This window comes from Coregonus lavaretus, assembly GCF_964263955.1.
Source record: "Coregonus lavaretus genome assembly, chromosome: 38".
In the NCBI taxonomy this organism is placed as follows: domain Eukaryota; kingdom Metazoa; phylum Chordata; class Actinopteri; order Salmoniformes; family Salmonidae; genus Coregonus; species Coregonus lavaretus.
The window spans coordinates 27,981,765-28,053,853 of NC_140025.1; the positions used below are offsets into that span (position 1 = coordinate 27,981,765).

The window sequence follows — 72,089 nt, forward strand, 5'->3', positions numbered from 1 at the left end:
GTTCTTTCAAGTTGAAGCTGTCATTGTGGGAGACGCAACTTGCCGGTGGTGATGCAGCTCACTTCCCCTGTCTGAAAAATGTGTGCGCGACCCAACATGTGGCAGACATGAAGCGGTTCAAAGATAAAATAACGGGACTGTTACGGGAGTTTGAGCAACGCTTTCAGATTTATGTTTATATGTTTTTATGTTGATGTGCTATTGTTTTTAATTGTTTTTATTTTATTTGTATATTTAACCTATTCTTGACTCTGTGGTTCTTGCACTTGTTTGGGGAACAGGATTTCATTATTTTTATCTACATTTCTGCCTGAGAAATGACACCCTGATATAGTTCTGTGATCTGTGATATACTTCTGTGAATCACTGAGGCATTGTGTGTTTGTGTGTTCTTTGTCCTCAGAACTTTCAAATAACTTGAGGTGTTTTATGATTAATAGTGATGTTGTGCTTTTGGACACTGTCCTCAGGCTCCAGCTTTATGTTTATATGTTTTTATGTTGATGTGCTATTGTTTTTAATTGTTTTTATTTTATTTGTATATTTAACCTATTCTTGACTCTGTGGTTCTTGCACTTGTTTGGGGAACAGGATTTCATTATTTTTATCTACATTTCTGCCTGAGAAATGACACCCTGATATAGTTCTGTGATCTGTGATATACTTATGTGAATCACTGAGGCATTGTGTGTTTGTGTGTTCTTTGCCCTCAGAACTTTCAAATAACTTGAGGTGTTTTATGATTAATAGTGATGTTGTGCTTTTGGACACTGTCCTCAGGCTCCAGCTTTATGTTTATATGTTTTTATGTTGATGTGCTATTGTTTTTAATTGTTTTTATTTTATTTGTATATTTAACCTATTCTTGACTCTGTGGTTCTTGCACTTGTTTGGGGAACAGGATTTCATTATTTTTATCTACATTTCTGCCTGAGAAATGACACCCTGATATAGTTCTGTGATCTGTGATATACTTCTGTGAATCACTGAGGCATTGTGTGTTTGTGTGTTCTTTGTCCTCAGAACTTTCAAATAACTTGAGGTGTTTTATGATTAATAGTGATGTTGTGCTTTTGGACACTGTCCTCAGGCTCCAGCTTTATGTTTATATGTTTTTATGTTGATGTGCTATTGTTTTTAATTGTTTTTATTTTATTTGTATATTTAACCTATTCTTGACTCTGTGGTTCTTGCACTTGTTTGGGGAACAGGATTTCATTATTTTTATCTACATTTCTGCCTGAGAAATGACACCCTGATATAGTTCTGTGATCTGTGATATACTTATGTGAATCACTGAGGCATTGTGTGTTTGTGTGTTCTTTGCCCTCAGAACTTTCAAATAACTTGAGGTGTTTTATGATTAATAGTGATGTTGTGCTTTTGGACACTGTCCTCAGGCTCCAGCTTTATGTTTATATGTTTTTATGTTGATGTGCTATTGTTTTTAATTGTTTTTATTTTATTTGTATATTTAACCTATTCTTGACTCTGTGGTTCTTGCACTTGTTTGGGGAACAGGATTTCATTATTTGTATCTACATTTCTGCCTGAGAAATGACACCCTGATATAGTTCTGTGATCTGTGAAACAGTTCTGTTAATCACTGAGGCATTGTGTGTTTGTGTGTTCTTTTTCTTTAGAATTTTCAAATAAACTTGACGTGTTTTATGATTAATAGTGATGTTGTGCTTGTACTATTTTGGACACACTGTCCTCAGGCTCCAGCTTTATGTTGTATGTTGATCGTATTAAAACAAAGAAAACAATCTGAAGTTGTTGTTTTTAAGTTATATATACCATGATTTTTCCGGTCCGGCCCACTTGGGAATAGATTTTCCTCCATGTGGCCCCTGAGCTAAAATGAGTTTGACACCCCTGATCTACATGATGATTGACATGTCCACACATGTAACCACAGGGGAAATGAATCAATGGTGTGTGTCCCATCAAATAATCCCTATACCTGATTTTTTTCCCTTACACTCAAACTCCGAACACCAAAGAGATTATGAAAAAAAATACATACCAGTGCAGAACCCTATGTAGATCATCTACTGTCTGAACCGAAACGTCAATCACACAATAAACCAAATGTTTGTTCTATTATGCCACATCAAGGTCCCTCTTCCACATGTTTGCCAAATACAAATTCAGAAATTGTCCATCGTGACCTAACAAATAAATGTAATCCAACTACATTTAAAGGTGTGTGTGTGTTCGCGTTCGAGTGAGAGTGATCTGTGAGAGAGTGATACTAGGTCTGTCAGTTTAGTTGTAAAAAATTATAGAGTTTTCAGGCTATCACTGTCCAAGGCCACACCAGCTGATTTGCTACATGGTTGACTTGCAAGTGGCCACGCTGCATCAGTAACATTGGACAAAATATAGAAGAGAACAAAGAACAGTGACAAAGTTGTATTTTTGGTAGGAACATTACAGATTTGATGGCTTTCCAGGTCGTCTTTTTCACGGTCACGCTATCAGATCTCACAACGCCTGGAGAAGTGTTTAAAATCTCCGGAAACACATCAATATGATATAGCAGTCTTCTGAGATGCGTAGTGACGCCCTGGAACGTCACCTTTTGTCAATCAATAACCAATGTAGGCTCTGCAAGAGAAGGGAAAGTGAAACTACAATTCAATATTAAGGGAGGGAGTAGACAAGGATCATCGGAGGATCCCTACATTGAGGATACATTTGATGGAAATCGAACGAGAGGCACCATGAACTCAGGTACAAATGCATTTGATATGACTTATGACTACCATCATGCCAGTGAAACATGAGTTAAAATTGAAATGAAAGGTTTTCAGTTATCAGTTACCTCGTAATTGAAAAAGGTTATGCTTCTTCTACCCCCTTCTACTTTTCTAAAATGGCTGCTAGTGTGGCTAGTTAATGAATAAACTGTTGCAGTAGTACAAATATAAAACCAATGTCTGAAAGTCCAAAGTTCAGAATCACAGGCTCTGTCTGTTCATTCATCTTCCTCTGGTTGCTAATTAACCCAATAGCTACACATATGAGACAAAAGGCGGGATCTGATTTGACCATGCAATATACACTGAGTGTACAAAACATTAGGAACACCTGCTCTTTCCATGACATAGACTGACCAGGTGAATCCAGGTGAAAAGCTATGATCCTTGAAATAGACTGACCAGGTGAATCCAGGTGAAAGCTATGATCCTTTATTGATGGCACTTGTTAAATCCACTTGAATCAGTGTAGATGAAGCGGAGGAGATGGTTTAAATAATGATTCTTACACCTTGAGACAATTGAGACATGGATTGTTTATGTGTGCCATTCAGTGGGTGAATGGGCAAGACAAAATATTTAAGTGCCTTTGAACGGGGTATGGTAGTATGTGCCAAGTGCACCGGTTTGAGTGTGTCAAGAACTGCAATGCTGCTGGGTTTTTCATGCTCAACAGTTTCCTGTGTGTATCAAGAATGGTCCACCACCCAAAGGACATACAGTCTGTTGGAAGCATTGGAGTCAACATGGGCATAATCATTATGACAATTGTTTTAATTTTATTGGTAAAATATTTTGATACTTTGATACTGTATGTACAGTTGAAGTCAGAAGTTTACGTACACTTAGGTTGGAGTCATTAAAACTCGTGATGACATTTCCCTGCATTAAAGTCCCCGGCCACTAGGAGCGCTGCCTCTGAATGAGCATTTTCTTGTTTGCTTATGGCCTTATACAGCTCGTTGAGTGCGGTCTTAGTGCCAGCATCGGTTTGTGGTGGTAAATAGATGGCTACGAAAAATATAGATAAACTCTCTTGGTAAATAGTGTGGTCTACAGCTTATCATGAGATACTCTACCTCAGGCGAGCAAAACCTTGAGACTCCCTTAATATTAGATTTCGCGCACCAGCTGTTATGGACAAATAGACACAGACCGCCAACCCTTGTCTTACCAGAGGCAGCTGTTCTGTCTTGCCGATGTACGGAAAACCCAGCCTGCTGTATGTTATCCATGTCATCGTTCAGCCACGACTCGGTGAAACATCAGATATTACAGTTTTTAATGTCCCGTTGGTAGGATAGTCTTGAACGGAGCTCATCCAGTTTATTCTCCAATGATTGCACGTTGGCCAATAGGACGGCTGGTTAGAGGCGGGTTACCCACTCGCCGACCAATTCTCACAAGGCACCCGGATCTGCGTCCCCTGTATCGGCGTCTTCTCTTCATGCGAATGACAGGGATTTGGGCCTGGTCCGGTGTCTGCAGTAAATCCTTCGCGTCCGACTTGTTAAATAAAACATCTTCGTCCAGTTCGATGTGAGTAATCAATGTTCTGATATCCAGACGCTCTATTCAGTCATAAGAGACGGTGGCAGAAACATTATGTACAAAATAAGTTACAAACAATGCAGAAAAAACACACACAATAGCACAGTTGGTTAGGAGCCAGTAAAACGCCAGCCATCTCCTCCAGCGCCATTGAATAATAAGTTGTGATAATGTCACTGTGATGTCCTTTATCTTTTATGCAGGGTTGTGTCTGAGGGTGCTGATACTGGTTGCTCTCACAGTACCCATCAGAGCAGCTCAACCTGGTGAGAATGTTTACACTGTTAATTACATTAGTAACTGAAAGGAAACGGTTCCCTGGACACTGTATTAAAAAGTAATTTCAATGGAGATCCAGGTCAGGACTACGCTTAATCTGTGTCCAGGAAACTGGCCCTGGGAGTCGAGCACAAATAAGTCACCCTCTCTTTCTCTCGCCCTCTTTCTCCCCTGTCTCTCCTTCTCCAGCCCCGGAGACGTTCACCTTAACTGTCCCTGATGGTCCAACCTCGACCCTGTCTGGCTCCTCGGTCTCTCTACTCTGTGAAGTCTCACCTCTCTTCAATGCAGAGCCATTGGAGGTGGGCTGGTACCGTTCCAGTAACCTCCAAAGTCCTGCCTTGTTGTACAAAGATCACAAGATCCAGGAGGCCCATGTGGACCCCCAGTATAGGGGCAGGGTGTCTCTAACTGGGGGGCTGGAGAGAGGGAATGTGTCCCTGAGACTGGAGAGGGTCACACAGGAAGACAGGGGGGAGTATATATGCCAAGTCACCAGTGACCAGTGGTATGAAAAGGCCAGTGTCTTCCTCACAGTGAATGGTAAGGGTTATCTCTCAAATTGATGGTGAAACTGTGTATTGTGATGTCACCCCCAAAGCACCTGATCCTAGATCAGCACTCCTACTCTGAGACACGTTATGGAGTCTTTGGTACCACAGAGTAAAAAAAAAAAGGCAGTTACATTTGCCACCTCTCAGTTTACAATTGCATTAGGGGTACAGCCAACTACAAACTTCAGCTGACTTTAGACTTATATAGCCCCGCCCCCAAAAAATTAAAAATCTCTGGAAGCGATAGAGGCATCCGTTTAATGTAAACAAAATGGGCAAACCACCTTTAAGTAACTTCAAACGAAATAATTGAAAGTTGATTTGAGTTGTTTGGCCATGACATTTAGAAAATGTCATGGATGCCCCTATCACTCCTATTGAATGTTAGCTAGCGGTGGCTATAGTTAGCTGAAGTTTGTCGTGGTCGTTTAAAAGAAAACCAAACCATGGAATACAGTTCTATATCGTGGAGCTCCGCCCCATAGGGGAGCTCTGCTCCTATTGGTTTACCCTGCTGCCTAGGCAACGAACAGCCTGAGACAAAATGATGCACACACCTGCAGCCAATAGGAGTACAGGTGTCCCTATAAGAGGGGATGCTTCCCCTCAATCAGCCTCCCTTTATCTTCAGCGACTGGACTAGACTGAAGAAGCCGATAAGAAGACAAGACTCAGGACGAGAAAGCCGTCGCCGATTTCCAAGTCTCGACGTCGTCCTCTAAATGAGCACACCAGGAGTTTTTCCACGCCCAAAAACTCTTTTCAGAGCTCAATGTCGCTGCTCCTCCATGACAACTTATGTTTTGTGTGCTTAGGATCACAGCATGCTTGGAGTGGCCTCATAGATCCCCCACTATGCGCCAGCTGCGCCCTCCTTTCTTTAAAGGAGAGGAAGCAGCGATGGTCATTTTTTCGGGAGGATATCCCTCTAGAGGACGTGTTATCGGTGCTAGCCTCAGCTTCTGAGGCATCATCTGAGGGCGCTGACTCAGGAGATGACAGGAATATTGGGGAGGAAATGGGTATTCTATTGGAACTATCCATTACTCTGACCCAGACGTTTAACACCCCTTTTTCCCTCAGGAAAGTGTGAGGTCATTTACATCCCTGGGTGATGACGACACGGGCTCTGAATTTTCAGCAGGCCCGTCCTACGCCACAGCCTCTCTGCGCTCTGATTTTCCAGGGCTCATTGAGATGGCTGCTAAGCGGCTGGAGATTAAGCTGCCCCCCATTCCCTCCAACCCGGAAGTGGACATGATGGAGGGCGGCCCTTACTCTCGCTACTGCTCCGCGTCGTACCCGGCGTCAGACGGCGGCCTCCAGCAGCAAGGGAGCGGGCCCCGCCCCTCCTGCAGCGCAAGAGGTGCCGACCATTCCGCCGGCGAGAGAGGTCATTAAAGCGTCATCCTGGCATCACCCGAAGGGCGGCCAGAAGAGACGCCGTTTATGACATGGCGAGGGGGAGAGAACGGAAGACGGCGCAGCGCCTTGTGTGACTGTGCCCACTGTTCCCCCCCCCCACCCTACTGGAGGAAACTGCGTGTTGTGTGTCTAATAAAGAGTTGGCTCCAATTGACTTTGTCACAAGACAGACCCTTTTCCATGATACACCCGAAACCGTTCAGGTGCCTTTACTCTCTCTCTCTCTCTCCTCCTCACCACTCTTGAGTGTAGCACAGCCCACTACGGGTGCGTAGTTGAGCATACACATGAGGCACGTGTGAATAAGGGAACAAGGCAGACATCTTTGATGAGCCGCCTTGTTATACCTCATAAAAACCTTACACACATAGACTCCTAGGAGTGTTGTGGTACAGGATTCACATAGTAGCCTGCGTACACAGCCAGTTACTGGAACGATGACGCAATCGCTATTGGGAGACGGCGCTCTGACTCAGGCGAGCGCCTCAGTCAGTGCAGTTCAGACCCGTGCTGCGTTCACGGAGGGCTGGGACAACGAGGTTACGAGTATAACCAACGTGTCAGCGCCCCCGTTTCTCTCAGAACCCGCTCATGTTTCCTCTCCCTTTCATGAGAGGCCCGCCTTGGGCTGTTCCACCACTTCACTGTCGGGGAACAGCGGCGGCGACGGCTGTAGAGGAATACAGGTCCTTCCTACTGAATGCACCACAGCTTCGCGCTCTTCCGCTTTCTCAGCATTATTGGGAGTGGCTGCGAAGCTGTACCCTCTCCCACTGGCAAGACCGGACGCTGGAGAAGGGTTATGCCATCCAATTTCACCCGATCCCTCCCCATTCAGGGGGGTGGTGGAGATGGTGATGAAAACGCCGGGAAAGGTCGCCGCTCTCGTTACAGAGATTACGGAACTTTTGGCGAAGGAGGCAGTCACAGTAGTTCCTCGGGAGCAAAGGAACAGGGGGTTATATTCGCCCTATTTCCTGGTGCCCAAAAAGACGGGGGGAATGAGGCCAATATTGGATCTACGCGTTCTCAACGAGAGTGTAGCCAAACGGCCCTTTCGAATGCTGACGACAAAACGTCTGCTGGAATGTGTCCAGAGGAGAGACTTTTGTACGAGCATAGACCTGAAGGACGCATATTTTCATGTGCCGGTACCTCCGCGTCACAGGAAGTTTCTGCGTTTTTGCTTTTCAAGGGGCGGCGTACTAATACATGAGGATGCCATTCGGGTACGCCCTGGCACCTCACACGTTTTCCAAATGTGTGGAGGCGGCAATAGCACGGTTACGTCGTCAGGGGATAAGGGTTTTAGCCTACCTAGACGACTTACTGGTTCTCGCCCCTTCAGCAGAGCTGGCGATCACACACACGACACAGACAGTGATTCATCTCACGTGTCTGGGGTTCGCTGTGAATTGGGAAAAAGAGCGCGCCCTGGCCCAGTCATCAGATTGTCTATCTGGGGATACAGCTAGACACTGTAACGATGAGGGCTCGAATTTCGGATCCTCGACGGGCATGCCCTGTTGCTAGCCCTACCAAGGTTTTATCTGAATCACACGGTAAAGGCGCTTTCGGTCATGTCACTCTTGGGTCTCATGTCGTCGGCCCATTCCGTGGTTCCGCTGAGACTTATGCCAGTAAATGGAATGTTTTTTCACAGTGTTGTGTCACAGAAAATGTGGACTACGTGTGCTGTCAGGTCGAGAGAATACGCTCATTCCTACAGTTCCTATGTGATAAGCAGCGCTCACCCGCCACCATGTAGGTGCTTGCGGCGGCGATTTAGGCTTGTCATGAGGGTTTGGCAGAGACACTGTTTTCAGCCACCCTCTTGTGAAACGTTTTCTATTGGGAACGCGGTGGCTTAGGCCAATGCCTAGAGCCACGCTTCCTCAGTGGGATTTGATTTTGGTGCTCGAAGCGCTCTGCGAGCCACCGTTCGAGCCATTGAATCAAATCCCCCTTAAGATGTTATCTTTGAAGATGACACTGTTGCTCGCTTTGACCACTGCTTAACGTGTCAGTGATTTGTACACTCTTTCGACGAGACCCGACTGCCTTGCCATTTATGACGATTGAGCAGGACGGTGTTAAGTCTTAACCCGGCATTTATGCCTGAGGTTATTAAGAGCTCATATAGATTACAGATCGTAGAGCTGTGGGCCTTCTCTCCCTTTCACCATGTTGAGAGGAGAGAGGAACGGCTCCATCGCCTGTGCCCAGTGCGCGCCTTGGCGCGCTACGTGGAGCGCAACGCGGCGATTAGGTCATCGCCTCAGCTGTTTTGTGTGTCACGGTGCGGCTGCACTCGGTAGACCACTTTCTAAACAGCGTCTGTCTCATTGGCTTTGTAAGGCATTGAGACGGCTTATGAGGCTGCAGGGCGGCCATTGCCTCTGGGTAGAAGAGCCCAATCCACTCGTGGAGTAGCGGCTTCTATTACCTTTTTCAGAGGAACAGGTGTAGAGGATAATTGCGCAGCGGTGTCTTGATCGTCACCGTCTCCTTTGATCTATTTCTACCTGTTAGATATGTCTTCTAACTCTCTGGTTCAGTCTGTACTCAGTGTAGCTGATGGAAGGACTTGAACTAAGAGAAAAAAGATGCAGGACCAGGGGGCAGGGTTCCCATTAGGTCGGCTTTTTTTCTATGAGAGAGCCATGACTCCTGACTGAGGTTATCAGTACAGTAGAGGTAATGTATTGTGACCTGCTCACCAGTGCATAACTGGGTTGGGGCGGAATGATGAGGGAAATAGTGTTTGTAACTTTGTTTACATTACTATTAGACCGGTCATATATATTGACGGAATTGTGACGTCATCTATCTGCTTGTTCAGATTAGTATGACTCATGTTCTGGAGTATACCCACTAATCTTTGGGTTTCCATAGATTGAGTGTGGCGGATTACCGAATACACAGTGTAGAGTGACACTTTGTGTCATTCCAATAGTGATCGGTGTTGTTTTGACAGGATATTGAGACGCCATCTATCTGCTAGTTCAGATTAGTATGGCTCATGTTCTGGATTCTACCCACCAATCTTTGGGGATCCATAGATTGAGTGTGGCGGATTACAGAATACACCGTGTAGAGTGACACTTTGTGTCATTCCATTAGTGGTCGGTTTTGTTTTAACAGGATATTGAGGTACCATCTATCTGCTGGTTCAGATTAGTATGGCTCATATTCTGGTTATCTGCCCACTAGACATTGGCAATGCCATTGGACTAGGTGGGGCGGATTTGTACAGAGGACACAGTATTTTGTGACACAGTGTGTCACAGTACTGTGGGACTTGGTCGCAGCCATTGCTAGGCCCGACCTTTTCAAGTGGGAAGTGTTGGGCTCGGCAGGGAGTACATTTTGGAGCGTTGCGCTCCGCCTTAAACCAATAGGAGCAGAGCTCCCCTATGGGGCGGAGCTCCACGATATAGAACGATAGTTACCGGAGTTGTAATTCCACTTCTATGAGTCGAGCGGAGCCCCATAGGACTTAAGGCCCTTCCGACCCTCCAGTCTGAAGATAATTTCTCTGGAGGCTGATTGAGGGGAAGCGTCCCCTCTTATAGGGACACCTGTACTCCTATTGGCTGCAGGTGTGTGCATAATTTTGTCTCAGGCTGTTCGCTGCCTAGGCAGCGGCGTAAACCAATAGGAGCAGAGCTCCCCTATGGGGCTCCGCTCCACTCATAGAACTGGAGTTACAAATCCGGTAACTATAGTTTCTTCTGGCCCATAGACTACTTTCAGAGTGAGGAACCATCTAACACTAAATTGTAAAATACATATCTTGTATTCTTCCAATTTTTTCTGTCATTCTATCTGTGTCTTAATAGTTGTTGCTTGTCCCCCCTTATCTGTCCATCAGTGACAGGTAGTGAACCAGTTCTCTCTGTAGCTGAAGGACGAGGAGGAGGAGGTCAGGTGAACGTTACCTGTTCATCAGTGGGCTGGTCACCACAACCTAAACTCACCTGGAGAAACAAAGATGGGACAGAGATCAGAAATGGACAAGAAGTACTCAACACTTCTGGTAATTACATTTTGGTACTTCCTCACACTGTCTCTGTTCTGCTGACACAAATGTTCTAGTACCTGTGTTTTGGGTAAAAAATGTGACCTGGGTTGTGGTGTACTTTCAGTTGACTACTTTGTGTAAGTTAATGTGAATATTTTGATTTCCCCTCCCCCATCTTTCTGTATCAGATCCTCAGGGCTTGGTGAGTGTGAGTAGTTGGCTGCTGTATGCTCCCTCAGACTCCGATTGGCTCTCCTGTACAGTCTCTTCGTCTGAGGAGGCGAAGAGAGAGGGCAGAATTCTGCCACATATATACACAGCTCCTACAGCTGTACCTGGTGAGTTAGTCTCCTACACAAACAGCCTACCCACAATCAGATCCCTCTCTCCCCATCCCACACATACATTACTTTAGAGGAGGAGGATGAACAGGTTGAAGAGGTGTCTACAGATTGCTTTTGCAATTAATTTCACTGTGATGGTGTTCTGATGATGTCATGTCTTGAGAGCTTTAGAGGCATTTTATCCATGTTGGGTCTCTGTGCAGGAGTCTCCAAAGAAGCCTTCACTGTGACTCTGGTCCTGTTGGTCCTGTTTCTGGTCATCGGTGCTCTGTGCTCTGTCATTCTGTACAAACGAAGAGGTATCTGTTATTCAGTCATATTAGTGTTTGTGATGTAATTATAAGAGCAAGATATAACAGTAATAATGACCCTATAGAGAAATGTGTCATAAAATATTTTGTCCATAAAATATATAAACAATAATATTTTTGTATCTTTTAGGGTCCATGTGGTCTTCATCCCAAAAGTCCAGAAACAGATCAGGTAGTGTATTTCATCTGATAAATAAACTAAGAGTGAAATTTGAGTTAAGACAACATAAACAATGATTGATTTTATTTTGACAATTGTGTCTCTATATTTCAGATCAAACTGAGTGAAAGGCTATCATAAGATGCATGCAACTAACTTATTTTCTAGAAAACATTCAATTGACACGAAGCATGATATGCACATATCTCAATAGGATTTGACTCTCCTTGTTCCACAATTTACCTTTTTACAATAACTTTTACCTACTCCGTTCAACAGAGCCCAAAAAAACAATTGAAGGTTGTTAACTATCATGATGAAATAATATTATAACTTTGATCATCATTTAGATGTTTAGTATAAATTTTAATATGTAAGGTAATGAATTGCGGGTAATGACCTAAATGTGCTCTGCTAGGGGCAGAAATCACAGAACAGATACCAACTACTGAAGAGATAGCAGCTGGTATAGAAATTAATCTGGAAGGTAGTAAGTAATAGGGGGAATACATTTCTTTACCCTCTAAAATGTGTCATGCCAAAAGTGCAGAAAAAGTATCTCATCTGATCTGTGTGATAAATAAACTAAGTGTGAGATGAGTTATGACAACATAAACCATGATTGATTTTATGTTGACATGATTGTGTCTATATTTCGAATCAAACTGAGCTAGCACAGGGGCCGGCAGGTAACTGTTTCATTCTGATCTCTGGGTGAAATGTTAATACATGCTAATACATTAACTTATTTTTGAGGAAACATTCCATTGACACCAAGCACATATCTCAATCGGATTTGACTGTACCAGTTCCACATTCATCTTTTTACAATAACTTTAACCTTTTCCATTCAACAGAGACAAAAAACCTAATTGAAGGTAATGTTCACTCATGATATACTGTATATGATATAATATAACTTTGATAATGTAGTAACCTGATTAATTTCAATATGACCTAAATGTTCTCCGTTAGGGGCAGAAAACACAGTGCCGAAACCTACCGAACAGATGGCCGCTGGAAAAGAAGTTAATCTGGCAGGTAAAGTAATAGGATAAAAAATATATTACCCTTTTAATTGTATAATGGATGATAATTTGACATAATCTCAATAGGGTTTGACATTCCCAGTTCCACATTCATCTTTTTACAATAACTTTAACCTTTTCCATTCAACAGAGACAAAAAACCTAATTGAAGGTAATGTTCACTCATGATATACTGTATATGATATAATATAACTTTGATAATGTAGTAACCTGATTAATTTCAATATGACCTAAATGTTCTCCGTTAGGGGCAGAAAACACAGTGCCGAAACCTACCGAACAGATGGCCGCTGGAAAAGAAGTTAATCTGGCAGGTAAAGTAATAGGATAAAAAATATATTACCCTTTTAATTGTATAATGGATGATAATTTGACATAATCTCAATAGGGTTTGACATTCCCAGTTCCACATTCATCTTTAAAAAATAACTTTCACCTTTTCCATTCAACAGAGACAAAAAACCTAGTTGAAGTTAATGTTCACTCATGATATGCTGTATATGATATAATATAACTTTGATAATGTAGTAACCTGATGAATTTCAATATGACCTAAATGTTCTCCGTTAGGGGCAGAAAACACAGTGCCGAAACCTACCGAACAGATGGTCACTGGAAAAGAAGTTAATCTGCCAGGTAAAGTAATAGGAATAAAAATATATTACCCTTTTAATTGTATAATTGGATGATAATTTGACATAATCTCAATCGGATTTGACTTTCCCAGTTCCACATTCACCTTTTAACAATATCTTTAACATTTTCCATTCAGCAGAGACAAAAAACCTAGTTGAAGTTAATGTTCACTCATGATATGGTGTATATGATATAATATAACTTTGATAATGTAGTAACCTGATGAATTTCAATATGACCTAAATGTTCTCCGTTAGGGGCAGAAAACACAGTGCCGAAATCTACCGAACAGATGGTCACTGGAAAAGAAGTTAATCTGGCAGGTAAAGTAATAGGATTAAAAATATATTACCCTTTTAATTGTATAATTGGATGATAATTTGACATAATCTCAATCGGATTTGACTTTCCCAGTTCCACATTCACCTTTTAACAATATCTTTAACATTTTCCATTCAGCAGAGACAACAAACCTAGTTGAAGTTAATGTTCACTCATGATATGCTGTATATGATATAATATAACTTTGATAATGTAGTAACCTGATGAATTTCAATATGACCTAAATGTTCTCCGTTAGGGGCAGAAAACACAGTGCCGAAACCTACCGAACAAATGGTCACTGGAAAAGAAGTTAATCTGCCAGGTAAAGTAATAGGATTAAAAATATATTACCCTTTTAATTGTATAATTGGATGATCATTTGACATAATCTCAATCGGATTTGACTTTCCCAGTTCCACATTCACCTTTTAACAATATCTTTAACATTTTCCATTCAGCAGAGACAAAAAACCTAGTTGAAGTTAATGTTCACTCATGATATGGTGTATATGATATAATATAACTTTGATAATGTAGTAACCTGATGAATTTCAATATGACCTAAATGTTCTCCGTTAGGGGCAGAAAACACAGTGCCGAAATCTACCGAACAGATGGTCACTGGAAAAGAAGTTAATCTGGCAGGTAAAGTAATAGGATTAAAAATATATTACCCTTTTAATTGTATAATTGGATGATCATTTGACATAATCTCAATCGGATTTGACTTTCCCAGTTCCACATTCACCTTTTAACAATATCTTTAACATTTTCCATTCAGCAGAGACATCAAACCTAGTTGAAGTTAATGTTCACTCATGATATGGTGTATATGATATAATATAACTTTGATAATGTAGTAACCTGATGAATTTCAATATGACCTAAATGTTCTCCGTTAGGGGCAGAAAACACAGTGCCGAAATCTACCGAACAGATGGTCACTGGAAAAGAAGTTAATCTGGCAGGTAAAGTAATAGGATTAAAAATATATTACCCTTTTAATTGTATAATTGGATGATCATTTGACATAATCTCAATCGGATTTGACTTTCCCAGTTCCACATTCACCTTTTAACAATATCTTTAACATTTTCCATTCAGCAGAGACATCAAACCTAGTTGAAGTTAATGTTCACTCATGATATGGTGTATATGATATAATATAACTTTGATAATGTAGTAACCTGATGAATTTCAATATGACCTAAATGTTCTCCGTTAGGGGCAGAAAACACAGTGCCGAAACCTACCGAACAAATGGTCACTGGAAAAGAAGTTAATCTGCCAGGTAAAGTAATAGGATTAAAAATATATTACCCTTTTAATTGTATAATTGGATGATAATTTGACATAATCTCAATCGGATTTGACTTTCCCAGTTCCACATTCACCTTTTAACAATATCTTTAACATTTTCCATTCAGCAGAGACAAAAAACCTAGTTGAAGTTAATGTTCACTCATGATATGGTGTATATGATATAATATAACTTTGATAATGTAGTAACCTGATGAATTTCAATATGACCTAAATGTTCTCCGTTAGGGGCAGAAAACACAGTGCCGAAATCTACCGAACAGATGGTCACTGGAAAAGAAGTTAATCTGGCAGGTAAAGTAATAGGATTAAAAATATATTACCCTTTTAATTGTATAATTGGATGATAATTTGACATAATCTCAATCGGATTTGACTTTCCCAGTTCCACATTCACCTTTTAACAATATCTTTAACATTTTCCATTCAGCAGAGACAACAAACCTAGTTGAAGTTAATGTTCACTCATGATATGCTGTATATGATATAATATAACTTTGATAATGTAGTAACCTGATGAATTTCAATATGACCTAAATGTTCTCCGTTAGGGGCAGAAAACACAGTGCCGAAACCTACCGAACAAATGGTCACTGGAAAAGAAGTTAATCTGCCAGGTAAAGTAATAGGATTAAAAATATATTACCCTTTTAATTGTATAATTGGATGATCATTTGACATAATCTCAATCGGATTTGACTTTCCCAGTTCCACATTCACCTTTTAACAATATCTTTAACATTTTCCATTCAGCAGAGACAAAAAACCTAGTTGAAGTTAATGTTCACTCATGATATGGTGTATATGATATAATATAACTTTGATAATGTAGTAACCTGATGAATTTCAATATGACCTAAATGTTCTCCGTTAGGGGCAGAAAACACAGTGCCGAAATCTACCGAACAGATGGTCACTGGAAAAGAAGTTAATCTGGCAGGTAAAGTAATAGGATTAAAAATATATTACCCTTTTAATTGTATAATTGGATGATCATTTGACATAATCTCAATCGGATTTGACTTTCCCAGTTCCACATTCACCTTTTAACAATATCTTTAACATTTTCCATTCAGCAGAGACATCAAACCTAGTTGAAGTTAATGTTCACTCATGATATGGTGTATATGATATAATATAACTTTGATAATGTAGTAACCTGATGAATTTCAATATGACCTAAATGTTCTCCGTTAGGGGCAGAAAACACAGTGCCGAAATCTACCGAACAGATGGTCACTGGAAAAGAAGTTAATCTGGCAGGTAAAGTAATAGGATTAAAAATATATTACCCTTTTAATTGTATAATTGGATGATCATTTGACATAATCTCAATCGGATTTGACTTTCCCAGTTCCACATTCACCTTTTAACAATATCTTTAACATTTTCCATTCAGCAGAGACATCAAACCTAGTTGAAGTTAATGTTCACTCATGATATGGTGTATATGATATAATATAACTTTGATAATGTAGTAACCTGATGAATTTCAATATGACCTAAATGTTCTCCGTTAGGGGCAGAAAACACAGTGCCGAAACCTACCGAACAAATGGTCACTGGAAAAGAAGTTAATCTGCCAGGTAAAGTAATAGGATTAAAAATATATTACCCTTTTAATTGTATAATTGGATGATAATTTGACATAATCTCAATCGGATTTGACTTTCCCAGTTCCACATTCACCTTTTAACAATATCTTTAACATTTTCCATTCAGCAGAGACAACAAACCTAGTTGAAGTTAATGTTCACTCATGATATGCTGTATATGATATAATATAACTTTGATAATGTAGTAACCTGATGAATTTCAATATGACCTAAATGTTCTCCGTTAGGGGCAGAAAACACAGTGCCGAAACCTACCGAACAAATGGTCACTGGAAAAGAAGTTAATCTGCCAGGTAAAGTAATAGGATTAAAAATATATTACCCTTTTAATTGTATAATTGGATGATAATTTGACATAATCTCAATCGGATTTGACTTTCCCAGTTCCACATTCACCTTTTAACAATATCTTTAACATTTTCCATTCAGCAGAGACAACAAACCTAGTTGAAGTTAATGTCACTCATGATATGCTGTATATGATATAATATAACTTTGATAATGTAGTAACCTGATGAATTTCAATATGACCTAAATGTTCTCCGTTAGGGGCAGAAAACACAGTGCCGAAATCTACCGAACAGATGGTCACTGGAAAAGAAGTTAATCTGGCAGGTAAAGTAATAGGATTAAAAATATATTACCCTTTTAATTGTATAATTGGATGATCATTTGACATAATCTCAATCGGATTTGACTTTCCCAGTTCCACATTCACCTTTTAACAATATCTTTAACATTTTCCATTCAGCAGAGACATCAAACCTAGTTGAAGTTAATGTTCACTCATGATATGGTGTATATGATATAATATAACTTTGATAATGTAGTAACCTGATGAATTTCAATATGACCTAAATGTTCTCCGTTAGGGGCAGAAAACACAGTGCCGAAACCTACCGAACAGATGGTCACTGGAAAAGAAGTTAATCTGCCAGGTAAAGTAATAGGATTAAAAATATATTACCCTTTTAATTGTATAATTGGATGATAATTTGACATAATCTCAATAGGATTTGACTTTCCCAGTTCCACATTCACCTTTTAACAATATCTTTAACATTTTCCATTCAGCAGAGACAAAAAACCTAGTTGAAGTTAATGTTCACTCATGATATGGTGTATATGATATAATATAACTTTGATAATGTAGTAACCTGATGAATTTCAATATGACCTAAATGTTCTCCGTTAGGGGCAGAAAACACAGTGCCGAAATCTACCGAACAGATGGTCACTGGAAAAGAAGTTAATCTGGCAGGTAAAGTAATAGGATTAAAAATATATTACCCTTTTAATTGTATAATTGGATGATCATTTGACATAATCTCAATCGGATTTGACTTTCCCAGTTCCACATTCACCTTTTAACAATATCTTTAACATTTTCCATTCAGCAGAGACATCAAACCTAGTTGAAGTTAATGTTCACTCATGATATGGTGTATATGATATAATATAACTTTGATAATGTAGTAACCTGATGAATTTCAATATGACCTAAATGTTCTCCGTTAGGGGCAGAAAACACAGTGCCGAAACCTACCGAACAAATGGTCACTGGAAAAGAAGTTAATCTGCCAGGTAAAGTAATAGGATTAAAAATATATTACCCTTTTAATTGTATAATTGGATGATAATTTGACATAATCTCAATCGGATTTGACTTTCCCAGTTCCACATTCACCTTTTAACAATATCTTTAACATTTTCCATTCAGCAGAGACCACAAACCTAGTTGAAGTTAATGTCACTCATGATATGCTGTATATGATATAATATAACTTTGATAATGTAGTAACCTGATGAATTTCAATATGACCTAAATGTTCTCCGTTAGGGGCAGAAAACACAGTGCCGAAATCTACCGAACAGATGGTCACTGGAAAAGAAGTTAATCTGGCAGGTAAAGTAATAGGATTAAAAATATATTACCCTTTTAATTGTATAATTGGATGATCATTTGACATAATCTCAATCGGATTTGACTTTCCCAGTTCCACATTCACCTTTTAACAATATCTTTAACATTTTCCATTCAGCAGAGACATCAAACCTAGTTGAAGTTAATGTTCACTCATGATATGGTGTATATGATATAATATAACTTTGATAATGTAGTAACCTGATGAATTTCAATATGACCTAAATGTTCTCCGTTAGGGGCAGAAAACACAGTGCCGAAACCTACCGAACAAATGGTCACTGGAAAAGAAGTTAATCTGCCAGGTAAAGTAATAGGATTAAAAATATATTACCCTTTTAATTGTATAATTGGATGATCATTTGACATAATCTCAATCGGATTTGACTTTCCCAGTTCCACATTCACCTTTTAACAATATCTTTAACATTTTCCATTCAGCAGAGACAAAAAACCTAGTTGAAGTTAATGTTCACTCATGATATGGTGTATATGATATAATATAACTTTGATAATGTAGTAACCTGATGAATTTCAATATGACCTAAATGTTCTCCGTTAGGGGCAGAAAACACAGTGCCGAAATCTACCGAACAGATGGTCACTGGAAAAGAAGTTAATCTGGCAGGTAAAGTAATAGGATTAAAAATATATTACCCTTTTAATTGTATAATTGGATGATCATTTGATATAATCTCAATCGGATTTGACTTTCCCAGTTCCACATTCACCTTTTAACAATATCTTTAACATTTTCCATTCAGCAGAGACATCAAACCTAGTTGAAGTTAATGTTCACTCATGATATGGTGTATATGATATAATATAACTTTGATAATGTAGTAACCTGATGAATTTCAATATGACCTAAATGTTCTCCGTTAGGGGCAGAAAACACAGTGCCGAAATCTACCGAACAGATGGTCACTGGAAAAGAAGTTAATCTGGCAGGTAAAGTAATAGGATTAAAAATATATTACCCTTTTAATTGTATAATTGGATGATCATTTGACATAATCTCAATCGGATTTGACTTTCCCAGTTCCACATTCACCTTTTAACAATATCTTTAACATTTTCCATTCAGCAGAGACATCAAACCTAGTTGAAGTTAATGTTCACTCATGATATGGTGTATATGATATAATATAACTTTGATAATGTAGTAACCTGATGAATTTCAATATGACCTAAATGTTCTCCGTTAGGGGCAGAAAACACAGTGCCGAAACCTACCGAACAAATGGTCACTGGAAAAGAAGTTAATCTGCCAGGTAAAGTAATAGGATTAAAATATATTACCCTTTTAATTGTATAATTGGATGATAATTTGACATAATCTCAATCGGATTTGACTTTCCCAGTTCCACATTCACCTTTTAACAATATCTTTAACATTTTCCATTCAGCAGAGACAACAAACCTAGTTGAAGTTAATGTTCACTCATGATATGCTGTATATGATATAATATAACTTTGATAATGTAGTAACCTGATGAATTTCAATATGACCTAAATGTTCTCCGTTAGGGGCAGAAAACACAGTGCCGAAACCTACCGAACAAATGGTCACTGGAAAAGAAGTTAATCTGCCAGGTAAAGTAATAGGATTAAAAATATATTACCCTTTTAATTGTATAATTGGATGATAATTTGACATAATCTCAATCGGATTTGACTTTCCCAGTTCCACATTCACCTTTTAACAATATCTTTAACATTTTCCATTCAGCAGAGACAACAAACCTAGTTGAAGTTAATGTCACTCATGATATGCTGTATATGATATAATATAACTTTGATAATGTAGTAACCTGATGAATTTCAATATGACCTAAATGTTCTCCGTTAGGGGCAGAAAACACAGTGCCGAAATCTACCGAACAGATGGTCACTGGAAAAGAAGTTAATCTGGCAGGTAAAGTAATAGGATTAAAAATATATTACCCTTTTAATTGTATAATTGGATGATCATTTGACATAATCTCAATCGGATTTGACTTTCCCAGTTCCACATTCACCTTTTAACAATATCTTTAACATTTTCCATTCAGCAGAGACATCAAACCTAGTTGAAGTTAATGTTCACTCATGATATGGTGTATATGATATAATATAACTTTGATAATGTAGTAACCTGATGAATTTCAATATGACCTAAATGTTCTCCGTTAGGGGCAGAAAACACAGTGCCGAAACCTACCGAACAGATGGTCACTGGAAAAGAAGTTAATCTGCCAGGTAAAGTAATAGGATTAAAAATATATTACCCTTTTAATTGTATAATTGGATGATAATTTGACATAATCTCAATAGGATTTGACTTTCCCAGTTCCACATTCACCTTTTAACAATATCTTTAACATTTTCCATTCAGCAGAGACAAAAAACCTAGTTGAAGTTAATGTTCACTCATGATATGGTGTATATGATATAATATAACTTTGATAATGTAGTAACCTGATGAATTTCAATATGACCTAAATGTTCTCCGTTAGGGGCAGAAAACACAGTGCCGAAATCTACCGAACAGATGGTCACTGGAAAAGAAGTTAATCTGGCAGGTAAAGTAATAGGATTAAAAATATATTACCCTTTTAATTGTATAATTGGATGATCATTTGACATAATCTCAATCGGATTTGACTTTCCCAGTTCCACATTCACCTTTTAACAATATCTTTAACATTTTCCATTCAGCAGAGACATCAAACCTAGTTGAAGTTAATGTTCACTCATGATATGGTGTATATGATATAATATAACTTTGATAATGTAGTAACCTGATGAATTTCAATATGACCTAAATGTTCTCCGTTAGGGGCAGAAAACACAGTGCCGAAACCTACCGAACAAATGGTCACTGGAAAAGAAGTTAATCTGCCAGGTAAAGTAATAGGATTAAAAATATATTACCCTTTTAATTGTATAATTGGATGATAATTTGACATAATCTCAATCGGATTTGACTTTCCCAGTTCCACATTCACCTTTTAACAATATCTTTAACATTTTCCATTCAGCAGAGACCACAAACCTAGTTGAAGTTAATGTCACTCATGATATGCTGTATATGATATAATATAACTTTGATAATGTAGTAACCTGATGAATTTCAATATGACCTAAATGTTCTCCGTTAGGGGCAGAAAACACAGTGCCGAAATCTACCGAACAGATGGTCACTGGAAAAGAAGTTAATCTGGCAGGTAAAGTAATAGGATTAAAAATATATTACCCTTTTAATTGTATAATTGGATGATCATTTGACATAATCTCAATCGGATTTGACTTTCCCAGTTCCACATTCACCTTTTAACAATATCTTTAACATTTTCCATTCAGCAGAGACATCAAACCTAGTTGAAGTTAATGTTCACTCATGATATGGTGTATATGATATAATATAACTTTGATAATGTAGTAACCTGATGAATTTCAATATGACCTAAATGTTCTCCGTTAGGGGCAGAAAACACAGTGCCGAAACCTACCGAACAGATGGTCACTGGAAAAGAAGTTAATCTGCCAGGTAAAGTAATAGGATTAAAAATATATTACCCTTTTAATTGTATAATTGGATGATAATTTGACATAATCTCAATAGGATTTGACTTTCCCAGTTCCACATTCACCTTTTAACAATATCTTTAACATTTTCCATTCAGCAGAGACAAAAAACCTAGTTGAAGTTAATGTTCACTCATGATATGGTGTATATGATATAATATAACTTTGATAATGTAGTAACCTGATGAATTTCAATATGACCTAAATGTTCTCCGTTAGGGGCAGAAAACACAGTGCCGAAATCTACCGAACAGATGGTCACTGGAAAAGAAGTTAATCTGGCAGGTAAAGTAATAGGATTAAAAATATATTACCCTTTTAATTGTATAATTGGATGATCATTTGACATAATCTCAATCGGATTTGACTTTCCCAGTTCCACATTCACCTTTTAACAATATCTTTAACATTTTCCATTCAGCAGAGACATCAAACCTAGTTGAAGTTAATGTTCACTCATGATATGGTGTATATGATATAATATAACTTTGATAATGTAGTAACCTGATGAATTTCAATATGACCTAAATGTTCTCCGTTAGGGGCAGAAAACACAGTGCCGAAACCTACCGAACAAATGGTCACTGGAAAAGAAGTTAATCTGCCAGGTAAAGTAATAGGATTAAAAATATATTACCCTTTTAATTGTATAATTGGATGATAATTTGACATAATCTCAATCGGATTTGACTTTCCCAGTTCCACATTCACCTTTTAACATTATCTTTAACATTTTCCATTCAGCAGAGACCACAAACCTAGTTGAAGTTAATGTCACTCATGATATGCTGTATATGATATAATATAACTTTGATAATGTAGTAACCTGATGAATTTCAATATGACCTAAATGTTCTCCTTTAGTGGCAGAAAACTCAGTGCCGAAACCTACCGAACATATGGCCGCTGGAAAAGAAGTTAATCTGGCAGGTAAAGTAATAGGATAAAAAATATATTACCCTTTTAATTGTATAATGGATGATAATTTGACATAATCTCAATAGGATTTGACTTTCCCAGTTCCACATTCACCTGTTAACAATATCTTTAACATTTTCCATTCAGCAGAGACAAAAAACCTAGTTGAAGTTAATGTTCACTCATGATATGGTGTATATGATATAATATAACTTTGATAATGTAGTAACCTGATGAATTTCAATATGACCTAAATGTTCTCCTTTAGGGGCAGAAAACTCAGTGCCGAATCCTACCGAACAGATGGCCGCTGGAAAAGAAGTTAATCTGGCAGGTAAAGTAATAGGATAAAAAATATATTACCCTTTTAATTGTATAATGGATGATAATTTTACATAATCTCAATAGGGTTTGACATTCCCAGTACCACATTCATCTTTAAAAAATAACTTTCACCTTTTCCATTCAACAAAGACAAAAAACCTAATTGAAAGTAATGTTCACTCATGATATACTGTATATGATATAATATAACTTTGATAATGTAGTAACCTGATTAATTTCAATATTACCTAAATGTTCTCCGTTAGGGGCAGAAAACACAGTGCCGAAACCTACCGAACAGATGGTCACTGGAAAAGAAGTTAATCTGCCAGGTAAAGTAATAGGATAAAAAATATATTACCCTTTTAATTGTATAATTGGATGATAATTTGACATAATCTCAATCGGATTTGACTTTCCCAGTTCCACATTCACCTTTTAACAATATCTTTAACATTTTCCATTCAGCAGAGACAACAAACCTAGTTGAAGTTAATGTTCACTCATGATATGGTGTATATGATATAATATAACTTTGATAATGTAGTAACCTGATGAATTTCAATATGACCTAAATGTTCTCCGTTAGGGGCAGAAAACACAGTGTCGAAACCTACCGAACAGATGGTCACTGGAAAAGAAGTTAATCTGCCAGGTAAAGTAATAGGATTAAAAATATATTACCCTTTTAATTGTATAATTGGATGATAATTTGACATAATCTCAATAGGATTTGACTTTCCCAGTTCCACATTCACCTTTTAACAATATCTTTAACATTTTCCATTCAGCAGAGACAAAAAACCTAGTTGAAGTTAATGTTCCCTCATGATATGCTGTATATGATATAATATAACTTTGATAATGTAGTAACCTGATGAATTTCAATATGACCTAAATGTTCTCCTTTAGGGGCAGAAAACTCAGTGCCGAAACCTACCGAACATATGGCCGCTGGAAAAGAAGTTAATCTGGCAGGTAAAGTAATAGGATAAAAATATATTACCCTTTTAATTGTATAATTGGATGATAATTTGACATAATCTCAATAGGTTTTGACATTCCCAGTACCACATTCATCTTTAAAAAATAACTTTCACCTTTTCCATTCAACAGAGACAAAAAACCTAGTTGAAGTTAATGTTCACTCATGATATGCTGTATATGATATAATATAACTTTGATAATGTAGTAACCTGATGAATTTCAATATGACCTAAATGTTCTCCTTTAGGGGCAGAAAACTCAGTGCCGAAACCTACCGAACAGATGGCCGCTGGAAAAGAAGTTAATCTGGCAGGTAAAGTAATAGGATAAAAAATATATTACCCTTTTAATTGTATAATGGATGATAATTTTACATAATCTCAATAGGGTTTGACATTCCCAGTACCACATTCATCTTTAAAAAATAACTTTCACCTTTTCCATTCAACGGAGACAAAAAACCTAGTTGAAGTTAATGTTCACTCATGATATGCTGTATATGATATAATATAACTTTGATAATGTAGTAACCTGATGAATTTCAATATGACCTAAATGTTTTCCGTTAGGGGCAGAAAACACAGTGCCGAAACCTACCGAACAGATGGTCACTGGAAAAGAAGTTAATCTGGCAGGTAAAGTAATAGGATAAAAAATATATTACCCTTTTAATTGTATAATCGGATGATAATTTGACATAATCTCAATAGGATTTGACTGTCCCAGTTCCACATTCACCTTTTAACAATAACTTTAACATTTTCCATTCAGCAGAGACAAAAAACCTAGTTGAAGGTAATATTCACTCATGGTATACTGTATATGATATAATATAACTTTGATAATGTAGTAACCTGATGAATTTCAATATTACCTACAGTGGGGGGAAAAAGTATTTAGTCAGCCACCAATTGTGCAAGTTCTCCCACTTAGAAAGATGAGAGAGGCCTGTAATATTCATCATAGGTACACGTCAACTATGACAGGCAGATTTTCTCCAGAAAATCACATTGTAGGATTTTTAATGAATTTATTTGCAAATTATGGTGGAAAATAAGTATTTGGTCACCTACAAACAAGCCAGATTTCTGGCTCTCACAGATCTGTAACTTCTTCTTTAAGAGGCTCCTCTGTCCTCCACTCGTTACCTGTATTAATGGCACCTGTTTGAACTTGTTATCAGTATAAAAGACACCTGTCCACAACCTCAAACAGTCACACTCCAAACTCCACTATGGCCAAGACCAAAGAGCTGTCAAAGGACACCAGAAACAAAATTGTAGACCTGCACCAGGCTGGGAAGACTGAATCTGCAATAGGTAAGCAGCTTGGTTTGAAGAAATCAACTGTGGGAGCAATTATTAGGAAATGGAAGACATACAAGACCACTGATAATCTCCCTCGATCTGGGGCTCCACGCAAGATCTCACCCCGTGGGGTCAAAATGATCACAAGAACAGTGAGCAAAAATCCCAGAACCACACGGTGAATGACACGGTGAATGACCTGAAGAGAGCTGGGACCAAAGTAACAAAGCCTACCATCAGTAACACACTACGCCGCCAGAAACTCAAATCTTGCAGTGCCAGACGTGTTCCCCTGCTTAAGCCAGTACATGTCCAGGCCCGTCTGAAGTTTGCTAGAGTGCATTTGGATGATCCAGAAGATGATTGGGAGAACGTCATATGGTCAGATGAAACCAAAATAGAACTTTTTGGTAAAAACTCAACTCGTCGTGTTTGGAGGACAAAGAATGCTGAGTTGCATCCAAAGAACACCATACTTACTGTGAAGCATGGGGGTGGAAACATCATGCTTTGGGGCAGTTTTTCTGCAAAGGGACCAGGACGACTGATCCGTGTAAAGGAAAGAATGAATGGGGCCATGTATCGTGAGATTTTGAGTGAATACCTCCTTCCATCAGCAAGGGCATTGAAGATGAAACGTGGCTGGGTCTTTCAGCATGACAATGATCCCAAACACACCGCCCGGGCAACGAAGGAGTGGCTTCGTAAGAAGCATTTCAAGGTCCTGGAGTGGCCTAGCCAGTCTCCAGATCTCAACCCCATAGAACATCTTTGGAGGGAGTTGAAAGTCTGTGTTGCCCAGCGACAGCCCAAAAACATCACTGCTCTAGAGGAGATCTGCATGGAGGAATGGGCCAAAATACCAGCAACAGTGTGTGAAAACCTTGTGAAGACTTACAGAAAACTTTTGACCTGTGTCATTGCCAACAAATGGTATATAACAAAGTATTGAGAAACTTTTGTTATTGACCAAATAGTTATTTTCCACCATAATTTGCAAATAAATTCATAAAAAATCCTACAATGTGATTTTCTGGATTTTCTCATTTTGTCTGTCATAGTTGACGTGTACCTATGATGAAAATTACAGTCCTCTCTCATCTTTTTAAGTGGGAGAACTTGCACAATTGGTGGCTGACTAAATACTTTTTTTCCCCACTGTAAATGGTCTCCGTTAGGGGCAGAAAACACAGTGCCGAAACCTACCGAAAAGATGGCCGCTGGAAAAGAAGTTAATCTGGCAGGTAAAGTAATAGGATAAAAAATATATTACCCTTTTAATTGTATAATGGATGATAATTTGACATCATCTCAATAGGATTTGACTGTACCAGTTCCACATTCACCTTTTTACAATAACTTTCACCTTTTCCATTCAACAGAGACAAAAAACCTAATTGAAGGTAATGTTCACTCATGATATACTGTATATGATATAATATAACTTTGATAATGTAGTAACCTGATGAATTTCAATATGACCTAAATGTTCTCCGTTAGGGGCAGAAAACTCAGTGCTGAAACCTACCGAACAGATGGTCACTGGAAAAGAAGTTAATCTGGCAGGTAAAGTAATAGGATAAAAAATATATTACCCTTTTAATTGTATAATTGGATGGTAATTTGAAATAATCTCAATCGGATTTGACTGTCCCAGTTCCACAACTCCGTTGAAGGTAATGTTCACTATCATGATATACAGTATATTGTGTAATATTATAACTTTGATAATTATGTATTAGCCTAGTTTTGTATCAATAAAATATTTATGATAATGAATTGCAATATAATTACCAAAATTTGCTCTGTTAGGGGCAGAAAACACAGTGAACACTCCTACCAAACACATAGCATCTGGTAAAGAAGTTAATCTGAAAGGTCAAATTATATAGGTGGAAAAATGCGTTACCCTCTGAATTATATAATTTACAGTGAATGCATTGTTTATAAAACTAATTCTGCTGACGTGTTGGAGTGCATTTAACCATTTATAATTTATACATTTATACAACTTTTGGAGCAATTGAAATACAAGACACTCACAATTTACTTTTTTCAATGCAGATTGGCACCAGGTGAAAGGATTCAAAGGTAAAACAAAATCACAATAGGACAGGAAAATTGTATGTTCATTAAATTAATACGATATACAGTTAACAGCCAAAATTAAGGAAACCAACAAAGTGTCTTAATAGGGCATTTGGCCACCAAGAGCTGCCAGGACAGCATTGGCATAGATTCTACAAGTGTCTGGAGCTCTTTTGTTGATGGTGGTGGAAAATGCTGTCTAAGGTGCCGCTCCAGAATCACCCATACATGTTAAATTGAGTTGAGATCTGGTGACTGCGATGTCCATGGCATATAATTTACATTGTTTTCATGATCATCAAACCATTGTGACCACTCGTACCCTATGGGGGCATTATCATTCTGTAAGAGACCACTCCCATCAGAATAGAAATGATTGATCATAGGTTGAAGGTGATCAATCAGAACGGCTGTGTATTTATTGGCGTTTACCTTGCCATCTAAGGGGTTGAGTGGACCTAAACCATGCTAGGAAAAGCACACCATAACCGAGCTGCCAGAAACTTAATTTACTCGAGTGTTTCCTTTATTTTGGCAGTTACCTGTAGGTCCACATGATCTGAAATCCTTACCAATCCATCCCAACTTATTGTGTAAATGAAATAAATCTTGTCTTTCCAGTTCCATCAGAGAACATCATTCTGGATATAAAGACTGTGCACCCTGCTATTAGAGTCAATAAAGGAAAGCGGGTGTCGTATATGATGAGTGGTGGCAATTATTGCTGTCAACAAAAAGTCCGTTATGCTGCATCGTGTTCGAGGCTTTTATTAAAATCACGAATTTACAGCATAGATACAGACTCGCGATGTCCGGAGAACGGCTCCCCAGATTGTTATGGCCGTTCTGCCGTCTCATCGTTTACCCCCTATTTATAAACAATGCAAAAAGAGGAGTGACTCCCCTCTTCTGGCCAATCACCAGTCTCCCCTGGGGCATCACCCTCCCAACGCTACATTTGAACTAAGATCATAAAACAACATTCTTTGTTCCTCCAAAACATTTAACAAAGGCATAATCTTCAGATACGATATTCCCCCCTTTCGAGACGAAATAAACGTCTCGAAAACAAACAGAATAAGATTATGACTATTAACCATTTATCTTATTGAGTATCTTTAACATTAAACCAAACACATTCTCCTCTAGAGTGTAAATACCTTTCTATGAAATACCTGTTTATGGAGTGTAAATACATTACTATGAAATATGAACAACTGTTTATGAAGTATGAATACATTACTATGACATATGAACAACTGTTTATGAAGTATGAATACATTACTATGACATATGAAGAAATCTCTATGGAGTGTAAGAGCGAAAAACTGTCTGGCAACCTTTGTTCCAAATCCATCCATCCATCAATCAAGACAGTAAAATTCTCTCACGGTCCCTCTGCCCCAGGCAACCACCGCGGTACTCCAGATAAACTCATAAACCATGTAAATACATTTGAAACTATGATGCCATTAAATACACATGTTTCCCCTGCAAACAAAATCCTATCCAGAAACATCCACTCTCAGGCTGGTCAACCCATAGGACCTGAAAGGGAATCTCTCCCTGCCTAAACGTCCTTTCCCTAAACCCCATCGAAATAAACAAAAGCATCTAAGATCCTCATCTGCATTCAATAACATCAAACATCATTCTACTAAAATCAATACCTAAGAATATGACACAATTATGTATTACACATCAAATATGTCTATATTTCATTGCAGACACTGGAATGTAGTCCACTACACTTCATCTCCTCCGTAGTCTCGACTTCCAATGGACTTGTTAATGATGGAATCAGCCACACCCTCCTTGTTTCATCTCCTCCAGTCATATTGTCCCTTCATATTGTCTTTGTTTGAGTATTCCAATCTCCACATGTTCTCCCAAATGCTTCTGGAATGACAAGAAAATAAACGACCAAACAGTATCTTTTGCAAAACAACATTTTCAAATTAAACCTCAACATCAATTTAAGAATATAAAAATGACCTATAAATGATGTATGAATCACATTAACCTATCCCCCCCTTGATTCATAAATCATACCAACATCACCCTACTATTGAATAAATTTTTTTGAAAAATAATCAACTCATAAAAAAATGATATTTATCCATCAGTAGTCCATCCATCTTTATCCAGATCAGGAACAGTCAACACCGGCATCTGAGTGTTGTCTCCAGGAATCACTCTCCAACCTATCTCAATATCATAACTTTCTCAAAGGTAAGTAACAAATTACAATCACCCAGTGTTATCAAAGCTGAAACTAAAATCTGACCCATCACTGCCCCTACTGGCCTAATTGATCTTGCAACCAAATCTTCTCAGATCTCCCAAACACATCCCTTATAATGCATCTATAACCCCAGTGATCTTATCTGAACTATCTGGACTCAAAGTATAACTAATATTTATCAATATGATCTTCCCAAATGTTACACCATACCATGAATAAAGTCCCCCCCTTCTCCCTTAGACTTATTCTTCAATAATAGGCTTGAAGACTATGACATGTCCCTTTTCATCCTATTTTGAACTCTAATTTCAGATCGATCTGTGTTCGATGCTACTCCTCTTTTAATAGTAAAAGCCTCATATGGAAGCTTCAACGTTGACATGTAACCAAATCCTGTCCATTCCTAATATAAGTATATATATTTTATCATCACAAACCCACCAAATATCTCCAATTCCCCATAGTCATAGGCAAAAGCTAATCTTTTAACCATCAAAGTCCTGCTGTTCTACTACCTGGTCCACAACAATTACATTATATTTGTCATCTCTACCCTTATGGTCATGCTTATCCAAAGTTATCATATAACATCCCACTCTGATCTTCCCATAAACATACCCCTTACCTCATATGTTTTATTAAACAACTTTTATCCCTCAATGTTTCACCTGAATACTTCATGGTTCCGTTGTTACCTAATTTTCCTTTCCATCTAACAATTCCCATAGGGTAAACCATTTACCCAAGAACAATTAAACCTAGGCTTAAACCACTGTTCTGACAACTACATTATTTTATCTGTCAATGACCGTTGCTAATTCCACAGCCATGACAAAGCATAAGACTGACCCATACCTGACAGAGGCTGCGCAACCGTCTAACATGTCTGGGATGGAATTCTCAACGGACATGGACCTTCAAGATTCCTCACTGATCTTACAGAATGAGTTAACCTATCTCTAATTTCCACAACAGACGAACAAGCGGCACTGCAGATACCTCCTCCCGTCTGTCATCAAAATCAAAGACCTCATCCTGCAGCTCCATGATGAATCTATATTCTCCATTTCAGATTAATCTATATTGTTTCTATCTGCTCTCCTATTTTAATCCTATTCGTACTATCATTGACAGCCCTCTCCATCCGTAACATAAACTCCTGAGTCATTAATTTCTTTCCAAAGTTACCATTACCGTCGTTGATTTAGTTGATGAATTAAAACCCTTAATTCCTTCTAGTGGAAAAGCTACCCATATCCCATGTGTATTATTCACTGTTGGAGTGACTACTGTAATAAACTTATCCTTAACTCCCTCTGTGACTGTGGAAACTTCTACAGACTTCAAATCTTCCATTATAAGCGTCACCTTACAAATTACATAGCCCTTTAACCAATAATTCCTAACCGGAACAACTTCTAATGCTTGCACTAGATAAGTACACATATATTCTCCCTGACCTTTCTCTGTAACCTTACGCCAAATAAGTGAACAGTCACTCCTAACCCTCTTCTAAACTATACCTCCTTTTACTCCTGGTCCTGATAACAATACTTATTCTCCATATGGGAGAAACGTCCCCATCTTAAACCCTAATAAGTATTTTCCCCCTAAAATTGGTGCTGTATTGGTTCCCTTATAATCAAATGCAATATATTTATGACTTTAATAACTATCCATGTTGAAAGAGTTAAATTGCTTCTCCCTGTTGTTCTAATAGACTGAAGTGTTAATGTCCTTATTTACTCCTAGTTTTCCCCAAATCTCAGTCCTCTCTCTAAATCCCTGACTTTCAAACTTTTGATTACACAAAATACCCCTATAATTACCTTGATCTTCCTACTCTACAGTGTCCTTCACCATTGTTCTCTCTCTTTCTTACTACTAACTTTGAAACTTAGCTTACTGTCTTAGAGTCCCTTCAACCTAGCCTACCCCTAACTTATTTTAATCTAATCTTTTCTCTCATAACATTTAACTTTTTCCCCTAATTTTCACAAAATCCCTTACCACCAAATTTGTAGAATATGTGATTGGGAAAGTTCCCCACCTGCTTCTGACTCATTACACACAGACTTGGCAAAACCGACTAAACACCTTTAGCCTAACCTCAAATCTCTTTGTGTCAGGATGTAACCCAGAATAACAGTCACTCTATTAAGTTTATTTTCCCAGACAGATTGTCTAACAGGTAATCTAATACATTATCATCCTTCCTATGATATTATCTTTTAAGCAAATGATTCCCAAAAAACCCTACTTCTTAAAATATTCTACCAGACAGTCAGTCGTCTAGTGTGCCTCTGATTGAACACTTCAATTTACACCATGCATCTCTTCCCACAATGTCATTGGTATATTGTCTCTTTTAATTCCTATTTGACTTCTATAGCAGAGCTCAATTGATTCCTTAAGAGTAATTAAACTGTTTTACTACTTCCAATCCCTATCCTAACCTAATTAGTTTATTTTACAGAGTGATATGTTTAACCTCTTTAGACTGAACCCAGATACGTTTTTCCCCTATTCACTATCACTTCTAATGGTCGGTTGTTTTTACTTCAATTGTTGGCTATTTTCTCTTCCTCTCCAATTCTGTGTCTGTCCAGACCTTGGCTGTGGATATAACACCTGGTACCCCCCTTGACTGATACAATTGCATTTGATATTGTTCAGTTGAAGCTGTAACAGTGATTGTTGATTTGATTCACTCTGATTCTTCATAACCAACACTTCTTTTCTTCTTCTCCACCACCAGTTATAAGTTGTCTTTGATTGAGTTTTCTTCGTCCGGTTCTTCTCGTTGTGGACCTATCAGTATTCTTCAAAAGGTTATCTTCTAAGTTCTGTTCTTGAAATATCATCTTCTTACCAGTGGCCTTTCCTTTGGCCTCACTGTATTATTCTTCTCCTTCAATTCTTGAGGTCTTCATCCAGTCGTGTTACTTCTTCCACTTCTCCATTTCTTCTTTGCTCTTGTACATTCAACTTTCATCAGAGATCAAATCTCTAGTATCCATTTCTTCTTTCCTCTCTTGCCACTTCCCTCTGATCACAGAGTCACCTCCACCCATGACCTCTCATCAATCACTCTCATCTTCATCATCCTCTTCTCCTTAAGTTCCCAGACATCCCGGTTTTCCTTCCTTCTGGAGTTTTGAATTCATCTTCATCGTCGTTTCTGCTCGTATTCGTCTTCATCTCTGATGCCATAATCACCATGCTAGATGATCACTGAAAGCTTCCTTCTCGTAAGGTGGGTGTCTTTCTGCTGAATCCGTATGTGAGAAAGGTGTACTAACATCTGCCATTAGTCTTTCTAACCCTACTTTGATTAAAAAAATGACTATTTTAATCAATTTTCCCCTATATCAAGCCTTTTATATTCCTTTATTGTGAACTATGTTATGTTAGACTGTATAGCCTATGGCTATGGCTTCCCCCCTTAAATTATTAATATAACCCTAAGAACCCCCCAAAAAATCAAATTAAATAAAATATGAATATTAAAAAATTCAATTAAATACCTTATTCCAAAACCATTTAATTAAAAAATTAAAAACCAATTAAAAACTCAATTAAAAATTAGGAATAATTTTAAAACCAATTCTTTATTCCTATATCACCAATTTATCAATTAGTGTTGGCTATCTTACCACAACCCATCAAATGCAAGTAAATGAAGTTAGTAAACTTCAGACTAAAATACCCATAAACAAAGCCTTTAACCCCTTGCTCTAACCCCTAATTATCATAAATTTACAGAAGAATCCTCAATCCATCCTTGATTCTCAACACATCTGTAATCAAACCCCAGTGATACAGAGCTTCCAAAATGCAATTTTTAATGAAATAGTATTTGCCAAGCCTATGTAAAATTGTCATAACATCACATATCTTTAAATTGGAAAATGTTGCAACCTAGCCTGATATCTGATCCTCTGCTGCGTCATGTGATGTCACGTCATGTGACGTCACGCCACGCACCCGTCAGCCCCTCCTCTCTCTCTCGTCTCACCTCGCCGTTCCATGTTCCTCTCATATTTCAAAAAAACATAGAAACACACAAGATTTCAGCAGTTTATGCAATTAACCAAGTTATCCACATTCAATATTCGTCCGTTTTACATTCGCTCTAAGACTTTAACTCAGGACGAATTATAGATCGCTCAAAAACATTTAAAATTTTATTTTCATCCGTCATTTAATTTAATTCAATTCAATCTATTATAATCCGTTACCCTATATCTAATTTATAAATTCAATAGGTTACAAAACAAGTTTCATCTTTAACCAATCGCAGTTTAAACTAGAATCATCGTGCTAAAATTTCTCCTCTGTCTATCTATTTTCCTTGCAGGGTAACGCCAAATGGGACCTATGACCTGTACCCCACCATTTTGTTTTGTAGGCTTAGCCCACCCTCATTTCGTAGTTTTTAGCCCCGTAAAATCAACACGTGTCCTAATCTCGTGTCATAAACTCCCCCTTTCTGTCGGGTAGTATCGCAAAATTAAACGCATGCGCACAACCATTCAAAAATCCCTTTTCACCGTGAAAGGAAGATTTTCTATTCTCTCTCCCCAAACAGAAAGAATAACAGCCAGCTGTAATTTCCCATTTCCCCCTTATAGTCAAACAACATTTAACAGCGCTCACAAAACATACAACCTGACTTACAGACAGTAACAAGTTTAAGAGACTTTAATCCATCGCAATGGAATCTCTAAGGATATCCGTTAGCATGTAGCACGCAACACAATTAGCATTAGCAGTTAGCATTAGCCTGAGGTACACTGTGACACAAAACACAGTTAGCATTTAGCCTTAAGCATTAACATTTAGCTTGGCCTAAGGTACACCGTGGCACAAAACACAATTAGCATGTAGCATTAGCATTTAGCCACGATGTACCACGTGACCCGAACCATACAATCCAGCCTTAGCCACGAGGCACCACGTGGCCTGAAACAATCCAGCATTAACACCAACCTCCAGCTAACTGCAGCCTACTAGCTATACAAATGAACACCCCGCACCGTGGCCCAATCATTGTCTATCAGTAATATCTCCTTCTAACTTTGTGTTGCCGTAAGTTCTGGATAATCATAGAGAGGTTACCCCAAGCATTATAGTTCGTCAACCATACGATGAGTATATAACATGCATATAATTCGTCCAGCTTAATAATTCCCAGAATTAACCTTACACCACATAACGCGTTGCAAGGATTTTATGGCCCATTCCTAAAGAATCGCCTCGATTCGAGGGCTTTTCCAGATTCCCGGTGCCCTAACTATGCAGACGTCTTCCAACATTTATTCTCTACCAATCCATTGTCACCCGTTACCAATGAATTATACACTTTCAATACTTAAATCCCTACCGTTCAACGCTCTACATTCCAATTAACTGCCGTTTTTGATGGAATAAATTTTAGCAGACTCCAGTCGACCAGCAACAACGCCACCGAGGCCAGGTCGAAATGGAACATCTCCTCAGTGTACACAAGTCATATCCAATCTAACAAACTCCGAAGCGATAAGGACACTCACCCTTTTTCGGCCATGCTTCAGAGAGAGTTAGGCCGGCGGTTGACTGAAACAAGGAAGAGACGCAAACCCAGCCCCACGTTGGGCGCCATTATGTCGTATATGATGAGTGGTGGCAATTATTGCTGTCAACAAAAAGTCCGTTATGCTGCATCGTGTTCGAGGCTTTTATTAAAATCACGAATTTACAGCATAGATACAGACTCGCGATGTCCGGAGAACGGCTCCCCAGATTGTTATGGCCGTTCTGCCGTCTCATCGTTTACCCCCTATTTATAAACAATGCAAAAAGAGGAGTGACTCCCCTCTTCTGGCCAATCACCAGTCTCCCCTGGGGCATCACCCTCCCAACGCTACATTTGAACTAAGATCATAAAACAACATTCTTTGTTCCTCCAAAACATTTAACAAAGGCATAATCTTCAGATACGATATGGGCTACTTACGTAAAAGAAAAAGATACAGAAAACCCCTCTATGAGAATGCATCTCCATGTATTTTGTGAAGAGAGTTTCAGTTCAGGACAACACTATTGGGAAGTGAAGGTAAAGGAACAAAAAGTCAAAAAACTGTCATGGTATGTTGGTGTGGCCAGAGAAAATGTTAGATCTATTGTTCCTTTAACTCCACAGAATGGATTTTGGATTATTTCTTATGATAAAGAAAAGGGTTTCCATGTCAATACTGACCCTCAAACCCCGATAACTGTGGCAGAGATCACTATAGAGGGAGTGGGAGTGTTTCTAGACTGTGACAGACACACTCTGTCTTTTTATAATGTTGATACAGAGTCACTTCTCTACACATTTACTGATGTGAAGACATCAAACTACTTTCCTGTGTTCAGCCCAGGACAATGTGACAAAACCCCATTGAAAATATTGTAATGACTACCAAAACCCTTAAGCTGAACTGCGTTGGCCGGGTTAAGCATCCACTGTAGTTGCTGGAACCGTGCTTGAAAGGACAATATCAGAGCCAGCACAGTATCGGTTGGGTTAGCACTATAGTGTGAAATGGGTCCGAGATGCAGGTGAAATTCATGTCAAATGAGACATGCGTTATACACATTTTGTGTTATTCAGTGATGCCCAGTTGTAAATGTGTGTGTCTTTTTCCCGAAAAGTTTTCAGACGCCACAAGAAAAAGAGAACAATATTAATGCCGTCTTTTTGTTGGCAGTAACCCGCCATGGTTCATTGAACAAACCCTATGGGAAAATGAAAGGAGTTTTTGTAGGGTTTTTGGATAAATATAGAAAATAAGGTCTGTGGTAAACACAGGCTTAGGAGATCATCTTTATCAGCTAACGTCACTTTTTATGTAATCAGAAAAAGCACATAAAGGCTTAATTCATAACGTTCATATTAACTGACTGATATTATCTCAGATCAAAATCTCCTAAGGCTGTGTTAACCTCAGATGCTATTTTCTGCGTTTATCCCAAAACCTAATTATTTCCCAAAAAAAATGGCTGAACGAACCAGAACTAACTTTAGGACTACAAGCTGGCGAGTTCTATAAAATCAACCACAAATCTTTAACTTTTTTTTCTACCTGTAGCTAGATTGTGAATGTATACTGTGAAGCTACTGTAGTACAAATTAGCAATATCCTTTGCATTCTTGAATTCTGTTAAAATGTTGTCCCAATTCATAAATTACTGTAATCTGTTGATAAGGTTTCACTGGTGTTGTTGAATGTTTCAATATACTGAACAAAAATCTAAACGCAACATGCAACAATTTCAAAGATTTTACTGAGTTACAGTTCATATGAGGAAATCAGTCAATTGAAATACATTCATTAGGCCCTAATCTAGGTATTTTACATGACAGGGAATACAGATATGCATATGTTGGTCACAGATACCTTAAAGAAAAGGTAGGGGCGTGGATCAGAAAACCAGTCAGTATCTGGTGTGACCACCATTTGCCTTATGCAGCGCGACACATCTCCTTCGCATAGAGTTGATCAGGCTGTTGTTTGTGGCCTGTGGAATGTTGTCCCACTCCTCTTCAATGGCACAATGGCAGTGCGAAGTTGCTGGATATTGGCGGGAACTGGAACGCTGTTGTACAAATCAATCCAGAGCATCCCAAACATTCTCAATGGGTGACATGTCTGAGTATGTAGGCCATGGAAGAACTGGAAGAAGATCCTGAGGCGCATTGTCGTGCCATTCATCCGCCGCCATCACCTCATGTTTCAGCATGATAATGCACGGCCCCACGTCGCTAGGATCTGTACACAATTCCTGGAAGCTGAAAATGTCCCAGTTCTTCCATGTCGCTTTGGATAAAAGTGTCTACTAAATGACATATACAGTGCATTTGAAAAGTATTCCGTCCTCTTGACTTTTTCCACATTTTGTTACGTTACAGCCTTATTCTAAAATGGCTTAAATAGTTTTTCCCCCTCATCAATCTACACACAATACCCCATGAGGACAAAGCAAAAACAGGTTTTTTGAATTTTTTGCAAATGTATAATAAAAGAACCAGGAAATATCACATTTACATAAGTATTCAGTCCCTTTACTCAGTACTTTGTTGAAGCACCATCGGCAGCGATTACAGCCTTGAGTCTTCTTGGGTATTACGCTACAAGCTTGGCGCACCTGTATTTGGGGAGTTTCTCCCGTTCTTCTCTGCAGATCCTCTCAAGCGCTGTCAGGTTGGATGGGGAGCGTCGCTGCACAACTATTTTCAGGTCTCTCCAGAGATGTTAGATCGGGTTCAGGTCCGGGCTGTGGCTGGGCCACTCAAGGACATTCAGAGACTTGTCCCGAAGCCACTCCCTCGCCCCAGTCTGAGCGCTCTGGAGCAGGATTTCATCAAGGATCTCTCTGTACTTTGCTCCGTTCATCTTTCCCTCAATCCTGACCAGTCTCCCAGTCCCTGCCGCTGAAAAACATCCCCACAGCATGATGCTGCCACAACCTTGCTTCACCGTAGGGATGGTGCCAGGTTGCCTCCAGACGTGACGCTTGGCATTCAGGCCAAATAGTTCAATCTTGGTTTCATCAGACCAGAGAATCTTGTTTCTCATGGCCTGAGAGTCCTTCAAGTGCCTTTTGGCAAACTCCAAGCTGGCTGTCATGTGCCTTTTACTGAGGCTTCCATCTGGCCACTCTACCATAAAGGCCTGATTGGTGGAGTGCTGTAGAGATGGTTGTCCTTCTGGAAGGTTCTCCCATCTCCACAGAGGAACTCTGGAGCTCTGTCAGAGTGACCATTGGGTTCTTGGTCACCTCCCTGACCAAGGCCCTTCTCCCCCGATTGCTCAGTTTGGCCGGTCGGCCAGCTCTAGGAAGAGTCTTGGTAGTTCCAAACTTCTTCCATTTAAGAATGTTGGAGGCCACTGTGTTCTTGGGGACCTTCAATGCTACAGAAATGTTTTGGTACCCTTCCCCAGATCTCTGCCTCGACACAATCCTGTCTCGGAGCGCTATGGATAATTCCTTCTACCTCAAGGCTTGGTTTTTGCTCTGACATGCACTGTCAACTGTGGGACCTTATATAGACAGGTGTGTGCCTTTCCAAATCATGTCCAATCAATTGAATTTACCACAGGTGGACTCCAATCAAGTTGTAGAAACATCTCAAGGATGATCAATGGAAACAGGAACACCTGAGCTCATTTTCGAGTCTCATAGCAACGTGTCTGAATACTGAATACTGTAAATAAGTTATTTCTGTTTTCCATTTTTAATACATTTGCAAACATTTCTAAAAACCTGTTTTTGCTTTGTCATTATGGGGTATTGTGTGTAAATTGCTGAGGATTTGTATTTATTTAATTCATTTTAGAATAAGTCTGTAACGTAACAAAATGTGGAAAAAGTCAAGGGGTTTGAATACTTTCCGAAGGCACTGTAGCTAACTATACAAATACGAAATGTAGCTAGCTATCAGGCTCAACTAAATAAAAAAAACCTTGATACAGCCCGGTCTCAGTCATGTCATCAGATTTGTAAATGAAAGAGGAATATAATAACACGAATCGAAAGGAGTTTCCCATCTCTCCATTTAGAGTATTTCTGGTGCAGAACAGGAATGCCCTTACCCAGATGGTGTGACAAAGGCATTTCCTAACTGACCTGCTAACTTTCTTTGTTACTTTTAAGGTTGAAACTAACTTGCAGTACCTCCAGTAGGTAGAGACGCAACCATTTGTTGACCAGCTCAGGGACAAAATACACTATTCGCAGCCCTCATCAATAATGAAACTGCTGAACATACAATATAAAATGATAGGTGTTGGGCGTAGTGTTATAGTGCACCATGGAGAATGTGAAAGTAAAGAGAACACCTTAAAGGCAGGGAGTGGACAGACAGGAGAGGGATAACTTGTTTTATCTCTTCTATTACCATTTTGGGCTCCAAAGCAGAACTTTAATACACTGTGATGTGTCAGATGGTCATAAGTTTTACCAGAGCATTCCAATTACCCACAGAAGGTTTTGATGTTACGACAGCTGGAAAAGCAAAGGAGAGGGACCATGCACTCAGGTACAAATAAACTTCACTCTATGATTAACAACTGCCCTCTTCAAAGAATGGGATTCTCACTTTTTACTTCTTCTCTCTCCTCCTCCTGTGTCTTATCGTTTTTTAAACTTTTTAGTAATTTTAGCAGATGCTCTTATCCAGAGCAACTTACAGTTAGTGAGTGCATACATTATTTTTTTATTTTTCATACTGGCCCCCCATGGGATTCTCACTTTTTACTTCTGCTCTCTCCTCCTCCTGTGTCTATCTTTTTTTTCACTTTGTTTTTTACATTTACATTTTAGCAGATGCTCTTATCCAGAGCGACTTACAGTTAGTGAGTGCATACATTTTTTTTCATACTGGCCCCCCCGTGGGAATCAAACCCACAACCCTGGCGTTGCAAACACCATGCTCTACAAACTGAGCTACGTCCCTGCCGGCCATTCCCTCCCCTACCCTGGACGACGCTTGGCCGATTGTGCGCCGCCCCTTGGGTCTCCCGGTCGCAGCCGGCTACGACAGAGCCTGGATTCGAACCAGGATCTCTAGTGGCACAGCTAGCGCTGCGATGCAGTGCTTTAGACCACTGCGCCACTCGGGAGACGTAGGCGTAGTGTTATAGTGCACCATAGAGAATGTGAAATGCATATTTTTCTGGATTGTCTCCTTATTACAGATGGGGTGTTGATCAAGTTATAGAGCTGGTAATTTATGTTTTATTTATTCACAAAATAAGCATTATACTGTTTGTTATATATGGAGGGTATCAAACAAGCAGGATCAGTCAAGACAAAGTCTAGTTCTCTACAATGGGTCCCCCTTCATGATCAGCAGAAACTGTGGGCAGCTAACTTGTGAATCAGTAACCCTTGGTGGTGAAAGTGAACGCACAGATAATGTCATACAAGAGGACAGGCTGTAGAGGCAAAACCTTAGTATTATGCTTACTGGTCTATTCTCTCATTTACAAAGTGGAACTCAAAGTATAATTCAAAATACAATGTGATATTGAGATGGCCATGAATCTACCGGATTACAAGAAAATCACAGGCGTTTTGGTTTCACAATAGCAGGAAATCAAGGGAGAGGAACCATGCACTCGGGTACAAATTAATTCCGTTACACTGTATGAGGAGCAGCCTTCCTATATAAAATATATAGTAATATGATGGTTCTCTAGAATTGAGTTCACTTATCATTGAAGAATGGTGTCCTACTCTCCCTCTTCCGTTCTTGTTTTAATCTTGATATTAGCTATAATTTCTTTGCTTATCTCCCAGTTTCAGGTTAGTTTTTGATCAAAGATCATGTGCATAGAGATGGTGTTTAAATTATTAAATTAGATTATTAACCAATTTAACAAAATAAGGATTAAGTTCATACAGCACTTTATGTTTTTGTTCAAGACTTTTAGTCCGTTTCTATCTCTACTGTCGTCCATGCAGGATTAGTGAAAGTCACATGATCATTGAAACTTTGCCTGGTAGTCATTTTATTGCATTTTTTATGGGTAGGCGTTGGCATGTGAATGGCAATAAATACATAACACTGTGTCTGTGTCTGAAATTCCAACGTGCATAATTTAAATGCCCTGTTTTGTAGAGATATATATTTTTAACACACATGCAACTGTGTTCACATGATTGTTTGATTGATTTATACATTTAGCTGGGTAATGTAACAGTGTTGTTGTCCTCTTTTTTCAACACAGGGGTATTTGTGAGGGTGCTGATACTGTCAGCTCTCACTGATCCTATCCCAGCTCAAAAACCTGGTAAGAATGTTCACAAAATAAAAGCATTTTGAGTAAGGAACTACTCTTCCTTGTCCAATGTAACAATACTGAGTGCATAAACAGGGCAAAGTGAATGATAATTCTTCATAGCACGTTCTTCTTTCTTTTACCCTTTACCCAGCCCCAGAGGTCTTCACTTTGGTGGTCCCTCATGGTCCGATCTTGACCCAGATAAATGCCTCCATCTCCCTACCTTGTGAACTCTCACCTATCTTCAGTGCAGAGCCGTTGGAGGTGTGTTGGTACCGTCCTGGTAACTTCAACCGACCTGCCTTGTTATACAAGGACCACAGCATCCAGGCATCTATGGATCCCCGGTACTGGGGCAGGGTGTATCTAACTGGGGGGCTGGAGAGGGGGAACGTGTCCCTGAGACTAGAGAGGGTCACTCTGGAAGACGGGAGAGTATGTGTGCCATGTCAGCAGTGAACATTGGTATGAAAAGGCCAAAGTGTCCCTCACACTGATTGGTAAGGAGCAGAGGACTACGTTTCTTCAATTGATGAACCTGTAAACAAACATAACGTGATGTAAACTTGTTTAGGGAGAGATACTGTGCTTTTGGGTTGAATCTAGTTCAGAATCTAACTAGTATTACTCATTTTGTTGAATTTATGAACAATTCTTGAAAATAGAACAAACTTTCTAACAGTGCTATCTATTTTTTGGGTTGAACTCCCTATATTTCCAATAGTACTAGGTGGTATCCCAGTTGTCTCTTGCTGAAGCAAGAGGAAGTGGAGGTCAGGTGAACGTTACCTGTTCATCAGTGGGCTGGTCACCACAACCTACAGTCACCTGGAGAAACAAAGAGGGGAAAGAGATCAGAAATGGACAAGAAGTTCTCTACACATCTGGTAAAAACATTACTTGCAATGATAACATACAAATGTATGTAAAATGTTCATTGTGATGATGGGTTCTGACTTCTAAACTTGAAATATGAAATATCCTTATTCATGTTACTGAGGGAGAGAGGGGAAGGCAGAACGTTTACATTCTGTCAGAACATGTTATTGCTAGACATCAGTTATCCTATGGAGAAGAGAAGGGCCACAGTCTGGTTTCAGTTGTTGGGTTGTAATTTGAAATACTTGCTACACCAGAAGTTAATGGTTATATGTAGGAGGAATGTGTATGGTGGGGTCAATGGAGGTTGGATATGAGCCAGGGGCTTGGAATGTTACTAAGTAAGGGAAAAGGCAATCACATAGTTGCGGTCACTGATAAGGGTGGATAGCTGTGGATTAGTGAGGAATGGGGGCCGAGGTCAGGTCACATGAAAGGAGAAGGAACAGTTTATTACCCATATCACTTAACTTCCTGTGTAGCAACAGAGATGTATTGGCTGTCCATATGTGTAAGGAGGATACTCAGCATAGGAGGAAGGTTTAAATACCAGTGATTGTATAAATATGTCTTTGTCTGATGCAGCTGTGTGACCCTGTGGGTGAATAAACTTGGTTTGAGCTTTACTAGTCATCAGTGAGTTTCACTCTGTTTATTTAGAACCTAACAGTGAAAATCAAAACCATCCTCTCTCTCTCTTTCTATCTATCTCTGTCTCTCTCTCTCTCTTTCTCTGTCTATCTCTCTCTCTCTTTCTGTCTCTCTTTGCTGAATCAGATTCTCAGGGCTTGGTGAGTGTAAGTAGTTGGCTGCTGTATTCTCTCTCAGACTCAGATTGGCTCTCCTGTACAGTCTCTCTGTCTGAGGAGAAGAAGCGCGAGAGCAGAATCCTGCCACAGATATGCCAGCCTGGTGAGTGAGTGTCCTACAAACAGCATTCACCCATTCAGATCCCACTTACTTCCCATCCCACATACTCTGCTGTAAGAGGAATGTGAACATGCTGAAGATGTGTCTCTATCTTTCTATCTTATGAGTGCTTGCGTGAATTTGTGAATTTGATTTTCTGTGTGTAGGACCCTGGAGAGAAGCATTTATTGCATATTTGGTCCTGTCTCTGCTCCTCCTCTCGGCTCTTGCATCTGTGGTCATCATGCTGGGCAAACAAATAAGTATATACTGTAACTTGTTACTATCACTATTTATTACTAACCTTTTATCTAAGAAAGCATTTCAACAATCATTATTTTTTATTTTAGATTCCCTGGCACGGTTGTCATCACAAAAAAGCAAAGGCAGTCCAGGTAATGTACATTGTTATATGATCTGTGTGACATTCAATAAATAGAAATATGATGTGTATCTAATGAGATATAAGATATGTTGTATCATAAAATATGATGCGTGGTCTTTCTCTGCATTTCAGCAGGAACTGAGCTTGAGCAGAGGCCAGGTAACGTTTTCATTCTCAATCCATCTTATTTGGGTGATATAACAGATACTGTACATTTGACTAAGTCAAATGTTTGTGCAAATACACACATATCGCAAGTAAATATCACATTTTTACACTGCCTTCCACCTTCCCCATTCAACAGAGACAAGACACCTTATTGAAGGTAATCAATGAATAGTCATGATTATGATAACCATGCTTCATATCCAAAAGTCTGTCTTGAGTCACTAATATTTGTATACATTTCAATAAAATTATTTTATGGTGTTTGTGCTCGTAGAGGCAGGACACATTCATGAGAAACAAGCTGTTGAAGAAGGAATTAATCTAAAAGGTAAAGTTAATAACCTAAAGTTTAGTAAATTTAACTTGAGTCTAATATTCATAGTAATGTGAATCTAAATTATAGAATCTCAGTGTTTTCCATTGACTTCATATTTGCTTTTCTGCAGATTGGCTCCAGGTGAAAGGATTCAAAAGTAGGATATTCTTTGTGGACAAAATTACTAGATGTTTATTAGATGATAACTATTATTGTATGGGCCTAAATTGTAAGACTTATCCATGTCAACATTGTGTCTGAATTAATGAAATCATATTCTCTTCCCTCAGAGAACGTCACTATGGATGCCCAGACTGCTCACCTTGCTTTTAATGTGAGTGATGAAGGAAAAAAGGCTCAGTACAGCACAGGAGAAGCTAACAATTCCTCAAACAAGCATCCCCATGTGTTGGGTAAAGAGCGTTTAATCTCTGGACAGCACTACTGGGAAGTGAAGATGGGGGATAATTGTACAGAAAAGCTGTCATGGTATATCGGTGTGGCCAGAGAAAAGGCTCAGAGAAAATCTACCATTCCTTTAACTCCTCAGTATGGTTTCTGGATTTTATTTTATGAAAAAGGAAAAGGTTTCCATGTAAAAACAACTAACCCGCCAAAACAAATAACTGTGGCAGAATATCTTTCTATAGTAGGAGTGTTTCTAGACAGTGACAGACAAACTTTGTCTTTTTATAATGTTGAGACAAAGTCACATCTCTACACGTTTAGTGATGTGGTATCAAACTGCTTTCTCCCTGTGTTCAGCCCTGGAAAAAGTGATAAACATGTTATGATAATATGTTGAATAAATACTAAGACATGAAGGTTAAAACACGACAAAGGAGGCATACTGTAGACAATGTATTTTAAAGTAGGCCAACACTACAACTACGGTATGTCTAATATGAGGCAGCTGTAGGAACACATGTCTAGGGTATCATTTTGACTGAAATGTTATTCAGGGATGCTCAGTTCAACACACACACACACACACACACACATACATACATACAGTGACTTCGGAAAGTATTCAGACCCCTTGACTTTTTCCACATTTTGTTACTTTACAGCCTTATTCTAAAATGGATTTTTTTTAAATAATCCTCAGCAATCTACACACAATACCCCATAATGACAAAGCGAAAACAGGTTTTTAGAAATGTTTGCAAATGTTTTAAAAACTTAAAACAGAAATACCTTATTTACATAAGTAATCAGACCACTTGCTATGAGATTCGAAATTGACCTCAGCTGTATCCTGTTTCCATTGATCATCCTTGAGATGTTTCTACAACTTGATTGGAGTCCACCTGTGGTAAATTCAATTGATTGGACATGATTTAGAAAAGGCACACACCTGTCTATATAAGGTCCCACAGTTGACAGTGCATGTCAGAGCATAAACAAAGCAATAAGGTCGAAGGAATTGTATGTAGAGCGCCGAGTCAGGATTGTGTTGAGGCACAGATTAGGGGAAGGGTACTAAAACATTTCTGCAGCATTGAAGGTCCCCAAGAACACAGTGGCTTCCATCATTCTTAAATGGAAGAAGTTTGGAACCACCTAGACACTTCCTAGAGCTGGTCCCCCCGTTAAAACCGAGCAATCGGGGGAGAAGGGCCTTGGTCAGGGAGGTGACCAAGAACCCAATGGTCACTCTGACAGAGCTCTAGAGTTCCTCTGTGGAGATTGGAGAACCTTCCAGAAGGACAACCATCTCTGCAGCATTTCACCAATCAGTCCTTTATGGCAGAGTGGCCAGATGGAAGCCACTCCTCATTAAATGGCACATGACAGCCCGCTTGGAGTTTGCCAAAAGGCACCTAAAGACTCTCAGACCATGAGAAACAAGATTCTCTGGTCTGATGAAACCAAGATTTAGCTCTTAGGCCTAAATGGGGTATCATTTTGACTTAAATGTTATTCAGGGATGCTCAGTTCAACACACACACATACACTACCAGTCAAACGTTTGGACACACCTACTCATTCAAGGGTTTTTCTTTATTTTCACTAATTTTTACATTGTACAATAATAGTGAAGGCATCAACACTATGAAATAACACATATGGAATCATGTAGTATCCAAAAAAGTGTTAAACAAATCAAAATATATTTTATATTTGAGATTCTTCAAATAGGCACCCTTTGCCTTGATGACAGCTTTGCACACTCTTGGCATTCTCTCAACCAACTTCATGAGATTGTCACCTGGAATGCATATAAATTAAAAGGTTTGCCTTGTTAAAAGTTAATTTGTGGAAATTCTTTCCTTCTTTATGCGTTTGAGCCAATCAGTTGTGTTGTGACAAGGTAGTGGGGGTATACAGAAGATAGCCCTATTTGGTAAAATACCAAGTCAATATTATGGCAAGAACAGCTCAAATAAGCAAAGAGAAACAACAGTCGATCATTACTTGAAGACATGAAGGTCAGTCAATACGGAACATTTCAAGAACTTTGAAAGTTTCTTCAAATGCAGTCGCAAAAACCATCAAGCGCTATGATGGAACTGGCTCTCATGAGGACCGCCACAGGAATGGAAGACCCAGAGTTACCTCTGCTGCAGAGGATAAGTTCATTAGAGTTACCAGCCTCAGAAATTGCAGCCCAAATAAATGTTTCACAGAGTTCAAGTAACAGACACATCTCAACATCAACTGTTCAGAGGAGACTGTGTGAATCAGGCCTTCACGGTCAAATTGCTGCAAAGAAACCACTGTGTTATTTCATAGTTTTGATGTCTTCACTATAGTTCTACAATGTAAAAAATAATAAAAATAAAGAAAAACCCTTGAATGAGTAGGTGTGTCCAAACTTTTGACTGGTACTGTACATACAGTGCCTTCGGAAAGTAGTCAGACCCCTTGTCTTTTTCCACATTTTGTTACGATAATATCCTTATTCTAAAATTGATTAAATAGTTTTTTTTCCTTCATCGATTTACGCACAATAAACATGCCTAGTGACAAAGCAAAAACTGGTTTTTATAAATTTGAGGAAATGTACAGTGGGGGAAAAAAGTATTTAGTCAGCCACCAATTGTGCAAGTTCTCCCACTTAAAAAGATGAGAGAGGCCTGTAATTTTCATCATAGGTACACGTCACATATGACAGACATATTGAGAATTTTTTTTCCAGAAAATCACATTGTAGGATTTTTAATGAATTTATTTGCAAATTGTGGTGGAAAATAAGTATTTGGTCACCTACAAACAAGCAAGATTTCTGGCTCTCACAGACCTGTAACTTCTTCTTTAAGAGGCTCCTCTGTCCTCCACTCGTTACCTGTATTAATGGCACCTTTTTGAACTTGTTATCAGTATAAAAGACACCTGTCCACAACCTCAAACAGTCACACTCCAAACTCCACTATGGCCAAGACCAAAGAGCTGTCAAAGGACACCAGAAACAAAATTGTAGACCTGCACCAGGCTGGGAAGACTGAATCTGCAATAGGTAAGCAGCTTGGTTTGAAGAAATCAACTGTGGGAGCAATTATTAGGAAATGGAAGACATACAAGACCACTGATAATCTCCCTCGATCTGGGGCTCCACGCAAGATCTCACCCCGTGGGGTCAAAATAATCACAAGAACGGTGAGCAAAAATCCCAGAACCACACGGGGGGACCTAGTGAATGACCTGCAGAGAGCTGGGACCAAAGTAACAAAGCCTACCATCAGTAACACACTACGCCGCCAGGGACTCAAATCCTGCAGTGCCAGACGTGTCCAGGCCCGTCTGAAGTTTACTAGAGTGCATTTGGATGATCCAGAAGAGGATTGGGAGAATGTCATATGTTCAGATGAAACCAAAATATAACTATGACAGACAAAATGAGATTTTCTTTTCTAGAAAATCACATTGTAGGATTTTTAATGAATTAATTTGCAAATTATGGTGGAAAATAAGTATTTGGTCAATAACAAAAGTTTCTCAATACTTTGTTATATACCCTTTGTTGGCAATGACACAGGTCAAACGTTTTCTGTAAGTCTTCACAAGGTTTTCACACACTGTTGCTGGTATTTTGGCCCATTCCTCCATGCAGATCTCCTCTAGAGCAGTGATGTTTTGGGGCTGTCGCTGGGCAACACAGACTTTCAACTCCCTCCAAAGATTTTCTATGGGGTTGAGATCTGGAGACTGGCTAGGCCACTCCAGGACCTTGAAATGCTTCTTACGAAGCCACTCCTTCGTTGCCCGGGCGGTGTGTTTGGGATCATTGTCATGCTGAAAGACCCAGCCACGTTTCATCTTCAATGCCCTTGCTGATGGAAGGAGGTTTTCACTCAAAATCTCACGATACATGGCCCCATTCATTCTTTCCTTTACATGGATCAGTCGTCCTGGTCCCTTTGCAGAAAAACAGCCCCAAAGCATGATGTTTCCACCCCCATGCTTCACAGTAGGTATGGTGTTCTTTGGATGCAACTCAGCATTCTTTGTCCTCCAAACACGACGAGTTGAGTTTTTACCAAAAAGTTCTATTTTGGTTTCATCTGACCATATGACATTCTCCCAATCTTCTTCTGGATCATCCAAATGCACTCTAGCAAAATTCAGACGGGCCTGGACATGTACTACTTAAGCAGGGGGACACGTCTTGCACTGCAGGATTTGAGTCCCTGGCGGCGTAGTGTGTTACTGATGATAGGCTTTGTTACTTTGGTCCCAGCTCTCTGCAGGTCATTCACTAGGTCCCCCCGTGTGGTTCTGGGATTTTTGCTCACCGTTCTTGTGATCATTTTGACCCCACGGGGTGAGATCTTGCGTGGAGCCCCAGATCGAGGGAGATTATCAGTGGTCTTGTATGTCTTCCATTTCCTAATAATTGCTCCCACAGTTAATTTCTTCAAACCAAGTTGCTTACCTATTGCAGATTCAGTCTTCCCAGCCTGGTGCAGGTCTACAATTTTGTTTCTGGTGTCCTTTGACAGCTCTTTGGTCTTGGCCATAGTGGAGTTTCGAGTGTGACTGTTTGAGGTTGTGGATAGGTGTCTTTAATACTGATAACAAGTTCAAACAGGTGCCATTAATACAGGTAACGAGTGGAGGACAGAGGAGCCTCTTAAAGAAGAAGTTACAGGTCTGTGAGAGCCAGAAATCTTGCTTGTTTGTAGGTGACCAAATACTTATTTTCCACCATAATTTGCAAATAAATTCATAAAAAATCCTACAATGTGATTTTCTGGATTTTTTTTCCTCAATTTGTCTGTCATAGTTGACGTGTACCTATGATGAAAATTACAGGCCTCTCTCATCTTTTTAAGTCGGAGAACTTGCACAATTGGTGGCTGACTAAATACTTTTTTCCCCCACTGTATAATAAAAAATTACTGAAATATAACATTTACATAAGTATTCAGACCCTTTACTCAGTACTTTGTTGAAGCACCTTTGGAAGCGATTACAGCATCGAGCCTTCTTGGGTATGACGCTACAAGCTTGGCACAGCTGTATTTTGGGAATTTCTCCCATTCTTCTCTACAGATCCTCTCAAGCTCTGTCAGGTTGGATGGGGAGCGTCGCTCCCGATCCTGACTATTCTCCCAGTCAGTCCCTGCCACTGAAAAACATCCCCACAGCATGATGCTGCCACCACCATGCTTCACCGTAGGGATGGTGCCAGGTTTCCTCCAGACGTGACGCTTTGCATTCACGCCAAATAGTTCAATCTTGGTTTCATCAGAATAGAGAGTCATGTTTCTCATGGTCAGAGTCCTTTATCGCGCTGTCATGTGCCTTTTAATGAGGAGTGGCTTCCGTCTGGCCACTCTACCATAAAGGCCTGATTGTTGGAGTGCTGCAGAGACTGTTGTCCTTCTGGAAGATTTTCCCATCTCCACAGAGGAATTTTGGAGTTCTGTCAGAGTGACCATCGGGTTCTTGGTCACCTCCCCGACCAAGGCCCTTCTCCCCCGATTGCTCAGTTTGTCTGGGTGGCCAGCTCTAGGAAGAGTCTTGGTGGTTCCAAACTTCTTCCATTTAAGAATGATGGATGCCACTGTGTTCTTGGGGACCTTAAATGCTGCAGAAATGTTTTAGTACCCTTCCCCTGATCTGTGCCTCGACACAATCCTGTCTCGGAGCTCTACGGACAATTCCTTCGACCTCATGGCTTTGTTTATGCTCTGACATGCACTGTCAACTGTGGGACCTTATATAGACAGGTGTGTGCCTTTTCTAAATCATGTCCAATCAATTGAATTTACCACAGGTGGACTCCAGTCAAGTTGAAGAAACATCTAAAAGATGATCAATGGAAACAGGATGCACCTGAGCTCATTTTCAAGTCTCATAGCAAAGGGTCTGAATACTTAAGTAAATAAGGTATTTCTGTTTTCCATTTGCAAAAATGTCTAAAAACCTGTTTTCGCTTCGTCTTTATGGGGTATTGTGTGTAGATTGATGAGGAAAAAATATTATTGAATCCATTTTAGAATAAGGCTGTAACATAACAAAATGTGGAAAAAGGGAAGCGGCCTAAATGCTTCCCGAATGCACTGTATGTTGCACTTGAATGGGAAATGATCACTACCTATTATGGATTCTATCTTCACATCCCACTCACATAATGTATACCAGCAATGGAGGAAGACACCAATGTAAGATCTGAACATGACAATGTACCTCTAGTCACATTTACTTATTTATTTATACAAACTAGTCCCCTCCACTCCATAAAATCTTCAACAACTAAACCATTGACATCTGTGGTATTGCTGCCCCACAAGCTGTTATGCACATTGAAATCTCCACACCATATCTTCTTATCACCTTTACTGGATTTCACAACTATATCTAATTCAGATACAGAGATGGGTTTACAAGGATTATAGTAATTAAACAATGTGATATTACCCCCTTCTCTACAAATCTCCACTGCCACACATTCATGTTCTTTGAAACCATTAATTGCTCTATGTGCTACACCTTCTTTGATAAATGTAGCACACACACCACCCGAACCCTCTATTCTATCACGTCTCACAGAGATAAAACCAGGAATAATATAATCCAATTGAGGTTCAAGCCATGTTTCTTGTATACACACCACGTCTGGTAAAACATCTAAATCATGTATAAACTTCTTAAATTCTTGCCCATTGGCTATCAAACTCCTAGCATTCCATTGAACAATAAGGAACACCATAATACTATTTATTATCCTGATCATCATTAGAATTTTGGTTCAGCATTCAATGTATAATTTCTTCCGTAACTTCAGAAATCCCTAGAATGTCTTTGGCTGCCTTCACTACTTATTTTATTTGTGCAGTCCTGCTCTTATGTGGAGCAATCATATTGATTGCCCTACACATGAATCCCAAGAAGTCTACACGACCTACTACCATGGTTTTCTCTGTAATCGAGCATTTATGCTCGCATATCACATTAACAATGGCCTGAGGTTCCGCTGGCATCCTCGAAGCGGCCACTATCTGCCAATATGTTGTATCATGAGTATTTTGAACACTAGGTTTGTTATTCACTTTCTGAACAGCCTCAGCATAGGATACATTGTTTGTAGTTTTGTACCTCTCTGCTTCCATGGCTTTCTGTTGTACTTCACATCCTCCATATGCTGCACTATGTTCTCCGTCACAGTTACAACATTTAACTTTAGCATCAGGCCCACATTTCCCATACTCGTGATCCCCACCACACTTTGCACATCTCATTTTACATAGCAACATGCCCCATCCGCTGGCAATTAAAGCACCGAAGTGGAGGCGGCACATACTCTCTAACCGGATAACTGAGTGATCCTAGCTGCACCCTATTGGGCAGATTCCCCTCAAATCGTAACAATACAGTTGTAGTGTAACAATACAGTTGTAGTGTCCACTCCACTGTTACTCTTCTTGCTTTTCATCCTTTTCGAGTCAATAACTTTTCCTCCTTTAAGGGAAGCCTTCACTTCTTCCATTGTAATTTCCAATGGCATCCCAGCAATTACTCCTCTCAGTTTAGACATAGCACCGGGAATGTGACATTTCACCCGACCCCCATTTAGTGAGTTCAATTTCAATACTTTTTCCTGCTGAATTGCACTATTTGCAAAGATCAGGACCTTCCCATAACCCATCGGTTTGGCATCTTTAATCACCCCAATCTCTTCCCTAATTGCTTTTGTCAAACGCAAAGGATGGAAGTACTTACTTGCTGGTTCTGGAAACACTAACATAACTTTAGAACTTTCTACTCCAACCTCTTTGTCTAGAGGTCCTGCACTTTACAGGTCTACTCTCAACACTACACATTGTTTCTCCAGCAGTATTCATCCCTCCATCACCCTCATTGCGATTTCTCTTACTCCTGTTCCTCCTATTTGCAACAGGTGTAAATAGCTGATCATCACTGTTTTTATCATCATTATCAATATCAATATCAATTACCCTAATGCTACCATCTGAACTATCCGCCATGCCGACCCTAGTCACAGTGCAGTTGTGCCAAATCCGCCAAAAAACAAAGATACAGCTTGTTCGCACTTTCCATTGATCAAAGTCGCTTAACCCTAGGCGCTCATCGGTCGATGTTGTCGCAACCCTCTTTTGCTCAGCTGATGCTGGCTATGTAATAGGGAATTAAATGGGAAGCGCAACGTCGGCAGGAGAAGCACTGAGACGGTTCATACAAATTCAGGGCCGTCACAATTTGCCCAATTCCAAATCAACCCCTAGGCTAGTCCCTATCCCTATGTACTCTTGGAGATTTGAGCGGTTTCTAGGTCCCCCTTGCTCTCTGGTAGGTGAGCGCTCCGCAAGTTGATAGACTGTACAGGTGCTTGGGTTACATTTGTGATTGGGTATCAATGAGTGAGCTCTTCCATGTGGAATTCCTCAGGTACACTCTTAGAAAAAAGGGTTCCAAAAGGATTCTTCAGCTGTCCCCATAGGAGAATCCTTTCTGGTTCCAGGTAGACCCCTTTTACGTTCCAGGTAGAACTATTTTGGGTTCCATGTAAAACCATCTGTGTAAAGGGTTCTACCTGGAACCAAAAGGGTTCTACTTGGGAGCAAAACAGGTTATTCAAAGTGTTCTCCTATGGGCACAGCGGAAGAACCCTTGTAGGTTCTAGATGGCACCTTTTTTTCTAAGAGTGTAGTTCACTATTCCTCATATAAGTACACTTGAAGAACAACCTAAGAAGTAGGTGTTACTTTTTGTTTTTAAAAACAACATAGTGTTTCTATGATCAATTCAAAGTCATAGCCCTGTCACATGACTTTATGTTAAGACAATACAATAAAGAGAGGGAGTGGACAGATGGGAGTGGATAAACTGTTCTATCTTCATTATCTCCTACAAAGTAGAATTAAAATACAGTGTGATATGTCAGCTGGTCATGAATCTATAGGAGTATCAGAGAACTCCAAAGCCGCAGAGGTTTGATGTTGCAACACCTGGAAATGTATGTTACAACAACTTGAAATTGAAGAAGAAGGATGCATTCAGGTAGAAATGAATTTCACCACTACTACCTTTCTCTGAAGCATGTATCTCTGTACTTCACTATCCCTTTCCTCCTCTCCTCCCCTTGGTTTAATCTTATTTACAAAGACATGTTTTGATATTCTATTGCTTGACTTATTTTTATTTTTACAAAAAAAGGCTCTACTTCCTACTGTAGTATTAGAATAATTCTTAAGGAGGGTTAATCAGCATTTACTCGAGCATTCATCCAAGCAGGATTAATTGGTGTCTTTGCTACACAATGGCTGGATGAATATGATTGTTTGGCTGAACCAACAGTTTTAGCTTTCAGGGTGCAACATACTAAACATTGCAGATAGAAATTCCACAAATAGAGATGACATGATTCCTTACTCCACTCCTTACTTCAGCATACCCTGTTATGATGATAATGTCATCACACTGATCTCAACACAGGTGTGTCTCTGAGGGTGATGATACTGGCAGCTCTCACCGTTCACATCACAGCCCAAAGTCCTGGTGAGCATATGCTATTAGTTATCTGCAAAAAATCCTATTTTCTCTACATAACTGTCTCAAATGTATAAATAAATAATATTATCCTTCAATTTCTTTGAGTAAGAAAAAATGTATTAGTCTCTCTCTCTCTCTCTCTCTCTCTCTCTCTCTCTCGCTCTCCCCCAGCGGTCTTCATCTTGTCGGTCCCACATGGTCCAATCTTGACCTGGTTGAACTCCTCCGTTTCTTTACCTTGTGAACTTTCACCTCTCTTCAATGCGGAGCCATTGGAGGTGCGCTGGTACCGGTCCGGTGATTTCAACAAACCTGCCTTGTTGTACAAAGATCACAAGATCCAGGAGACGTCTGTGGACCCCCGGTACAGGGGCAGGATGTCTCTAACTGGGGGGCTGGAGAGAGGGAATGTGTCCCTGATACTGGAGAGGGTCACTCTAGAAGACAGGGGGGAGTATGTGTGCTATGTTAGCAGTGAACAGTGGTACGACAAGGCCATTGTACTCCTCACAGTGAATGGTAAGGGACTGGGGACAGTGCTTACTTAATAGATAGTTCACCCAAATTATAAAATTACAGATTGGTTTCCTTCACTTGCATTGGTTAATAGGCCATACTTGCTAAATAGTTTGCATTTGGTGACAGTGGCCAGGTAAACAAAACCGAAGCATGGATTGCTGTCTTAACTTGTCAATAGACAGATTTCAGGGTAAGGAAACCAATGTGTAATTTTGTAATTTGGGTGATCTATCCCTTCAACATGGGATGACATTTTAGGTCCACAAAACTACAACTTCCCCAAAAATACCATAATACCAGGGTTTGGTTCAGTTCCATTTCAATTCCAGTAAATTCAGAAAGTAAACCAAATTCCAATTCCAAATGTTTTTAATTGAAGAGAATTGGAAGTTCAGTGTACTTCCTGAATTGACTGAAATTTTAATGAAATTGACCCCAACCCTGCGTAATACTCACAATATTGTAGCAGAAATACTCTTGTATCTCTTGTTTTATGATGTCCGTATGATAATCCACGGGAAAATGTGATTTCTTCAAATATTTGTCTACATAGTCATAGCCTGCCCCCACCCTCTCCCATTTTCTATTTCCATTAGTATTAGGTAGTGACCCAGTGGCTGGGGACAGGTTCACAGAACATATGCCTTGTATAATATTTTCATGGTTGTAACATGCCCTCACACTCACCCTTTATATTTTCACTAGTATTAGGTGGTATCCCAGTTCTCTCTGTAGCTGAAGCAAGAGGAGGAGGAGGTCTGGTGAACGTTACCTGTTCATCAGAGGGCTGGTCACCACAACCTACACTCACGTGGAAAAACAAAGAGGGGACAGAGATCAGAAATGGACAAGAAGTACACGACATCTCGGGTAATTACTTGTAGAATCACTACAGAGGCAAAATCCATCTGAAGAAGGCTATCTACGACTGTATGTTTGTGTTTGTGCACATGTATCTATGAATGTGTATTTCATTCTGCAACAGATCCTCAGGGCTTAGTGAGTGTCAGTGGTTGGCTGCTGTATTCTCCCTCAGACTCCGATTGGCTCTCCTGTACAGTCTCTCTGTCTGAGGAAGAGAAGAGGGAGGGAAGAATAATACCCAGAGCTCCAATGGAGGGTGAGCATTTCAGAAATGGTTATCAATACCTTTAACATTTAATATCTCAATATTGAACTATTTCAGTCAGTTCACTCAGTTACACATGATGTAAATTCAAGTTCAAGTTTACTTATACCCATAGCAGTATACAAATCAAAACCCATTGGTATGACATATCTAAATACTGTATTTTAATTGATGAAGGGTACGATAGACAAGGGACCTATAATCAGAGAAAATAAGCCGGTCCGGTATGTAATACATTTAAAAAGAAAAAAGAAAAATCTTTACCAATTAGGCCCATAAAAGATGTTGGTGGTCCTGTTCCGGCAAGAAATGACATCTACTTTCACCCCTGCCTAAAATGAAAAGCAAGGTACAGTATCACACATTCAATTTGTCATATGTGTGGTACATCTGTTGTTTGACTTGAGAGTGTACAGGGCACGTATTATTCTATTTAGTGGCAAAAAATATATATGGGGCACCAAAAATGTAGGAGGTGACAGGTTAATATGATGTTATCCCATGTTTTCAGCATCAGAAATCCCTCTTATTATTACTATGAATTAGGCACTAACTAAGGACTCAATTTATCAGGATTTGAGTGCCTTATTGGTTAAAAAAATATAGTTTACTAAATATCATGGCAATTCATGAACTGATAATCAATGGTAAATGGCTGCTACTCTCAACTACAGAGTAATGTTCTATTAAAGCTTAAGTGGTTTTTCTTCCTTCTACAGGACATTGGAGTCTTGGGGGCTTCATCACATTACTGGTCATCAATATTTTAGTCATCTCTTTTGAAGCCAGAAGGAGGCTAGTATCAGCTACATTTATGCCTTTACTAGACTATGGGGATATTTTATATATGAATGCTTCCGCTCAGTGTTTGAGATCAATTGACACTCTTTATCATGGTACTTTGAGATTTATTTTAAACTGCAAAACCCTTACGCACCACTGTACTTTGTATACCAGGGTTGGCTGGCCTTCTCTAGTCACTCGTAGGCTCAGTCACTGGTATACTTTTATTTACAAAGCCATTTTGGGTTTACTACCTTTTTATTTGGGCATTTTTATTGTTCAGAAATGTGGTGGGTACTCTCTTCGTTCACTGGACTTTATCCTGCTAACTGTTCCAAATGTCCGAACTGAATTTGGTAAAAGGTCTTTTATGTACTCTGCGCCATCGTCTTGGAACACCTTACAAAATAATTTTAAACTGGAAGAACTTGTCCCGATTGGTGTTTTTAAATCTCTGATGAAGGATTTTGAGGCTGATTCCCTGACCTGTCAATGTCTTTAATTTGCTGTTTTTGATATTGTTATGCTCTTGTGAATTCATGAATGGTTTTTACTAGATTACTTGTCGTTTTTCATGTTGTCTGTCTGTAATTTTTTGTAATGACTTGGTGCTGCCTATCTTGGCCAGGACGCTCTTGAAAAAGAGATTTTAAATCTCAATGAGCCCTTCCTGGTTAAATAAAGGTTAAATAAAAAATAATAAAAATCTCTACCCTAATTGGGCTCTTCTTCTGGAACAAAAAAACAGGTATATTAACAAGATTATATTATTAAATTCCATGGCCAAGTCATCACAAACCAACTTCAAATCAAGTCAGACTGATTACTTGGATGATTTGGGCATGAAATTGAAAACATGTTAATGTTGGGTACATTGACCTACATTGGTTTTCTTTGGAGAATGTGTCAGTAAGCAGTGAAAGTGGAAAAATCAAAGCATGGATTTCACTCTGTCCTTGTTCACATGAAACAATATGTAATGTTGTAATTTGGGTGAACTACCTCTTTAACCAACACTATTATCAAATACAGTGAGCTCCAAAGGTATTGGGACAGTGACATATTTTTGTGTGTTTTGGCTCTGTACTCCAGCACTTTGGATTTGAAATGATACAAAGACCATGAGTTTAAAGTGCAGACTGTCAGCTTTAATCTGCCTAGAAAGTGCTATGCAAACTGATATGGAATCAGTTCCAAAAGGTAAAATGAAATTCTATCAATTATCTATTATTATATTATATATGAATATTATTATCTTTAGAAAATGCACTTTTTCACCTCATATGCACAATCATTCAGCATTGCTTATTAGCATATTGAACACCACTCGCAGGAAAACAAGATGGTACATGCCAATTCATTTTTTTATCTGTCGATAAAATCTCAAATCAAATCTGTACTCCAGTACTTTGAATTTGAAATTGCAGACTGTCAGCTTTGATTTGAGGGTATTTTCATCCACATCGGGTAAACCATTTAGAAGTTACAGCACTTCTTGTACATAGTCCCCCCCTTTTAGTGGACCAACAGAATTGGGACAAATTCTCTTATACTGTCTGTGTATTAAAGTAGTAAAAATGTAAGTATTTGGTCCCATATTCATAGCATACAATGACTACATCAAGCTTGTGACTTTACACATTTGCTGGATGCATTTGCTGTTTGTTTTGGTTGTGTTTCAGATTATTTTGTGCACAATTGAAATAAATGGTAAATAATGTTTGTGTCATTTTGGAGTCACTTTTATTGTAAATAAGAATATAATATGTTTCTAAACACTTCTACATTCATGTGGATAATACCATGATTACGGATAATCCTGAATTAATCATCAATAATAATGAGTGAGAAAGTTACAGACGCACAAATACCATACCCCCATAAAATGCATGTCTTGGGGGTATGTTATTTGTATCTTTTGTTTTATGATGTCAGAGCCAAAACACCCCAAAAAGTGTCACTGTCCCAATACTTTACATCAGTCTACACATGTGAGGAAACATTTTGTACTCCCAAGACTTAAAGGTGTGCACATTTGAGATGTGCACATTTGTGTAAATGAACTCCAGCCATGATACAAATTTGTGACATGAGAACTCAGATACTTGGGTGACATTTTATTTGTTGTATGTTTGCTCTTCGCATATAGGCTCTGCTCTTCGGGGTGCTCCTCGCTCCTCGTTAATTTCCCTGATCATAGCCAAGCTATGAGTACAGAGCAGAGTAACTGCCATTATCCAGAAGTACCTGCTGCTTCCTGAGATCACTCAGGATGACCATTCCACTAATAGTATACTGTACATGTTTTCACATTTTCACATCTTGATATTAGTGTCATTGCATTTCAGATAAAACAGAGCCTAATGAAAGGCCAGCAGGTAAGAATTACATTTTTCCCGCAAGTCTATTTGTTGTATTTTTACACATCATATTGACTTGTAATTTTGTCTAATTTTGGTTTCTTTGACCAACTTCATTAAATAGAAGAAGCAGCTCTTCTTGAAGGTAAATAGTGTTGAAACTAATTTCTATTAAACCTTGCAAAGGTAACCCTTTAATAATCAATTATTTAAATGTTTTTATATAATCAATGATATTCATAATCATATGTGTCATTGTACACTGATGATTCATGTTTTATTTTAAATCCACAACTTGAATCCCTCCACAGCCTCATAGAGGATCTAGATAAATGTTCTAACCTCTGGATTACAACCAAATAATGATAAATGTACTATATTACGTATTGGATCACTAAAAAATTAAAAATTTACATTACCATGTAGTTTACCAATAAAATGGTCTGATGGTGATGTGGATATACTCGGAATACATATCCCAAATTAAATAAATGATCTCACTCCAATAAATTTTAATAGAAAGTGAGCAAAAATAGATAAGATCTTGCTACCATGGAAAGGTAAATATCTGTCTATTTGTGGAAAAATCACCCTGATTAATTATTTAGTATTATCCCAGTTGACCTATTTGCTTATGGTCTTGCCTAAGCCTAGAGAACAGTTGTTTTTTTTTATTATATGAGAAAATAATATTCCATTTTATTTGGAACGGCAAGCCAGACAAAATTAAACGGCCCTATTTATATAATGAATATGAATTCGGAGGACATCAATTATTAAATATTAAAGCATTAGACCTATCAGTAAAAGCTTCAGTCATACAAAAGTTACACTTAAATCCACACTGGTTCTCTAGCAAATTAGTAACATTGTCTCACCCCATGTTCAAGAATGGCATTTTCCCTTTATTCAGATTACAACCTCTCACTTTAAGTTATTTGAAAAGGAAATAATCTCCCAAATATCACTATTTCTAAAACAAGCCATAGAAAGTTGGTTGCAATTTCAATTTAATCCTCCAGAAATGACAGAACAAATAATGCAACAAATATTGTGGTTAAACTCAAATATACTAATTGATAAAAAAACATTATTATACAAAAAAAAGGTATAATCTTCGTAAATTATATCATAGGTAGGACTGGTGGAGTTATGTCGCACATGCAGCTAACAAAAACATATGGAAATATCTGCTCTACCCAAAATTACAACCAAATAATTGCAGCATTACCGCAAAAATGGAAGAGGAAAGTGGAAGGGGGAAAAAGTAAGGAACTTGTCTGTTAGCCCTGCATTAAAGAACATAATTGGTTAAATACATTTTTGATGAATAAAAAAGTATACCAGTTTCATTTAAGGATGAAAGGATTGTCAGCCGTCCCACATAGATTGCAAAATAGTGTCAAGGTAGATGTAGGTGGGTAGGGTGGTGGAATCAGGCGCAGGACGCAGAACGTTAGTCCAACAGACTTTAGTTGATGCACACGAAAACAATCACAAAACAAACGCCCTGAGGCGAGACTCCGCACGTAGGCGAAAATAACGGCCGCACTAACAGGTGCGACACAAACAATGGAGAATATAGCTCAACCGAGCAAACAGTAGAAATCCAGCCTACCGGCACGACAGTAAAACAATCACACACAAACACTAGACAAACACAACGAGAACTTATAGGACACTAATTACACTAAACGATAACAGGTGTACAACAATCAGACAAAAGCAAACGAACATAGAAACATACAACGGTGGGAGCTAGTATTCCGGAGACGACGAACGCCGAAGCCTGCCCGAGCAAGGAAGAGAGGCAGCCTCGGCCGAAACCGTGACAGTACCCCCCCCTTGACGCGCGGCTCCAGACGTGCGCCGACTCCGGCCTCGGGGACGACCAGGAGGACGCGGAGCAGGGTGCGTCGGGTGCCCACGATGGAATTCCGTCAGGAGAGACGGGTCCAAAATGTCTCTCCTCGGCACCCAGCACCGTTCCTCCGGGCCGCACTCCACTAGATATTGGAGACCCCCCATCCGACGTCTCGAATCCAAGATGGACCGCACGGAGTACGCCGGTGCCCCCTCAATGTCCAATGGGGGCGGAGGAGTCTCCCTGATTTCACTTTCTTGGAGTGGGCCAGCTACCACCGGCCTGAGAAGAGACACATGGAACGAGGGGTTAATACTCTTATACTCAACAGGTAGTTGTAATTTGTAACACACCTCGTTCAACCTTCTCAGGACTTTAAATGGCCCTACAAACCGCCGACCCAGTTTCCGACAGGGCAGGCGGAGGGGCAGGTTTCTGGTAGAGAGCCAGACTCGATCACCAGGTGCGTACACCGGTCCCTCACTGCGGTGGAGATCGGCGCTCGCCTTATGACGTCGGAGGGCCCGCTGCAGGTGGACGTGTGCAGCATTCCATGTCTCCTCCGAGCGCCGCGCCCACTCATCCACCGCAGGAGCCTCGATCTGGCTCTGCTGCCAAGGTGCCAGAACCGGCTGGTAACCTAACACACATTGAAAAGGGGTTAGGTTAGTGGAGGAATGGCGTAGGGAATTCTGGGCCATCTCGGCCCAGGGAACTTACCTTGCCCACTCCTCCGGCCGGTCCTGGCAGTATGTTCTAAGAAACCTACCCACATCCTGGTTCACGCGTTCCACCTGCCCATTACTCTCCGGGTGGTAACCCGAGGTGAGGCTCACCGAGACCCCCAACCGCTCCATAAAAGCTCTCCAGACTCTGGAGGTAAATTGGGGACCTCGATCAGACACAATATCCTCGGGTACCCCGTAGTGCCGGAACACATGGGTGAATAGTGCTTAGGCGGTTTGCAGGGCAGTAGGAAGGCCCGGCATAGGGAGCAAACGACAGGCCTTAGAAAACCGGTCCACAACGACCAGTATAGTGGTATTCCCCTGTGAAGGAGGAAGGTCAGTGAGGAAATCCACCGAGAGGTGAGACCATGGTCGTTGTGGAACGGGCAGGGGTAGTAACTTACCCCTAGGCAGATGTCTAGGCGCCTTACACTGGGCGCACACCGAGCAGGAGGAAACATAAACCCTCACATCCCTCGCCAACGTGGGCCACCAGTACTTGGTACTAAGACAGTGCACTGTCCGGCCGATACCAGGGTGTCCAGAGGAGGGTGACGTGTGAGCCCAATAGATCAATCGATCCCGAACCTCGAGCGGAACGTACTTCCGACCCTCCGGGCATTGAGGTGGACTAGGGTCGGTGCGTAACGCCCGCTCGAGTTCGGCATCGACCTCCCACACTATCGGTGCCACCAGACACGACTCCGGCAGTATGGGAGTGGGCTCCACGGACCTCTCCTCCGTGTCATACCGCCGAGACAGCGCGTCTGCCTTACCGTTCTGTGACCCAGGGATGTACGTGATCTTAAATGTGAACCGGGTCAAAAACATATTCCACCTCGCCTGGCGAGGGTTCAGCCTCCTCGCTGCCCGGATGTACTCCAGGTTACGGTGGTCCGTCAAAATGAGGAAAGGGTGTTGAGCCCCCTCAAGCCAGTGCCTCCACACCTTTAGGGCCTGTACCATGGCTAACAGCTCCCTGTCCCCCACGTCATAGTTTCGCTCCGCCGGACTGAGCTTCTTGGAATAAAAAGCACAGGGGCGGAGTTTAGGTGGCGCGCCGGACCGTTGCGACAGCACGGCTCCTATACCAGCCTCTGACGCGTCCACCTCTACCTGAAATGGCAAAGAGGGATCCGGATGCGCCAGCACCGGAGCCGAGGTAAACAGGTCCTTCAGCCTCCCAAACGCCCTGTCCGCCTCGGCTGACCACTGCAGACGCACCGGACCCCCCTTCAAAAGAGACGTTATGGGAGCTGCCACCTGTCCAAAACCCAGAATAAACCTCCGGTAATAATTCGCAAACCCCAAAAACTGCTGCACCTCCTTCACAGTAGTTGGCGTTTGCCAATTACGCACGGCTGACACCCGGTCTACCTCCATCTTCACCCCTGACGCAGACAACTGATAACCCAAAAAGGAGACCGACTCCTGGAAGAACAGACACTTCTCTGCCTTGACATACAGGTCGTGCTCCAACAGTCTCCGCAACACTCGGCGCACCAGGGCCACATGCTCGACTCGGGTAGGCGAGTACACGAGAATGTCATCGATGTACACGACCACCCCCTGCCCCTGCATGTCCCTGAAGATCTCATCCACGAATGATTGGAAAACTGAAGGAGCGTTCATCAACCCGTATGGCATGACAAGATACTCGTAATGGCCCGAGGTGGTACTAAAGGCTGTCTTCCATTCATCGCCCCCCCTAATGCGCACTAAGTTTTACGCGCTCCTGAGATCTAATTTAGTGAAGAAACGCGCCCCGTGCAATGACTCCGTCATGGTCGCAATCAGCGGGAGTGGATAACTGTACTTCACCGTGATCTGATTGAGACCACGGTAATCAATGCACGGGCGTAATCCTCCATCCTTTTTCTTCACAAAAAAGAAACTCGAGGACGCAGGGGAAGTGGAGAGCCGTATGTATCCTTGTCTCAGAGATTCGTCTATGTACGTCTCCATAGCTCTCTTCTCCTCCTGAGACAGAGGATACACATGGCTCCGTGGGAGCGCAGCTCCTGCCTGGAGGTCTATCGCAAAATCTCCCTGCCTATGGGGAGGCAACTGCGTCGCCCTCGACTTACTGAACACAATAGCCAAATCCCCATACTCAGGGGGAACGTGCAATGCGGGCACCTGGTTTGGACTCTCCACCGAGGTAGCCCCTACGGAAACGCCTAAACATCGACCCACACACTGGGCAGACCACTCCATCAGAGCCCTCTCCTGCCACGAAATAGATGGGTTATGGGAACTCAACCAGGGCATGCCCAGCACCACCGGATACGCAGGCGAGTCGATCAGAAATAGCTGGATCATCTCCTGATGACCCCCCTGCGCACACATCCTAAGTGGCGCAGTGACCTCCCTGATCAAGCCCGCACCCAACGGACGGCTATCTAGGGCATGAACGGGGAAGGGAACGTCAACAGGGAGAAGGGGAATCCCTAAGGCTAAACAAAACTTCTTATCAACAAAATTCCCAGCCACGCCTGAATCTACCAGTGCCTTATGCTGGGAATGAGGTGCTACCTGTGGAAAACGCACAGATATACAGAAATGTGCAACAGAGAGCTCTGGGTGATTGGGGCGCCTACTCACCTGGAAGGACTCCCCAGTGCGGGACCTGTCGTCCTCTCCCCGAGGAGGCCATCCCCAGCACCTAGCCGCGGTGTGTCCTCCCCGACCACAGTTGGTGCAGGAGATGGACCCCTTCATAAGCCGACCCCTCCTCTCTCTAGCGCCAGCGCCTCCGAGCTCCATGGGGCACGGCTCGGAGGCGCTGGAGGGTGAAATGGACGGACCCCCCTCGGAACGTCCGCGGGTAGCTAGCAGGGTATCCAGCCTGATGGACATGTCGACCAACTGGTCGAACGAGAGGCTGGTGTCCCTACAGGCCAGCTCCCTACGGACGTCCTCGCGTAGACTACATCGGTAGTGATCGATGAGAGCCCGCTCATTCCACCCTGCATCCGCCGCTAGGGTACGGAACTCCAAGGCGAACTCCTGGGCACTCCTCTTCCCCTGCCTGAGGCAGACCAGACGCTCCCCCGCCGCTTTCCCCTCCGGGGGATGGTCAAACACCGCCCTGGAGCGGCGGGAGAACTCGTCGTAGGTGATGGTGTTAGCGTCGATTCTCCTCCACTCTGCGTTGGCCCATTCCAACGCCTTCCCGGAAAGGCAGGAGATCAGGGCGGACACGCTCTCGTGTCCCGAGGGCGCCGGGTGCACGGTGGCCAGGTAAAGCTCCACCTGGAGAAGGAATCCCTGACACCCGGCCGCGGTCCCATCGTAGGCCCTCGGGAGCGAGAGTCGAACTCCTCTGGGTTCCGGAGCGGGAATGGGCTGAGTGGCCGATGGTGCGGGCAGGGAGGATGGCGGTGGAGGAGTCCCTCGAATCTCCCAGCCTCGGATGGTGGTGATCACCTCCTGCAGTGCGGACCCCATCCGCAGGATCTGGTCATTCTGTTCGCGGACCCTGTCCTCCAACGTCGCCTGTGCTGCTGCGGCTCCTGCTGATTCCATCGAGAATGGTGTGTGATTCTGTCAAGGTAGATGTAGGTGGGTGGGGTGGTGGAATCAGGCGCAGGACGCAGAACGTTAGTCCAACAGACTTTAGTTGATGCACACGAAAACAATCACAAAACAAACGCCCTGAGGCGAGACTCCGCACGTAGGCGAAAATAACGGCCGCACTAACAGGTGCGACAAAAACACTCCAAACAATGGAGAATATAGCTCAACCGAGCAAACAGTAGAAATCCAGCCTACCGGCACGACAGTAAAACAATCACACACAAACACTAGACAAACACAACGAGAACTTATAGGACACTAATTACACTAAACGATAACAGGTGTACAACAATCAGACAAAAGCAAACGAACATAGAAACATACAACGGTGGCAGCTAGTATTCCGGAGACGACGAACGCCGAAGCCTGGCCGAGCAAGGAAGAGAGGCAGCCTCGGCCGAAACCGTGACAAATAGTTGAGAAGAGATTTTTGACGTACCGATTCCATGGCATAGTGTTTATGAACTGATATGCAAAACGATGCCGGATTCAAAACGTATAATATTTCAATTTAAATGATTTTACAAAATTCTTGCTACCAATAGAATGTTATTTATATGGGGGATACAATCTTCCCAGCTCTGCAGATTTTGCTGCGAAGAGACAGAATCATTAGATCATTTGTTTTGTTACTGTCCATTTTTAGCTTGTTTTTGGTCACAGGTCCAGGAATGGCTGAAGGATTGCAATATTTACCTGGGGCTAACCCTGCAATAGCACTACTGGTTGATCTGAAAAGTCATAGTCAATCGATCAATAATATAATAATACTTTTAGAAAGAAAAAAAAATTCAATTTACAATCTGTAGAAACAATGAGAATAGAAGGGTTCTGAACTTTTGTGAAACATCACAGTACAGTTGAAAAATATATGGCAAATTGAAGAGTTAAGAGATAGATGGGAGGTGTTGAATGGAGCTGAAGGATGGGACTAATAACAACTAACAACAACTAATAACAACAAGATAACTAATGTAAAGCATACTGTGTCCATAATAAGTATATAGGTCATAGGTTGAGAGCTTTTGTAAAAGAGCACAGTTAGAAAGATATGGCATATAGAAGCAAACCGGATGGACATCATGAAAATGATCGGAGAGGTTGAGGGTAGAGGAAGTTCAGGAGTAAAAACAAACAAAATAGAATCATTGTAAAATTGACTGTGTCCATAAAATGTATATAGTATGTATCAGCTGGAAGTAGAGGCCTAAGCATTGTTGTTCACTAGTTTACTCCAATTAGGGAAAGGGTTGTTGGGGTTGGAAAGTAATAAAGGGAAATATATATATTTTTTAAATGTAAAATAAAAAAGTTCTAACAAAAAATTAATATGTTTCACTCTTGGCAGAAGGTGTCATGCAAACTGACACAGAAAAAGCTACACAGACAGAATGTGTCCTAAAAGGTAAATGTATTTTTACAAACAATTTTATTTCTCTAGTCTTTTGAAAATGTACTAATTCAACATGCATGCACAATCATTCATAATTGTTTATGAGCATTAACTGAACACTCCTAGGAAAAACAACTTTGTACATCCCAATAAAATCAATCATATGTTTCACTCTGGCTAGAAAGTGCTACACAAACTGATATGGAATCAGTCCCAAAAGGTAAAATGAGATTCTATCTATTATTATATTATTTATTCATATTATTATCTTTAGAAAATGCACTTTTTCACCTCATATGCACAATCATTCAGAATTGCTTATTTGTATATTGAACAACACTCGCAGGAAAACAAGATTGTGCATGCCAATTCATTTTTTAATCTGTCAATAAAATCTCAAACCATTCATTTGCAGCATGGGGTGAAGTGAAAAGATTGAAAGGTAGGACACAAACACGTATCAAACACAATATCACTACACAACAGTTATATATGCACTGAGTATACAAAACATTGAGAACGCCTGCTCTTTCCATGACATAGACTGACCAGGTGAATCCAGGTGAAAGCTATGATCCCTTATTGATGTCACTTGTTAAATACACTTCAATCTGGGTGGATGAAAGGGAGGAGACAGTTAAATAAGTATTTTTAAGCCTTTAGACAATTGATACATGGATTGTGTATGTGTGCCATTCAGAGGGTGAATGGGCAAGACACAATATTTATGTGCCTTTGAACGGGGTATGGTAGTAGGTGCACCGGTTTGTGTCAAGAACGGCAACGTTTCTGGGGGTGTGTAACTCAATATTAGAAAGGTGTTCCTAATGTTTGGTAAGCTCAATGTAGCATAACATGAGCAATACATAGAATTTAAGGACAACAATTAAATCCTCTTATTTTCTCTTAGTGGACATCACTCTGGAGCCAAAACCTTCTGACCCGGATCTGCTTGTGTCTCTAGATAGGAAGAAGATCTGTTGTAAGAAATCAAAAGTAGCTGATGTGTCCACAGCTCCTTATGTCATTAGTGAGGACAAATTCAACTGTGGACAGTTATACTGGGAAGTGAAGGTGAGGGATGATAATATTTTGAAGAAAGATAAACAGTCATGGTATGTTGGTGTAGCCACATACGAAGCCACTCAGTCAAGGGCTGTTGTCCCCTTAACCCCTGAGAATGGTTTCTGGGTTTTTACATATGAAAAAGGAAAAGGTTATTATGTCCATGCTGACCCTCAAATGCCAGTATCTGGAAATGAAAGCCCTTTCATATTATTAGACCTACCAGAATCTGGAGAAAAAATTCTTACAACACTGGGAGTGTTCTTAGATTGTGACAGACAGATGCTTTCCTTTTATGATGCTAATTCAAAGGTACTTCTGTACAGTTTCTTTAACGTTGTGTCATCTAAAGGATTCTTCGCTGTATTCAGCCCTGGGTTACGTGACACCTATCCCTTGACAGTTAAATGACTCTAGATGAGAAAGGTTAAGACATGCCACAATAATGGATTTTGTTTTAGACGCACAGAGTTGATATAAAAGCCTATTATAACACTCTTAGACACTCTCAGAACATACAAAGACATACATTTTATACTTGAAATGTAGGTTGAACTTGAAATGTTATTCAGTTTCAAAATGGCATGAATATTGAATGTTTTTCTTTCAATCTTTTAAAAAAAAATCATTTGAAGCACACATTTTTTGAAAATGATTTATAGTTCTCTACCTGTAGTGAGATCTTCTGTAATAAATATCCAAAACATTCTGAATTCTGTATTCAATGTTGACATAATATATCCTGATATTAAATAAATGTAATCAGTTTATGGAAACCAGAACTAACTTAATTCACATTGAGGGTAAAAGGCTATAAAATATTGACAATCATGGACTCAAACAGGTCAGCTGTCATATCAGGCTATTTTGTATTCCAGTACACTACCTCTACTCAGTGGTCTTTTAATGCACCGTACAGTGTGGACCATGATGACACACAATATGAAAAGGCTTCCATAGGAGACTGCATCTCTTGGTATTTTTCCACTATTGGAATGCAGGGTTTAAGAAATCTCCACCTTCTTGTCTTCACTTTATAAATTAAACATGACAAATTCAGTAGGCTTGTGTGTATGTGTGTGTGTGTGTGTGTGTGTGTGTGTGTGTGTGTGTGTGTGTGTGTGTAATGGACTCTTCTTCTGACTCATTTACATGAAAAGAAGATGGTCGGTGGCCCCATTCCCTTCTGGCTCATGTTCCTGGGCCAATGGCTTGAATCCCTCAGCCACTTCAGTAGCAAGATAATAATCATACATTCTATGAATAGTTCCAGTTGATGTGCACATCACGTGCTGTACTGTAAAAGCAAACTAACAAGGATATGCAGTTTGTGTTTGGTTAATGAATAAGTCAGAAGTGTAATTTACTAGGCCTCCCGAGTGGCGCTGAGGTCTAAGGCACTGCATCGCAGTACTTGAGGCGTCACCACAGCCCCAGCTTCGATCCCAGGCTTTGTCACAGCCGGCCGTGACCGGGAGACCCATGAGGCGGCGCACAATTGGCCAAGCATCGTCCGGGTTTGGCCGGCAGGGATTTCCTTGTCCCATCGCGCTCTAGCAACTCCTTGTGGCGGGCCGGCGCCTGCAAGCTGACTTCGGTCGCCAGTTGGAAGGGGTTTCCTCCGACACATTGGTGCAGCTGGCTTCCGGGTTAAGCGAGCAGTGTGTCAAGAAGCAGTGCGGCTTGGTAGGGTCGTGTTTTGGAGGACGCATGGCTCTCGACCTTTGCCTCTCCCGAATCTGTAGGGGAGTTGCAGCGATGGGACAAGACTGGGGTAAAGGGGTAAAAGTACAAACAACCAAAACATTTGTCATTTACTTGAGGGGAGAAAGTGAAATTACTGACAATGAGAAAGAGAGAGGTCGTAGACGAGAGGGAGAACGCAGTTATCCTTCTCACTATTCTGTTATTATTCGTAAAATACAAATATAGTAAACTGTGATATGTACGATGGTCATGAATCTAGAGCATTATCCGAAGATTTCAAACCGAAAGCGGATTTTGAGTTTACAATCGCAGAAAAACTGAAGGAGAGAGACAATGCACTCAGGTACAAATGCTTTTTAGATGACTATCCTTTCCAGTATACAAATACTTTTCTGTGTCTCTCCACTCTTCCCCTTGCTTAAATAGTATTTGTAATATGTAGAAATGTTCAAAAGATTGGTGATTTATTTATTATTTACAAAATAAGTTATTGCTTCATACTGCATGAATCATATAATTTATAAACCAGCAACACAGATTTCAATTGTAATTGTATTATATTTTTCTACATGGCTGTCAGTGTGGCTGTCTTTTTTGGAGGAAATATTTTAGTATTAAAGTAATCAAACTGCTTCACTGTCTGTAGGTCCAACGTTCACTTTTAATTAATTGCTGTATGGATGAACATGATGGGAGAATGAGGTGTATCGCGTTATTGGAAAGTCCCGCTATTCAGCGGGCAGGCCTACCAGTTTGAACTAGATGGAGTGCCACAGAAGTGACTTTTCGTAGCAGGTTAGGAGAACTTACACAGCAGGTCAGGATAATTAACATGGCAGGTTACGAGAATTAGGTCAAGGTTAGAAAAAGGGTTAGGGTTAGCTAAAACGCTAACATTTTCCAAGACGCGACTCAAACATCTAGCCACAATCATGCATGCCCTCAGAACAGCATTTGTTTCCAATAACACCAATCTGCTGAAAATGACCCATTAGATGCAGCAACCAATAGCAGGATTCGACTTTATAGAATATTTATGGAAATTCCTATTTTGACATCAATTTGTTAAACTACAGTGGGTTACAAATGCACTGAATGGAGGTAGCAAGTGTTACAGGTCATAGCTAGACAGTACACTACCATATCCTATTCATAGGGTGCAGCTGCCTGGGGCGAGTTGCTTGAAGCGCCAGCAAGGGTTGATAAGTGAGTAATGATTTACAGGTGTTGATTGGCAATTGATTGCAAAAAAAGTTCATTTTTTCAAACTCCCCGACGGTACTGAACCATATGCGCTGCACCCCGAAGTTAGCGACAGAAGAAGAGATACCATTGCCGCGAAAGACAACAGGAGAAGAAACGGTCACTACCTCAAGAAGTCTGATAAGAAGCTGAGCTGAGACTAGGTATGTAACAATGAAATGTCATCCAATTGAGTACTCACTCTCTTAAACTTTAAATCTTGAAATAAATTATTTGTTTGTGCGTGTGAACATGATTTAGTGTGGTGAATGTATTCCAAAGAATTTAACATAAATACAGGAAATGTGTGCAATAGAAGTATACCTGCTGTTCCTCCAAGCCACCGTACCAACTTTCACTTCTTTCAACTTGCTGCTTCAGAGAGAGCAGTCATCAATATTTTTGTTACATGATGAGGTGGGATTGGATTTTGCTGTTTTTTTCCATTCTGTGTTTCTTGCTGATATCTGCAGGGATCCTCTAAAACAGGTTTCACCTACTATTTTTGTAAATGTCTGTTATAGATGGTGAAATTCGAACGCAAGCTATGTTCCAAGTTTATGGTTCCAGCAGCTCTGCAGTGCCATGAGGAGCCTTGTGAAATTACCTTTAAAGAAAAGGCAAACCATTTACCAGGTTAGTATTTTACTATTATTATGATCAAACACTGTGATATGTGATATTTAGCCTTGGACCTTATACCGATATGCTGTATCTGTGACAGGAAGAAAGTTGAACATTGGGTTCACAACCAGGGCTAAACTTAACAGATTACTCGACGAGGGTGACATCACACCACAGCAGGTGGATTCCTTGCATGAAGCTGTGTTGTGTTTCCTGACAAGTGCTGTGGACTATGCACTTAAGAAGCTGCCACTGGAAGAGCCACTGATCAAGCACGAACAAATTGTAGATGTACGGCAGAGGGCTGAAAGTGACATCGAAGATGTCCTGTACTTTGTTGAAAGGTTAGTTTTTTTTCTCTAATTATTGTCTATCATCTTAGCTAAAATACCCTGTGTTTTATGATGAGGTGTGTTCACTCCTAAACTGCACATGAGATATTCTTATGTGGCTTCTCCTCAAAGATGTGTATGAACTGCTGCTGGTTGATGACTATATACCTAAAACGTAACAACTTGTAACTCTACTTTCATAAATAGGTTTCCCCATCTCCTCCCATACCATGGGCCAGAGGAGCATGACCTTGTGGGTGAGGAGTTTCTAAATTATCAGACCATGCCGATGATATCCCTGCAGGACCAAACTGAAATGGAAAGCTTCTGGGCTGAAATGGCAACCCGGAAGCATAAGGTAAAACATTTTTCATTTTTTGTCTTTCCTTTTGGCAGGTGTGGCTTGGCTACATCTGTTGCTTAAAATTGTGTCATGTATATGTGTCATGCATGTTGCAAATTATGCATGTTTTTATCTGAACTTTGTTAATGGATCAACCTACAGTATACTTACAGTATTAATCAATCAAAAATCAAGGTATGTTTTTCCATTGTGTTTTGGTGCATTTTCCATAGGTGACAGGAGCCAAAGAATTCGAGAGGCTTGCTGCCG

At 40.2% G+C, this 72,089-nt stretch overlaps 3 protein-coding genes and 3 long non-coding RNA genes across 6 annotated transcripts; all 6 read left to right on the forward strand.

Moving 5' to 3' along the window:
* Nucleotides 1-2,488: 2,488 nt before the first annotated feature.
* Nucleotides 2,489-45,019, forward strand: LOC311112115 (uncharacterized protein). Its single transcript, XM_084155094.1, has 24 exons — nt 2,489-2,739; nt 4,520-4,582; nt 4,785-5,138; nt 10,449-10,613; nt 10,787-10,936; nt 11,146-11,241; nt 11,384-11,425; nt 12,593-12,613; nt 23,684-23,749; nt 24,007-24,072; nt 24,651-24,716; nt 26,567-26,632; nt 27,453-27,479; nt 28,098-28,173; nt 41,783-41,969; nt 42,277-42,421; nt 43,191-43,325; nt 43,490-43,585; nt 43,673-43,717; nt 43,840-43,866; nt 44,012-44,032; nt 44,150-44,203; nt 44,322-44,348; nt 44,482-45,019. Exons 1-24 carry the CDS (start codon nt 2,730-2,732, stop codon nt 44,994-44,996), a joined length of 2,520 nt encoding a protein of 839 aa, XP_084011220.1. The 5' UTR covers nt 2,489-2,729; the 3' UTR covers nt 44,997-45,019.
* Nucleotides 14,652-15,677, forward strand: LOC311112017. The gene is made up of 3 exons (XR_014610820.1): nt 14,652-14,713; nt 15,294-15,359; nt 15,617-15,677. It is a non-coding gene; the product is annotated as an uncharacterized lncRNA (long non-coding RNA).
* On the forward strand, nt 16,267-16,968 carry LOC311112095. The gene is made up of 3 exons (XR_014610837.1): nt 16,267-16,328; nt 16,586-16,651; nt 16,908-16,968. It is a non-coding gene; the product is annotated as an uncharacterized lncRNA (long non-coding RNA).
* On the forward strand, nt 17,226-20,377 carry LOC311112467 (uncharacterized protein; the record flags this gene model as incomplete). The annotated part of the gene is made up of 7 exons (XM_084155606.1): nt 17,226-17,296; nt 17,877-17,942; nt 18,522-18,587; nt 19,491-19,556; nt 19,813-19,878; nt 20,135-20,200; nt 20,337-20,377. The coding sequence occupies exons 1-7, from the start codon at nt 17,266-17,268 to the stop codon at nt 20,375-20,377; spliced, it is 402 nt and encodes a 133-aa protein (XP_084011732.1). The 5' UTR covers nt 17,226-17,265.
* On the forward strand, nt 22,393-23,421 carry LOC311112536. Its single transcript, XR_014610879.1, has 3 exons — nt 22,393-22,460; nt 22,717-22,782; nt 23,361-23,421. It is a non-coding gene; the product is annotated as an uncharacterized lncRNA (long non-coding RNA).
* An 8,903-nt stretch (nt 45,020-53,922) lies between the features above and the next one.
* LOC311112116 (butyrophilin subfamily 1 member A1-like) lies at nt 53,923-68,076 on the forward strand. Its single transcript, XM_084155095.1, has 12 exons — nt 53,923-54,157; nt 54,323-54,670; nt 55,376-55,540; nt 55,656-55,790; nt 56,519-56,598; nt 57,291-57,330; nt 58,931-58,960; nt 59,067-59,087; nt 66,462-66,518; nt 66,688-66,726; nt 66,922-66,948; nt 67,417-68,076. Exons 1-12 carry the CDS (start codon nt 54,112-54,114, stop codon nt 67,980-67,982), a joined length of 1,554 nt encoding a protein of 517 aa, XP_084011221.1. The 5' UTR covers nt 53,923-54,111; the 3' UTR covers nt 67,983-68,076.
* Nucleotides 68,077-72,089: the final 4,013 nt, after the last annotated feature.

Excerpts from the sequence above, each read along its gene's own strand:
- LOC311112115 (XM_084155094.1), top strand. Across the intron at positions 10,937-11,145 it reads AGCTCCTACAGCTGTACCTG|GAGTCTCCAAAGAAGCCTTC; the intron begins GTGAGTTAGTCT and ends GTCTCTGTGCAG. Across the intron at positions 24,717-26,566 it reads AAAAGAAGTTAATCTGGCAG|GGGCAGAAAACACAGTGCCG; the intron begins GTAAAGTAATAG and ends GGTCTCCGTTAG.
- LOC311112116 (XM_084155095.1), top strand. The coding sequence starts at position 54,112 with ATGATACTGGCAGCTCTCACCGTTCACATCACAGCCCAAAGTCCTG. Across the intron at positions 55,541-55,655 it reads AGAAGTACACGACATCTCGG|ATCCTCAGGGCTTAGTGAGT; the intron begins GTAATTACTTGT and ends ATTCTGCAACAG. Across the intron at positions 66,519-66,687 it reads GACAGAATGTGTCCTAAAAG|AAAGTGCTACACAAACTGAT; the intron begins GTAAATGTATTT and ends CACTCTGGCTAG.